The sequence below is a fragment of the Dermacentor silvarum genome, chromosome 8 (assembly GCF_013339745.2).
Source record: "Dermacentor silvarum isolate Dsil-2018 chromosome 8, BIME_Dsil_1.4, whole genome shotgun sequence".
Lineage (NCBI taxonomy): Eukaryota > Metazoa > Arthropoda > Arachnida > Ixodida > Ixodidae > Dermacentor > Dermacentor silvarum.
In genome coordinates, this window is record NC_051161.1 from 9,383,199 (window position 1) to 9,455,287 (window position 72,089).

Here is a 72,089-nt window from a genome sequence, read left to right on the forward strand (position 1 = left end):
TATAAATCAAGCAGGCTAGGTGACTATTTGTCGCCGCCTCGTTTTAAAGGGGATGCCAATAAATCATCATCCTCAACGTAATCATCAATTTCGCATGGTAGGCTCTCCGCAGCCGATCCGCCGCCCGTGTCGCTCCTAGCACAGCAGCCGCTGGGTTTCGCGGGTGGTTGCGCGGTTCCATATGTGAGGTCTTTATTGTATGATTTTACAACAAAGGAAACGCAGTATGTTGACGAGCTGAGTTGCGTCAAAATACGCAAAAGGCTAAAGTTTTCATAGGTTTTCTGTTGAAAACCGTCGCAAGCAATGGGCCGCCGCGGTAAAAAGCGAAAGTTGGATTCTGATACCAGATCATCCATTATGCGCAAAACATTTCGTAACCGCTAAGCTTCTCTTTTATTTTGAGTGGCGTGGATTAGCCAACCTAGGACCTTAGGAACGTTATTAGCGGGTCATTACAATTTCATGCGCACTATGGGAAATCTATTAGGATCAGCCTTGAATGTAGGTCGAGCGAGCAGATGCCCCACAAAGCACGTCTTATTCACATTTATTTTGATCTCAAAGAATTGAGCCACCTGCAGTGTATATATCCTATCTCACGTTCACATGCGCAGGCAGCACGGTCACAGCTGCGTTAATTGCAGTGTGGATGTCATAAACGCGCCTAAACGTGTCAATTAAATTTCGAGCGCGAAATAAAATGTACAGTACAGAGTTGGAGCGATCGGACGGCTGCGTCCAACAGCTCAGATTACGCAGGCCAACACAGCCGGCGGCGCCGTAGGGCCGGAACCTCGCCGGTCACCGAGGCGATCGCTTCTATCACCGCTCACGGCGACGTAGAACTCGGCTACAGCTTGTTTTTAACATGAAATAGTTATTAATTGAAAAAAAAAACATACCTCGAATTTACGAGTGTTTCGTAAAGCAGCGCCCAGTACTAAACCACTGGCGTGATCGGGAGCAACGATCCGACAGCATTTCGTCTCGTAGACTGAAACCGAAGCACCGGCCGTCTCAGCGAGGCGCCTGGGCTCGCTGGCAAGTACTACATTTCGTTTGCTATTCGCACCAACGACACCAAGAAAACCGATTTGTGTTAATCGTTATTCGATTAAAACACGTTAATCGTGTTGTCAAAAATAAGAGCACTAAGATGAGCTGCAGGCCGGATCGCAAGCGGTGCCGGCCGTCACTGCGGCGGTCAGCGAGCGAGGCCTAGCGTCTCGTTCGGCCGTATCCTGATGGGGGCGAAATGCAAGATCGTGCACTGGGTGCACATTAAAGCACTTCACGTAGTCAAAATTATTCCGTCGCCCACACTACCGTGTGCTTCATAATCAAATCGTGGTTTGAGCACCCCCACCTCCACCCCATTAAAAAAAAATGTCACAGTTTCGCCCTAAGGGTGAAGCAATGAATGCGATAGCAACACAGCAATGTCATACGAAGTAAGGTGAGCGGCTTTGGTAGCAATATGAATTGTAGTAAACGTGAGCTGATTAAGTAAGCAGGTGTGCTGCGGCGTAAGTAGACCGATGTGAAGAGAGACTCGATGACCACGAGAATGCGCGTGTGAAAAGGTGGTGTTGATGAGAAGCGCTTCCCGTGGGCAGCGCGTGCGAAGGGACACACCTGTAGCGCTGCACTGCCGATCCGGGCAGCATTGCATGTGTAGCGTGCGTTGGAAAATGTGACCCGACTATTACTAACTGAATGAACAAGCGTGGTGTGAGCGCGCACAAACAAACACGAATAGATCACACTGAATGACTGCAGACAACGACCGTCAAAACTCTGGCAGCAAGCGGATACACCGCAGCGGCGAAGGTACGTGCGGTCTATCGCTTCAACGGAAACTGAGCGGCGAATGCACGGCGCATAAAGGTCAGAGCCGTGTGGAGATAAGAGACGGTGCGAGCGAGCGACGAGCGCGGTTGTTGGCAGAGTGGAAGTGCAGGACGAAGGTCTCTCTCTCCCTGCGATCTCCAATTACCCCTGTCTTGCGCTCGCTGATTCCAAGTTGCACCTGCAAATTTCCTAACTTCATCACCCCACCTAGTTTTCTGCCGTCCTCGACTGCGCTTCCCTTCCCTTGGTATCCATTCTGTAACTCTAATGGCCCACCGGTTATCCATCCGACGCATTACATGGCCTGCCCAGCTCCATTTTTTTCCTCTTAATGTCAACTAGAATATCGGCTATCCCCGTTTGCTCTCTCATCCACACCGCTCTCTTCCTGTCTCTTAACGACGCTGATATATAAGGCGCTAAAGAGCGATAACGGCTTATAATGATCGGAACGTCACCAGCGCACCTGATGCCGCCCCTGCAGTACTTTGCTTGCATCATCAATTCACCTTGCGCCCACGTCCACAGCATTTTGTGTCGCCGCAGCGCTGTCGTTTATACTGTCCGAATCATGTTTCATAAGATTCATAGATTCATTCATGCGTGGATATGAGCAAGTGGCACAATGCGGACGCATAATTAGACATCTCCAAAGGGAGTTTCTGCGGGAATTTTCTATTCTCGTTATGACGTCCAGTGCCGCCCCCTCCGGACAACAATAAACCAGCTGAACTCGAGACCGCTTTCAAAAATCAAGATCCTTGGCCTATGGCCAGTGCGCGTCGCTGGCGCAGAAAGCAACAAGGGTGTTGCTACATTACTTGAAGTCGACAGGTCTCTGCGACTGTTTGTAGACTTGTTTACACCGGAAGTCTGCGCGTGACTGGAGCTGTCTCTCTCTGTCCTCTTATTTCTCTCTTTTCAACCCGTTACCTTTTCAGTAGTACAAGGTAGCAAACCAGACGTGCGTCTGGTATATCTGCCTGCCTTTCCTTACTTCTCTCTCGCGCGCGGATGGTCGTCGCATGCAGCGGCCTACATTTGAGCTAACATAAGGCATGCTAAAACCTTCGCTAATATTGCGCTGCCAGTAGAGATTGACAGGCACCTGTTCGAATTATTTAGGGACATGAACTGCTCTGTGAATATGGGGCGCAGAACCTAAGCGCTGGCTGCTGTTAAAAAAAAAAAAAGGTTTGTCTATGTGCAATCATTTCTGGCGATGTTTTGCAACGTGAACAAAAGCTTTAATATATACACTAAATGAAAATCAAAATTTGAGCGTGCGATTTTCTGTGTGTGGTTGCCCGATTGATACATTCAAATGTTTGGATAACGGAATGAACATATTGTTTCTGCAAACACCCGGTGTGAAGGAAACAGTCAATCGTTCAGCAGAAAAGGTACGTTATTTGGTGCGTTCGGAAAACAAAATTTAGTGCTCACCGTCTTTGGTCCAATTTATGTCTTTACCATTTAAGCGCATGTGGAAAGTTCAGAAAGCAGCCCGACAAAGGATAGCGTGATACTCAAGGAACTCGCCCAGCATCGTCTACTTCGGTGATCCGAGTGCAGGAAAATCAAGTGAAACTTATTCCAACATCTCAAATAGATAACCACGTAGGTCTATCCCTCTCTCTCGCTCTTTTTGAGCAGGAGTTTAGGAAGAAGCCACAGTTGCTTTTACATTTTCTTGGCCATAGGATTTCACTGCTTTCTATATCCTTAAGCAGGATCTAAAAGACACCAACGGATGGGGGCTCAGGTCACATGCCGTCTGTATAAGTTCCAGTTTCTCGCCGAAGATCTCTAGGGTTTTCTGGAGCGACGCGAAATTCCAAGTAGAACGGTACCCATCTGAAATGTCTGTCGCATATTATATTGTCTGTCCATCAGACACGTTTGCCTATCTCTTTTTTTTTTTTACACTTTGATGTCCCTAATGCGAAAACCATATTTCTTTATGTACTTTTGGGTGTGTTTTAAACATTTTTTTTCACATAGGACTAAGTTTCCTTGAATCCTGTTTTTTTATCATACCAGCTTACTGCCCCAGTGTCTATCTTAGAGCCTTTCTTTTCATTTCGTATAAAAAGGGAAAAGAAAGGAAACGGTGACCCAGATTTTAGACAGCTCACACGAAAAATCCATTCAGGCCTAGACGCCTACGTGAGCTACAGAAATATCTTTTCTTCCATCGTCGGAGCACTTTCCACTTAAGTAAACCGTTCAGAGGTGCCACGTGGAGCTGATTTGAATTTTTTCTCCTAAGCGTTCAATTTTCCGCAGGGTGAATTTAACGGTTATATATGGAAGTATGTGCTACCGGTGCGAAATAGTATAGGGCACGGGATTTCGAGAACTAAAATGACATCGGATTGTCGGAGTTTCTTCTTTTTTTCGTAAGCGCTGTCTTTGTCCAGCCGTTATCACCGATCTCTTCTCTACCACGATTGTCTGATGCTTGCTCATAGAAGCCATTCTAGCGCATGCTGAACTGTACGAAGTTGCAAGTTGTGCTAATATGAATACTATTTGCTAAGCTCCGCTCATGTACAGACTGCACTCGTATGTACATACTACGTGGGCATTCAGCTGTCTCGACAGGTTTAAGTCCTTGTAACTGTTCGTGCTATTATAACGTACTGTTAGCATAGATCAAATGAACTGTTGACTCTTCCTTCAAGGTGTATTGTAAAGTACCATAAAAAGTGTAAATTTCTAAACATCCAACAGAATTCAGAACGGGCCTATATGTCTTTGGCGCAGTCGTAATAGTATCAGTCTTAGCTTTCCTATCTATGTAAACTCCGTTGCATAAATTCTGCAACGCTGTGAAGGCTACAGATAGACTTTGTGGCAGTGCCTGTGTTCACGCGAAGAAATAATTGGGTATTTATTTAGCAGCAGCTATGTGAAACTTCTTTATTTAGGAAAAATGTGCACTAGTGGCATTTACACGAAAACCGATGTCTTTTTACCCGGTGTGCATCGAGGGCCAGTCGATTGCGTATGAGACAACTCACATGTTCTTAGACGTTACTGTGGATCGTGACCTCACGTGGAGTCTCCACGTCCCCTTCATGAAGAAAAAGCTCATTTGTATTGAAATTTGTTTAAATTCATAGCTGGAAAATCATGGGGACCATTCGTGCACTCAATGTTACAGCTATAAACGGCACCCTTTCTCGGATTTCTTTGACAAACTCTTCCAGTGTTGTCCAACACATGCAACACTAATCTCCTTGCACTACAGAGCGTACAAGCCCAAGCACTTCGGACATGTCTGGACCTCCCGAGTTGTTCTTCGACAGCTGCGACGATTGTCATTGCACAGGAGCATCCGATCACCACCCATATCATCGCAGAGACGCTAAGGACGCACATTCGACACATTTCTCGGCTACCATCCCACCATTTAGCCGGTTTGCCACCGCGACAACCGCAGGCTACATTCTATAGTATTGTGACAAGACACCATGAGTCGATACCATCTGGCTTAAAGCCTGCAAAACGCCCAACATCGGCATTGTGGTGTCTCCGGCAAATTCACGTGCGCCTCTCAGTTCCTGATATTGCTAAGAAGTCGGACTTGTCACCGTTAGCCCTGAAACAGTTGTTGCTGCTTCTTCTGCACGAGTCGTATTTTGACCGCATACATATTTACACGGACGGCTTCACCAATTCCAACAATTCTACCGGAGCAGTGGTTGTTCCATCGGACGCCGTCGCTTTGCCTTTTTAAATAATCTCACAACATCACGTCGACAACAGAAGAATTTGCGGCTCTTCAAGGTGCGCTCAATTACGCGCTCCAAAAGCAGTGTTGTACACGTTCCTCCAGAACAGGAACGAAAGCTCGTTCCTCGATCTTTCCCAATCATGGAATGAGTTCCCGTTACAAGATCCTTTAATACGAAAGGAACGTGTTCTAGTTACACTTCGAACATTGGAACGTGTCAATACATTAACGTTACATTTAATTTATTAAATTAAAATATAGTGTCGAATAACCCGGAGGCGAAATATAGTGAGCAATTTAAAACTCACACAGAACTATACGTATATTATACGAACTTGAACATCGCCGGCGGCAGATTATCTGGTTATAAAAAGAATCCAAAGAAACGTTCCTAGACGATTATTTTCAGGGAACACCGGATATACTCCAGACATGTCTAACTGCAACTTTAGTCCTCGCCTATTACAAGTGCAACACATATAGAACTTTCCAATTCGGACTTCAAATGCGCAGTCATGATACTGCGCTTCAGATCTTCAAATAGAAAGTTACTTACATGCACCAATATCCTCCTGAGAACCGAACACAACAACGGGACATAATCGCTCTTCAAGGTGGCTTTTATTTTTTATTGTTATGTCATGAACTTGAAAAACAATTTTTAAAATTTGAATAGCACGGATAGATGCCAAAAGCTCCGTCTCCATGTACGTGAAAAAAAGAAAGACTATCTCCTTCATCTCCTCATGTTAGCTGTGGTAAACACTGCATTTCATTGTTTAAACTATGAGATGAAGATGGAACTCTGTGTAGTACATTGCCATGCTGCTGCCACGTCCGGTATTTTTAGGCAATCTCGGTGATTTCGAAACACACCTCGAGGTTGCTTTCGGCCGTTTGGGACGTAACAGAGGTCTAGACCAATTTATTGTCAAATTTCTCGAAAGCGGATGACAAGAATATGAGTAAACCACTTCTTTACAGTTACACATACACCGTACTTCATACCTAGAGTGAATATGTTGCGTGATTACTTCCGAGTGAATTTCGAAAAAAAGTTTAAGGCAATATGCAGTGGATTATAGATATAATTAAATTTCTTGCACAAGAAATCGCATAGAAAGGAACATACATAGGCGTTTAATGAATGCTGATTGAATATTGCAGTGTGAGTGGGAATAAATGTCCAGAATACATATTCGCAATTTAGTAAAGACCCTTGTTTGAACTCAGCAAGAGTTACATCTCGATGTTGGTGTCCGACCGGTCGGCATGGAGGAAATAAACTCCAGGAGGGAGCGTCACGTGACAATCTTGAAGCCTAGTGATAAAAAAGAACTATAACGGAGAACTCGCGAAAGAAAATGCGCCATAGCCACGTGGCAGGCAAGCGGTAGTTCTTTGCGCCTCAGGCGGTCTCCCATCCGCCCTGCATGATGTGCTGCGTACGTGCGTGCGTCTGTTCAATGCTGTGGAACATTTACTGAAGGAACGCCGTTTCCTCTGTTGTTCCTACGTAAACCTAACGAGTTACCGTTACAGTTACACCGGCCTTTAACGGAACGGTGGCGTTCCTCCGTTCCTCCCAAAAAGAACTAGTTCCAGGAACGCTGTTCCTTGGAACGCCGTTCCGTACAACACTGTCCAGAAGCCACCAAATCGTTGGGCCATTTTCTGCGATTCGAAAGCAGTCCTACAAACTCTGCAGTTTGCTCTACGTCATGGGTTACACGAGCAACTAGCGTAGGAAATAAGGCCAGCTCATCACCACGCGCTCGAGAAAGTACATTAGGGAGTTTTGGTATAGCGGAAAACGCTTACGTTAGCGTTAGCGTGCGACGCAACGCTAATGCAAAGAAAGGCTGCACTGCGCGGTACAAGGTAGTGTTTTAGAATAGTGGACCGGAGCAAAACGCTCGCGCTAACGCAAATACACTTGGGCGCCATCTGGAGGCGGATACAGCAAACATGAGCAAACCCTCTCGTTAAGCCTACCCCGTCGCTAATCGAGAACGTATATCGAAAACAACGCCCATTTGTCACCTGTACGCCGCTGTCGAAGCATCATCGCACAAATCTAAAGCAAACACGAGCATTAGTGGGGGACGAATGAGCCGAACAGTGCAGGCCGACGACTCGATAGATCCGAAGTGGACGGCTCTTGCTTCAACAGGCGCCGCCATCTTGCTCTACGTACGGAATCCCTTGCGTGCGTTAGCGTTGAACGCTATATTCCGGAAATAGCGTACGTACGTAAGAGTTCTGGCTACGTTTACGTTCTGCGCATGTGCAGTTTGCAGCACGCAACGCTAACGCTAATTCCTTGCGTTTGATGTTTTCCGCTATACTATATAAAACTCCCTATTATATTTCAGTGGTTGCCGAGTCACTGCAGAATTGTCGGCAACGACAGCGCATGCAGATGAAGCTGCTCACTCGGCTCATCAAAACCATCAGCGGGTGCCTATACCGCTCTCAAGAACGGATGCTAGCTACGCGGCAATTCAATCGCTTGATCACCACATCACACTTCTACCGTGGATTTCACCGGGTTTCACCAACTCAACCCACGCTTGCACTATCTCGACCCTAACTTACGACTTCGCGTACACCTGGATTCTCCCGTCGCGAACCAACTTTACTGTGTTGCGTGTGGTTGGCGTCACATTTACTAGTTACTATTCATTCCTAATAATGGCCAACAGCGCGGCGTGCAGTTTGTGCGGGTGCGATGAGATTCTAGAGCACCTTCTGTGTCATTGCCCATCCTTTGGACGCTCAACGACATACACTAAAAGGGCTACAAGCTCAACTCGGGCTATTAGATAATAGAGTGCTTTCGTTGTAGAAGATCCTGGGATCATGGCCTATGCATTCTTACATGCCGAAAGGCCACAAAAGCCTTTCGGCGGCGAGATTGATCACTCTCAGACCAATTTTTTTTTTTGGCACGCCGGAGCTCTCCGCTTTGCCTCAGCCAATCAGAACGCCAGACGACGGTGGGGCTGTGTATCTCGGCGAGAGACCTGCACGCGGGCGGCGAGGGCGTACGACCGGTGCTACGAGATGGTGAGAGGTCCGCGCGAAAGCGCTAGATGCTCCGCCTCCTCGCGGCGCGGGCAGCCAGGCAAGCCGTCCGGTGAGAACATGGCCGCCCGCTCGCCACCTCGCCGGGTTGAAAATCCGCTTGACCGCTTAAGCGCTCCGCTGGCGCTGTGAACGTGCCTTATGAGCCCTTTTGAGAGAGGACATTACTGTGTCAATGAGTCACTCTTTATCAACAGCGAAGCTGTTCTAGCTAACCGTAAGAAGTGGCGCCTGCTGTCGTAAAACCTCGCCGAGATATGACAGTCACTGCGTTGCCTAGCAACCACCTCGCGGAGCGGCGTGTGCCTCACCTCCTCTCCGTGCCGTGCACATGTTGCCTTGAGATGGGACGTTAAGGAGAGGGGAAGAGAGCATGCGCGCGGTGCGCAAATGCTCGGGAGAGGGAAAGAGAAAATGAGAGCGAGATATAGAAAGAAATGGTAGCAGCACCAACGAGGCAATGCGCAGAGCTGCTGCCGACGCCACCCGCGTTGCCTAGCCGCGCATGCGCCGAAGCAGGAGCGATGACGTCACCTCGCGTCGCCTAGTAACCGCCGGCGCCGGTGCGCGCTTGCTTCACCCGACACAGACACGGCTTCTGCCTGCCCGCCTGCCTGCCTGCCTGTGTTTGTGACTCAAGCCAGGAACGCTGTCGCTTGTAGGCGCCGACGCGTCCAGCGCTAGTCACGCGAAATGTCGCGATAGAATAGGTACCTCAAAAAATGATCGCTCGAGAATACCTTCCCTACATGCGTAGGTAAGTTAAACCAACTTAGGACCTAGCAGCAACCACGTTAATGCCTAGCAGTAGCAGCCAGTAAGACTTGAGGATTGACAGTTACGCTGTGCCTAAGCTTTGCACTACCGAGTGCAAACTTGCCCGCTTTTTTTATTCTCACTCCTTATTTATTCTTCCCCTTTCCCTCTACACAAGCGTAGATGCCAACCGGGCCCGTCTAGGGTTAACCTCCATACCTTTCCCTTCTCGTTTCTCTCTCCCTCTTTATTTAGGCTCAGTAATAAATTAAAAATCAGAGCCCTTCCACTACTGTGGAGATGGAAGCCACCGAAGCTGTGACTATGGTGGGTCTGGTGTAGTGAATATTGCTATAGTGCATTTTTATATATTATCATCATTGATTACATTGAGCGTCTTCGGTATGTTCGTCAAATAGCAAGGACATCGGCGTCTTGATTTCGCCCGGCGCGACGGCCACGTAGTGCGTTTGCTGCGCCAAGTCCGCCCCATCGTCATAGGCTAGCGTATGAACCACAGCGTTCGTAGGTCGCGGCACACTGCACGGCAGCGTCAGGGTCTGTCTGTCTGTCTGTCTTCTTCTTCTTCTTTCTGGGATTTTACGGGCCAAAACCAGTTCTGATTATGAGGCACGCCGTAGTGGAGGGCTCCGGATTAATTTTGACCACCTGGGGTTCTTTAACGTGCACTACAACGCAAGCACACGGGCGTTTTTGCATTTCGCCTCCATCGAAATGCGGCCGCCGCGGCCGGGATTCGATCCTGCGATCTCGTGCTCAGCAGCGCAACGCCTTAACTGACTAGCTGACTGTGCCACCGCGGCGGGTCCGTCCGTCCGTCCGTCCGTCCGTCCGTCCGTCCGTCTGTCCGTCTGTCTTCCTTTCTTCCTAATTTAAGCGAAGCTTTTTAAGCACACAAGTTTCGGTGGTGGTGGTGGTGTCACGCTGAAAAGTGGGCCGATCCTGGCGATAGTGGAGAAAGGGTCCGAGATGAATGGCACATACCAGGGAAAGAAAGACAAAAAGAAAGAGAAACAGAGAAAGAAAGCGAGATAGAAAGAGAGATAGAAAGAGAGAAAATCACCACGGAAGGTCAGATATACGCACGACAAGCTTCGCTTACCCCTATTTTCTCGACAAGGGAAGGGCTGGTGATTTTTCTTTTCGCTGGCTTATACCCGCATATCCCTGGCTCATACCCGCATATCCAATGCGGGTATGCGCCACACGTGATTATATTATCGTTAATCATTGCGTAACTGGCGAGCATGTGATGTTTTTGATGTCATGAACTATCAGTCATGTTAGTCATCCGTTTTGACCCCTATGCAACGGCACAACTGGCGGGAAACCACCAAGCACATGGACCCAAACCACTACGCACATGCAGCCGAAATTGTTGTACACACCGGTTGGTCTACGGTCACGATCTGCGCGTGCCGAGCACGCGCTCGTGCTCGGTACCGCATACAACGGCAAGAGCGCAAACCAAGGGGCGCCAACGAGCCAGATGCGGAAGAACACGACGACGCTCGAGCCAATGCTGATGATGATGGTTTTTTAACAGCGAAGCTGTTTAACCTGGGGTTTGCCGTTAGGTGTAACGCCGAAATGTGGGCCGATCCTGGTGGTAGTGCAGAAAGGGTCCAAGCGCAATGGCACATACCCCTGTGAACTAGCGAAGCTGTCCATCGAGTGTACGCCGCAAAACCTCCGCCTTGCGATGACGTCACCATGCGTCGCCTAGCAACGCTTCGTCCCAGCTGCGCCGACCACGCCGAGCCTCGCCACAAGGTGCGTGAGCTGTGACGTCATCGCACGCGCCGCATCGCTTCGACCTAGTTTTGCCGAACCATGACGTCACCACGCCGTGCGGAGTGGTTGCTGCGGCTGCGCAGATGCGGAGCTAAGCCGTGACGTCAATGCGCCGTCCCACGGGATATATAGCTCCGCGTCGCCGATGCGGCGACACAAAAACCCCGCCGTCTCCGCGCCGAGCACATCTCCTTGAAGAAGGGGCGGCCGAAGAAGAGCGTCACTCCCGAAGCGCGAAAGCCGTGGCGCCGCTACTAGAGAGCGAGTGAGGCGACTTCGGTCCGATCCCGAGTATCGCGCCGCCAAAGCAGCGGCGAAACGTCGGCGATTCGCAGAAGATCTGGAGTTGCGTGCCCACGAAACTGAGCAAAAGCGTTTGACCGTCCAGAAGCGTCCATATACTTGAATGACCGAGTGTTTGTTGCTCCTGGGCTATCGACGATTCCGGGTGATCTTGCGCAAAACGTGGCCGAGTCTCGAAGTATAACCTCGCAAAAACTTGGCCGAACCAAGATAAAGCTAGGCGGGGTCGCCAGCTTCGCTGTTTGCCCAGTCTTTCGCACCACTAGCGTGAAGCTGCCCCTAATTTTTTTCTACACGCGCGCACTATACTGAGGGGGACTAGCCCTTATCAGCTTCGCTGTAAACAAGGAATTCTTAGAAATCAACAAACGAACTCCTTTATACGGCAACTAACAGTTTTTTTTAAATGCTGTTGCTTTTCGTCGTTCTTTCGTCACTTTTCGCATGCAGCGCATGCTCGCGCGATCGTATACGCTGTTAACGCGCAGCGGAGATTGTCTGACAGCTGCACGTGGGTGCTTCGCGGCGTCGCATTTATTCTCACAAATCTGGTATGACGCTCCAAAGAAACGATCTAACACCAGCACTTACTCTACCACAAGACGAGTTACGCCATGTTTCAACGCGATAGCGTTAAGGGCCCCATGTCGCAGAAAATCCGGCGTTGGCGTGGGTGCACCGGCGTCGTTGGCGGAAATAATGGTTCGGAACCACCCCGACCGCGCAGGCCCTCCTCGTGGCGCAAGGCGTTAGTGAACAAAATTGAATTTCTGAAAGTAAAATCTCTCAGAAAACCGTAAAATACGACTTAACCACAACATACAGACATTATAGCATCGGATTGTAATTTGAATATACGAGACAACGTAGTTCAGTTGCCAGGAAGCGTGATAAGGAGCCAGGGATCTTTGAATGCTATCGCGTTCCCCTCTTAAAGGTGAAGCTTAAGCGTCCTCAAAATTTTAGGACAGACTTCAACCCATGGTTGCAGAGAAACATGCTTTAATCAAAATTGAAAATCCATAGTTATATTTTGCATTAACCCATACCATGAATTTCGCATCTCACGCACAATATCAACACATCTTTTGAAATGCTATAGTTTACCGCTTGAGACTTAGTACCCTGTTACAAAACATTTTCAACATGACATTTGTCGCGCTGATAGTCTACAATGCATTTGTGGTGACACGGATGAAGACGTACATCATCTACTGGTAGGATGACCATATGATGCTAAAGCCCCAGGCTCTTAAGCCTTAAAAAGATCCTATAGGCCAATTGCCAACAGATATATTACAAAGGAGAGCGCTATTGGTATTCCAGAGATTTCTGGAAGCGGGTAATATGGTTGGAAATTATTGATTGCAATTTGTATTCCTTTCTGTGACCTGACTTCGTGTTTTCTGTGTTTAGTGTTTCTATGAGAGCTGACTTTATGTTCCACTGTGTCTTATGCGACCTACGTTGTGATTTGTGTTTATAGTATAATCGCGAGCTGACTTCACTTTATAATGTGCTTTATGTGACGAGTTTTGTGAATTGTAATTACTACATTTATGTGAGATGACTTTATGTTCCAATGCGTTCGTGATTCCTGTTGTGAACTGGCACAACAAGCGATTCGTGCATTAGTACAGTATTTGAAGTGCGCCGGTTTAAGAGGCTGCTTATAGTTTACCTGTACATCGTCCCACGAGTATACTCAGTACTCACTCTCTCCCTCGTTTCCTCTTTCTATTCCCCATTTCCCTAACCCCTAGTGTAGGGTAGCAAACCGGACTTGCGTCTGGTTGACCTCCCCTCCTTTTCTCCTTGCTCGCTCTCTCTCTCTTGTGAACTGGTCTTAGTGCATTTACATCAAATGAATGTAACATTTTCGTTCTTGTTACCTTGTTCTTTGTTCAGCGCCGGCTTGTTATTTTATATTTAGTATATATTTGTTATACATGTAAAATGGAGCAGCCCGCGCCGCCTAATGGCGCCAACGTCTCCCAAATATGACGTATCAGACAGTTTTATCAGAGCGCCGCTTACGCTCCGCTCAGATTTCACGCTCTGAGATACTGCAGGGAACTGCGTAGATTTCGCATTTGATAAGCGCGTCCTGCCGAGACGTGAGCGACGCCCTATCAACTCGGCTGCAAAACGACAAAGAGGCCAAGTAGACACGCTGTCACGCTCTGCTCAGTCGGCTTTCTAGCGGAGCGAGGGATGCCGTCTCTGTTCCGCTGCCGGTATGAGCGTTGTGCGCAAGCGCAATAGCGTTCCCGCTAAGCGGTTGTGGCATTTGCTAGCATATGCCGGTCTGAGCGGAGCGGACCGCAAGCGCTCAGGTAAAACACTCCAAGAAATCTCACACAATGTTTACGTGAGGTAATGTCTAAAATGGCCGTAAAATCTAAACAAAAATCTCAGGGCAAAGTGTCGAACCAACATCATTTCAATTCGGAGCCGGATGTCTAAGGCGCTTAATCACCAGAGCGCGGAGTGACGAATTTTGATGACCGAACTTCTTGAATAGCTTCCACAGCATTGCACGCTAAACATAAAAGGTGCACAACATTTGCTAAGCCCAATTAATGTTCGCTAAGCTTGAAGCTATGCGCACCCTCGCCCTCTTCGGTTCCACCAAGGCAATAATTCGACATGGCGCCAGCCGTTCACAGAACTCAGGACTAGGACGCCACCACTAACTTCGCATATAATTTCCCCAATGTTCCTAGAAATATAAAAATCGAGTGCCAATTTGCGTTATCAAAAAAAAAAAAAAGAAAACAGCCAATTCCTTAAACGCGCGCAATACCCACAAGCAAGGGGGCTTACCTCGTATTTTACACTTGGCTGATCGTGGCGAAGCTGGTAGGGACAAAATTTGCTTGATTTATCCGCCATTAATTGCCGCGGTCACAGTTCCTTGTCCAGAGCGTCACCGACTGGCGGTGACAGGCACACAAACAAGTGAACGGCAGGCGCGACTTGTACACGCAGCAACAGCTGAGCTGGGGAGTCATCGACGTCGGGTAAATATGCACATACGACCGAACGAATGGGAAGCACGCTGTGAGCCGAATGGAGTGAAAGAATTGCCGGGAAGGAGTAACGTGAGGCAATAAAGTCCCGTGTCCGCGGTAACTGATTGCAGTGGTCAAGCAGAACGTGGCGGCCTTTGAAACGGCGGTGGACGGCGCCCTCGATGGTCGGCTGGCCAACGCAATGTCTCGGAACATGCCTGACAGTTTGCAGGAGGGACGATGGAAGCCAGTTGTTCTCGAGTCCATAAAGTAGCTCTCGCAGTCCGTGTAGCATCGACAAGCTCTGTCACTGTTAACAAGTACGACTACGGTGCACGGTATAGAACGCAGCGTTGAGCCATGATGGTTTGTATAGCAATGGCAGCAGCGAATGCAATATGGCGCACCGAGATGTTCGTTCTAGCCACGGTGCTCAGTGGTTTGCGCATGAGCTGCTGTGCCCGCTTTATCTTTCGGCGGTAATCTTTCTTCGCCATTTGTCACTGGCTCACAGGCCGCGCGTTATCGTCGAGATCGGCGCGAGCGTTGGTGTAAAAAAATTGAATGAGAGAGAGAGAGAGAGAGGAAAAAATAAAAACCAAAATGAATAGAGTAGCCGAGTTCTGAATCTTCGAGAAGCTTCAAAGGTTTCTTCGGCTACAGAAGCGTTAGCGCTTTCGAAACGTCGTGTATCGAAATAACCCGCGGGCGGAATTTCCTTCTCTCCTTTCCCGCTGCCTTAATGCTTGCTGGGAGATCTGGCGGCCAGCATGACTTGCAACTCACGACGCACGCGTCGCAACTAATTTCGAATCCTATTCGTGCCTTACCATCCCATTTCGGACTACAGTATATACAGGGTGTCCCAACTATTATGCACCAAGATTTAAATATATGCAAATGCCCCGTAGCTGGACAGAACCAATGTAATGTTGTTTGCCGTTGCTTGAAGATACTCAGATTATTCTTTACACCCCGCCTAATTACATAATTAGTCATAATTAGTTATTCAACTTCTCAACTATTCTAATTAGATGAAAAGTGCCAACGAGAAAATTGTAGAGCACCATGAGAATTTCCAGATACAGCATTCCGTTGATCAATACGCGCTATATAAAAGTGTTTTTCCGAGTGTGAGAGAAAGCCGCAAATAACTGCCGCGCGACTGGCCACTTGAGGCACTTCGTCCTTCGTCGTCTTTCCCAGTGGCGTTGCTGCTGCGACTGTCTTAGGGCTGCGGCGCACGGCAACAGTCCCACAGCGCCTAAAAAGATTGCAGATGCGTTTTGGCTTTCTATCACAAACGAGACGAGTCAAGCCCGTTTCACATGGTGCGATTTTTCAGTGAGTTTTTCGCAGCTGCGATTTCCGCAGATGCGAAATTCGCAATCCCGTTTCACATGGAGCTACGGCAGCTGCGTTTTTCGCATACTCGTTAAGCATTCTGACTGGCGATGAGGGATGAGCGAGCCGCCTCCTATTGGTCGTCTGTTTCCACCGCTACAGTGGCTACCACCGCATCGGCGTTTTCGCAGAGTTCAGCACGCCAAACATCGAAAAATTGCACGCACGAAGGGTCCGGCGGCTTATTTCCCGCAGCTGCGAATTCGCACGTGCGAATTCGCAGACAAAATCGCACCATGTGAAACAGACTTCATTCATCGTACCTGCAGCATCATAGAGCAGCCTGCAAATGGACGTCTGTGACTGCTTAGCGTGGCTCTTTGTTTCTGCATCTCCAATGTCCACTGTTGCATTTATGCTACGATGTCTATCGTTCACACTAATATTCTGTTGTTATAAATAAACACTAAATGTACCTGTAGTGCCGGAGCACTATTTAATAAAAAATGTAATCTGCATCAGAATTTCTGATATGAAGACATACTGGTTTTAAGGTACACAATACAAATGAACACGAAGCTGAATATTGTGCATAATTTTTTGCGTGACTCGAACCGCCCTTATTTGGCAAAAAATTTTATTTTTAGCGAGGAAAATGAAGGGCTATGTTTCCGTTTCTCAATTTAACACCCTAACTACGCCGCCGGTGCGTTAATACAAAGTAACGGATTGGAAGGTATCTGTGCATTTTTTTTGCGGTGTTTACAATTTCATGCAACTCACTAGATTGAGTCTTTGGTTCCGTTAAAATGCAATGTAATCCTTGCTTCTCGCTATACGTAGAGAAGCCAGGAAAGGTGAGGAGGTTAGCAAGACCTTGTATAGTTTGCTACCCTACAGGTGGGGAGGGGGTATAGTAAAGATAGAGAGATAGAAGAGGAAATGTTCAGATCACGATCACGCACGCTTAGAGAAGCTGCAGCGTCTCTACAGCTGGGCATTTAAGTTGGTCACGTTCGATTTCTAGATAGAGCTTTATCGATAAGTATACTGCTGAGTGGACCCTTTCTAAATGAATTACCAAGACTCCACTAGCAATAAGAAGTTGCTGGTATTCGAGAAGCGTAATTTAACACTTGATCTGGACTTAATAGGAAAATTTAGCACTAATCCAACTCCAATTTTCCTAATCAAATACATGTAGTAAAACGGAGAAATGCTTTTAATAAATAGCCGATGGACTGATTCAAATGAAATTTGTTGCATTTGAGAAAGTTAAATTCTAGGAGCTGTTGTCGGCAGAATTTTGATTTCAGATGTCAAATAATTTTATCGTAATTGCCTAACATTTATTAGGCAAAAAACGCAAATGACGGAGAAAGAAAAAAGGCGGACGACAGGAAGATTAACCAGAAGAAAAAATTCGGTTTACTACCCTACACTGGGGAAAGGAAGAAGGGGAGGTAGCAGGACAGCAAAAAAGTGTAGGCAGAGAGAGACAGAGATCACATACACACGAACACAGCTGGTCATTACCACCGCAGACTATCAAAGCACAGGGCCACTTGTAGCCCAAGGAACATCAATTCATTACAAAATCCGCAACTCTCCTTAAAAAATAGCTATCGCAGTTATCAGAACTGCATTTGCTAAAGAATCTGAAAAGGACAAAAGGATATATGAACTTACAGCTTACTTAAAATTGTTACAATGCTTACATTGGTTTCGGAAAAGGCCTACTCACAAATTAAAATTAAATATTTCAAATCAATGTATAATACATCAACTTTTTCGGCTTTAGATGTCTTAATAAGTGCAGTTTACATAATTCTGATATAGCGTTCATTGCGAAGCTGGAGTGTTGTAAGATTTCTGCTGGTGTTCTCAAATTTTTATTATTTTCAAGAATTAAAAAAAATATGATGCCATAAATTGAAAACCCACCTTCTACAGTTACCAGACTTTAACTTACTTTAATTACAACAGATCTTATCAAAATCGGTATAGTGGTAAAAAAAAAGAATTTATTTTTCCGTTCCAATGTATTTAGATAGGAGCTACGGAACCAAATATTCTTTTTAACATGTTTATTTGCTGTTCCTATGAGGACGGCTTTCTGGAAACAGCTTTGTGGGAATTTTGTTGTCTGTGTCACCAGTCACTTGTTCCAGAAGATATCGCAAGGCTATTTTTATGGTGGTGTACGTTTTCACGAACTCGAAAATTATTATGAGACAAATGCAAGCACCAATCAGAGTACCGGGTCTGTGATATCAAGACATTTCCCGCATCATAGTAGAGCGACCAGGTCAACCGTTGTTTCTTGAACTATACTTGGCACACAGTCTTGCGTTACTCGTCAGCCGTCAGTTGTGTCTAGGTGCCACCATTGTACCACTACATAACAACACCCTTATTCGCAAGGCCGTGGGGCCGTCTGAAGGCGAGTGATGTTGCCCTACGAATAGATGGAGCACTCCCACGACAAAAACAAGTTTCCGTGGGTTGCGTGCTCGAAGTGGGGTGATCCGAGTGTGACAGCTCATCAGGGGTATAGGCTCGGGACCAGCCACTCAGAGGAGGATAAAGCTTGATACATCCTTCGCATTGTGGTGCGGCACACCCGTGCATTTCGTGCGCTTTTTGCGCCAATCGATGACGTGGCACGTGTCTTGTTGTTCAAACCAAGAAACGCGATCCAACCACAAAGGAAGTTCGCGTGACGGGAATTCTTTTTTTGTTCCCGAATAACAAGGTACTATACGCACGCGATGGCACGCTTTTGGTAATACTGTGCAGCGTATTGGAAGCATTCGCAATCGCCACCTCGTCAGGGCTTGAATTAGCGATGTTGTTCGTAATGGTTTGTGAGGGGTCGGGTAGTTTTTCTTACGCTACGGTGAGTGCATCGGTAAAGAACGAGCTGTTCGTGCATACCAAAGGCTTTCTCGATGCTGCCACCGAGCATATCGCTCGAAATAAAATTAAATTCTGGGCTTTTACGTGCCAAAACCACAACATGATTATGAAGCACGGAGTAGTGGGGTATACTCTGGATTAATTCTGGACCCCGCGGGGATCTTTAACGTGCGCCTAACTCTAAGTATACATGAGCGTTCTTGCATTCTGCCCTCATCGAAATGTGGCCGCTGCGGGCGGGAATGGAACTCATACTTAGCAGCGCAACGTCATAGCAGCCATTCTTCTTTCTGGGGTTTTATGTGCCAAAACCAGTTCCGATTATGAGGCACGCCGTAGTGGAGGGCTCCGGATTAATTTTGGCCAGCTGGGGTTCTATAACGTGCACTAAAACGCAAGCACATGGGTGTTTTTGCATTTCGTCTCCATCGAAATGTGGCCGCCGCGGCCGGGATTCGATCCTGCGATCTCGTGCTCAGGAGCGCAACGCCTTAGCTGACTGAGCCACCGTGGCGGTGATTTCACTCGAATGTATCTGCCTCAACACCACCCAGCTATATTGAGACAACACACAGCTTCGTTTAAAAACTCGCATGTACAGGGACGTTTTGTGGGTTGTTTTATGAGTGCATGAGTATTAGTAGTATTTGTACGCACTGATTGTGCGTAATTTGATTGCTACAATATGCCGCGTGGTAATCTAGAAGAATAACAAAAATAGAACCTCGTGGGAGTCGACACTAGTAAGAGCGGGCTGTGGGCGATGCACTGCTGCAGCGACCATTGAATTTGGAAGGCCACTCAGGCGGTGCTATGCTGTTTTGCACTTGATAAATTCGTGCGCTACAGGGAAGTTGTAAGGCACCAGATGATGTCAGAATACGACGAGCAGTCTAATACACACTATTCATTTCTTAGGAGTCAAGAAAGTGACACAATTTACTCAGCGCGTTCCCAACTTCTTTCCAGAAAAGAGAGGAAAAAAAAATCGCCGCTAAAGCACTCGGTGCAGATGGGTAACCAGCGTAGCTGAAACGTGCGGCCCCTGTGTTTAGCACTGAGTTAATCCCGACGGTTGATAAGCGACGGCTTGGTAGGCTGCCGGATCCTCGGTACGCAGTCGCTGCTTGCGCTCTGACACCCGGGTTTGTTCTTGTGCCCGAACTGCAGCATCGGCCCGGCGAACACGAGCTCTCGCATGGTGCCGCTGTCGGCGCTGTTCTTCGTAAGCTGCCTGCTGTTCGGGAGGTCGTACGATGCGTGGCCTACCCATGTTGAAGTCGGAGAGAAACTGCTGCACGTGCGCTCGGCTACGACGGAGAGAACGACGTCACTCATGGCACAGCCAATGGCGCGCCTCTCTTTCTCTTTTACGTGTGACAAGGGTAGTTCAAGGGCACGTTACAGATCCCGGAACCCACCACCCGGAGTCCACAGGGGTATGTGCCATTGCGCTTGGACCCTTTCTGCACAATCACCAGTATCGACCCACATTTCTGCGTACATCGGACGGACGGAGTTTGGTTTCGCCTAGCCATATACAGCTTCTCTGTAAAATGTCTGTGGACTACAAAACTTGTGCACAATTCATTCTTCATAAATTCTCAATCCGAAACCATGCGTTGCATAATCAGCTGCACGTTTCATGCAAGTAGGTACAAGTCAGTGTTTTAAATACATGCTCGTGCAGAGAACACAGTCATAATAAGGGTACACAATGTCATCCACGATGACATGTAAATTTGTTTGAAACTTCCCACAGAGAAATAGGAAGCTAGCTTACTTACAGCAACGTAATACTATGTATATTGAACACGGTGTCTCCGCGCTAGTTCAGTGTATGCATTGTAATGTAGGGGAAACAAAATATTTCGCTTTGGCTTACAGTCTTTATAACGGAACACAGCGCATGCTTGTTACTGTTAGGACAGCAACACATACATTGAACCAAGTTCTTGCATTCATTTTCAGGCTCTATTAAGGACGCCCAAAGATGAGGTGAGCAACGCGCATTTCAATCCCCTCCGTAAAACCTGAGCTGCGTAACTCTCATGTGACGTGACCTAATTAAGCGAGCGAGAAAGCTTGGTGCAGCTTATTAATGATACAGCAAGATCATAATTCTCTGGAGCAACTTAGAAGGTTCTCATCGTTGTACGATGCCACCCCAGAGTTTGAATGATAACACAAAGCCTTGCTATTTGAGGCTCGAGCTTGTTTCTTAAGGACAAAAATATACCTGAGCTAATATTCGCAAAGAGATGAGGCATGTGTATGTTGCAGGAAAAATCCGGAGACCACTCAGCACATCCTAATGAAATGCGAAAGGATTCACCCAGTTAAGCCGGTAGGTAAAGTACACTTTTTTAAAGGTGTACGTTAAAGTGGATGGAAGTATCAACCAATCAGCACTCCAGATAAGCATAAGGCGTTTAGAGTATTAATGGAAAGAAAAAAGGCAGGGAAGAAGTTGATACAACCGGATCCGTTACAGCCACACGTAGCGGTACAGGGTAGATAAGAAGTTTGAGGAAGAGAAAAATTTTTAAGATGTATACTGAAACGCTAGAATGAAAAGTATGTATGCATACCTGATTAACTCAAGCAGCAGTTGGTGGCTATTTGTCACCAGCACGTTTAAAAGGGAATGCCAGTAAATCATCAGCATCATCATCATCAATTTGCGGCAGCGCAGCTACTCCAAACTAAAACTCATCGTTCGTTCCTGACTGTGTGAGGACACTGTAAAGGACATGAGGGAAAGCTTGTGGGCACGCATCCAAATTTCCGCAAAGAAAATGCCCCTCTTCCAATTACTACTCATTTATGATCGTCTCTGTCACATTAAAGAAATCACTTAGCTGAATTTACTGCCCTTTTTTTCGGGCGATAAAATTAGACTATGAAGATGCTGCGCTAATACTGCAACTCTCTTGAACGAAGAATCATAATTTTTTGGTTGATACGAATTGAGAAAATAAGTTGGCTGCTTTAGTAGCCCTGGCTACTCCTCGTCCCCGGCAAACAATAAATAAAAACACAAAAAGCACAGAAAAGTATGGAAGACCGCGTAAGAGCATGACCATTTTTGAAGCCTGGCACAAGAAAATTAGGGCACAGAAGAAAGTGCAAAAAGGCGCACCAACAAAGACAGTTACTTCCCAATTATTAAGCGATAAAATAATCACTCAGACTGAGGAGCTGAGGAACTCTGCTACAACGCACTCCTTCTCATGACCCATCACATCCAGACGTACGACAAAACTAATGTTTACAGAACATTTGCTCCTGTAAACATCAGTTCGGTCGCATGACAGTTTCGCAGGACATGAGAAGGGGTACATGACATTGGAACTGGTTAGCGCAGTCGTTAACTGGGAATTTCGGAAACTACCGTTAACATATATGTTTTGAAATCAGGAGCCATATTCACAAACGTTTTTGTTCGTCGATAAGTGATCTTTGCCATTGGTCAGCCGCCATCGCCAATGTCTCTGCAGAGGCGCGCGAATAGGAATTTTTGAGACCGAATCGAATACGAATCGAATAATGCGAGGAGCGAATCAATTCGAATATCGAATAGTTTTCGAATAATGATCCGTCGTTATCACGTATAATATAAAACGGTGTTCAAATCCAAGTATTCGTAAAGTTAGCAAGTTTCAGTCATTACATAGTAAGTTATGAAGCGATGTTTAATTAAAGCAAAAAGGAAGCATTAGGTGCAAACAAGTCGCTTCTTCAGATGCACAGGACTCTTCAGTAAGCGTGAATGATCGCAGTATAGCCTGCAAAGTATAGCTACCTAAGCGGCGTAGCTCTCATATTTTATGCCTACACTATGCTCGCGGGGGTGAAAATTTACCCTATACTTTTGCTCGAATTTTATGTTTAATTGAGTGCAGAAGACGTTTTGAAATATTCGAAAACTATTTCAAAAATGTTCGGATTTCCAAATAGCAACTATTCGATTCATTATTCGAAACTGTTGAATATTCGCACACCCCTAGTGTCCAGCATCAAAACTGGCTGTAATTTGAACTTACGAACAATTCTAGTGCAAGAGATTTTTGCGAATACGATCCCAGAACAGTAAACGGATCGACAGCGCTGTCGATCCGTTTACTGTTCTGGGATCGCCAAAAAGCGCTTGGCAAAAAGTAAGCTCCGTAGGACTTGCCTCAGCATACCAATATGGAACTTTCGTACTAAAATTAGAGCCGCTACACATAATCAGAAATCGGCGTATGTTAATTGGCTGTTATTATCTGCACTAGGATTACTATCTCAAAATGCGTTTTCTTTTTGCATTTTATACCAGTTGGCGCGCGCTCTTTTTAATGCGTATTAGCGCAAGACACTGATGCTAAGATGCAACAAAAACTTCATGCTTACAAGGAAAAGAAACGTTGCCTTTGTGATAACGACAGCTTTAAGCTTTCACATTGTAAAAAATTTCCTAACTGAAAGAAAGCGTAATATTTTCCAAAGTGTACTTACTTTTTGTTTGCTTCTCTTCTCAAAAGCCGAAGGGTCATCGTACCACTTTGATGATATTATAAGAACTCTTCCTTAACATCAAATCCGACTGAACGCGGTTATTGTTTTCGTTCTTTTCGTGTGACCCATGACGCGTGGAAGGCCGTTCCACCGATTCAAGGGCAGTTATATTGCAATTGCATCCACTGCGCTTCATGTGATCGAAGAGCGGAGAATAATATTTTGACGTAGATGAAACCTGGTTTGATCAGATAAACATTTTCCTAATATCTTTCGAATAAACATTTGAAACATATCAAACTCAAAAGAAGACAACGTGTTCCTTGATAAATTGTTGTCAAATGACAAATTGTTGTCATTCGTGGTTTCGACGAATAATAGCGCTCCCCGTTTGCTTACTATAGCACTGGTAGTCTAAGCTTCGTTTTCGGCTTTACCTCGTCCTCGAACTGGGGTAAGTTGTACCGTGGCAGTAATATGTACATAAACAAGCAGGAGAGTGTGCTTGTATTCCATGCAGCGCCGTGGAGTAAGTCAGAGCCAGTAAACTTCCCACTGACTTTCCGCATCCGGAAGTGGGCAGTATACCGCGCACGTGCTCCGTCATAACGACAGCACGTGCTCCCCGCTTTTCCATAGCATAAGGCCCACTCGCCCCATGCCAGTTCGGAATCACACTGATTAGACACATCAAACGCGGACGCGGGCAACGCAATGGCCGGTCGTGAAAAGAAGGACTTTCATTCTGCTCCCTGCTCGCAATCCACGGGGGCGAGTGCTGCATCTAGGCACGGCTCGCATAGAGACAGCACCCCGCTTGCTGCCGTGCTTCCCCGCCATTCGTGGTTGCTTACACAGAAGGAGCTTGTTTTATGTGCGCTTAGCTTATTGCTGCGTCTGTGACGACGCTGCAAATTCATCAAAATAAAGGAACGAATTCGTAAATCATCTGTCAGGAAAAAGCATAAATCAACGTTAGCCAACCCGAAAGGGTTTCATAACACTCACCAACAAAGAAAGTTCCTGCGTCTTGCTGAAACCGCCCAACGGTGAGGAAAGCGCGGGACTGCATTGCCTGATCGGACAGCGACTTTAGATTGCGGTGTAAAAAGTGCAAGTTCTCCTAAGAGCGCGGGCAGCGCGCCTAGCAAATGTTCGGTTACGCCAAGCCCCGCCGCAAGAGGCGGCACAGCTTTTGGTGGCCAGTCGCGGCGCCGTTTTTGCTAGGGCTTCAATGGGGGCGTTCTCCTTGCGCACGCCATTCTGGTGCTTATTCAAAAGTTGCACGCATAAACCATTTTTATCAGAAATAGAAGCATCTTGCACGTCTGTCGTTGCCTATATTTAGTGTGTAGCGGCATCTGCTGTGCTCTCAGAAAGTTCTTTTTTGGCTCGCCATGTCATATCGGTCTTTTTCGTGCTGGTGCAGACAGCACTTTGTATTCGTCTTAACATTTTGAGTTGTACTTTCAGGCAAACAGCAGTATTTTTAAATGATGGTTTGATGCTTTCGAAGCTGTTTTATATTGCGGTGGCTTCTTACTGTCAGTATTCTGTAATTTTTAACGCCAGCGAGTGTGTACGTTAATAATGAATGACGTCAAAGGAACGAGAGATAAATTTTGAAAAAGTGAATTAAGAACTCCTAAGTCTATTACGACTTTCACCAGACAGACCAGGGGCACCTTGGGGGTTGTCTCGAGAACTTGTAAGCACGTTGTTTGCTGTCATGTGTAACAGATATCTAAAAGGAGGAGCAGCGATCGTGGCGGCCTCGTTTGAGTTATGCTGCTTCCGAGGTAAGTTCTTTTAATTGGTTCGTTGTCGCACGCTGCTTTAAAGGGCAACTTGAGAATTTAATAAATAACGTCGCAACTGCACGTCTTCTGCAACACGTACTCGTCGGATTATGCTTGCTGGGACAACGTTCTCCGTCGTGCTCAGTATTCCTCGTCTTGGTAAGAAAATGAGAACGGAAGTGCTTTTCGCAAACACAGTCCGCTGGTTGACATATTCTATTTTTATGTTTATTTACAGAATTCCTGCATCGCCGTGGTGACATTACTGCGGAGGGGGGTATATACAAAGTCAACATGGTTTGGACAAGTGAACTGCGGCAGTACATGATCAATGCAAACTATAAATGCAATATTAAATGGTACAGCCACTACAAAGTAAAATTACGCATGCATGGAATATACCATCATAGGTTACAATGAGGGCAAAAAGACAGAGTTGATTCCATTCCCTATATATATATATAAAGAAGCGGTTGGTTGAAATAAGGGTTCTAAAGGGTTCTATATATATATATATATATATATATATATATATATATATATATATATAGTAGTAACTAGATTTTTCAATGAACCAAGCGTATTTAGATAAATGAGAAGCACGACTTCGCGGTTATCTTAGGTAGGTTAGGTTATATAAAGAATCTTTTGGCAGAAGTAAGAGTTCTAAAGGATTATTTTTTAATTTTGTTCGTATGCTGACAATGCATCGAACGACATGTTGGCGCCCAAAGATATACCGTTTTATTAATCCGTGTTTATTATAACAAATTATGGGCAAAAATCGTAATCTAACTTTCTGTGTTCTAGTTTGCAGCGTTCCTCTTTGTAGCGTTGCCTTTATTTCTGAGATACTGACGAAACGATCGTAATTATTGCTGACACATCGGCCTGCCTGGTTTTGAACCTTTTCTATTTTGTCTGCGAGATGCTTCTGAGTGTGTGTGTCTATTTCTAAGCTGTGTGTGTGTTTGTGTCCATGTCTGTGTGTTTTATTTGCAGCAAAGAAATACAAATGAAAACATGAAGGAGCCAAAAGTTCGTGCAGTACGTTTAAAAAGTTATTTCACAAACTTTTAGGTAAATCAATGTGGCCCCCTTCAAAATACTCTCCTTGGTATTACCACCATTGAAAATCTTCTCTTCCGCGCTTGAGAAGCGATGATGTTTCCTTTTGAGTTGCAGTCACATCCCGGAAATGCCGATCTCGGAGTACCAGTTTGCATGAGGTGAGCAAAATAAATCAGAGGAGGCTAAACGCAGTGAGTAGGGAGTCATTCAGCGCAATGAAGGAATTATGTGCCAAAATCACGTACACTATAACTGTTGAGTGCTCAGGAGCACTATCGCGGTGCAGAATTCACAAGCGCCCCTCTTTCGACAAATTAGGTCGCACTCGGCGTACACAATCTTTCACATTCTATCACAAAATATGCATTGACAGTTTTACTTTCGAGTATAAATTCGTAGTGCACAATTCCATCAGAGGCACCAGCACGATCCACGCGTGTGCATTTTGCATTGTTCTTACACGATTTTTTTTTTGGGGGGGGGGGGGGGGGGAGGGGGGGCTTTGCCTTATCTTAGTGTTTGCACGTTTTGCTCTGCAATTCCAGCAATTCCATCAAAATTTCGTCAACTATGAATACCCTTTGCAAGATTTCGGCGTTGTCGTGTGAAGTTTTTCGGTCAATTCACCATTATTTTTGTCAAAACTCGTGCCCAGGGGTTAGTTTTGGCACCACCTTGGCGGAAACCTTTTCCAACTTTAAATTTTTTGTAAAAATCCGTTGAACGAACGACTTTCCCAAACCATGCGCTTCTGCTGTTATACTAACAGTCATTCGGTGGTCACTGAGCACAAAAGAACGCACACGATATAGATGTTTTAATCTTGGCATGTAGTGGAGGAGCGCTCGATGGCAGCGGAAACTCGCTGTCAAAACGCTGCGGTCAGGAAGCACGGCAGCAGCAGCGAACAAATTGACCTTCGTGCTGTCTCTCGCTTCAACGCCAACTAAATTTCGAAAGCACAGGGGATACGAAGCTACCGGCACTGGACGTACTTTGTCCGCATCACACATCGCCTTGAAGATAAGGCCCGCGCGGGCGCGCTCTTTGTGCACGTTGGAGACCACTGTCAACATACGGTGCCCGCGCGGCCACGCCGTAAGCACCAACTGCCGCCGGAATTGAATGGACCTCCCCCCCCCCCTTCCCTGCCCCCATCCCTCCCGCGCCTCCGCCCCGTGCCTCGCGCAAGACAGAAGACGGCGCGCTTATGCCCCGCATTTCGCCATCGTGCGCGCGAGATTGAGCTGCGATCGTCGGCTGACCCTCGCAAGCTTTCACTCGCTCATACAGCGTACGGCTCGCGGCGACGATGTTATCGTGTTTGGACTTTATACGAAACATCACGGCGACGGTAGAAATCTTGTAGAGTCCATATAATTGCTATCGCCATAAAATTTGGCATAGGCGGATACAGGCACGATACAGACGCTCGTCTGGTGGACCTCCCTGCCTTGCTTCATTTGAAATAATGGAACGCCACTTGGTATAGACTCCTTGTCATTACACCCGCCGCGGTAGCTTTGTGACTATGACGTTGTGCTGCTGAGCTCGAGCTCACAGGTTCAATCCCGGTCGCGGCAGCCATATTTTAATGGGGACGAAATGCAAACACGCCTGCGTACCGTGAATGAGTGCACGTTGAAGAACCCCAGGTGGTCAGAGTTATTCTGGAGTCCTCAACCGTGGAGTGCCTTACAATAATATCGTGGTTTTGGGCCCGTAAGAGCTCATAATTCATTTAGTTCATTTATAAATATAAATACCTAGGCGTTCATTTCACGAGTAACCTCTGCTGGTCCACCCACATACAGAAAGTAACAGACAAAGCATCGCGCACATTAGGATATCTAAAACGTAATCTCCATGGAACTCCTGCCACTACCCGAAAGCTCGCCTATCAAACATTTGTTCGTCCGCAACTCGAGTACGCATCACCCATTTGGTCACCTCATCAGGCTTATTTAATTAATTCCCTCGAATTGCTTCAAAATCGCGCTGCACGTTTAATTTCCAGGAACTACAACCATCACTCAAGCGTAACAAGCATTAAATCATCGCTCTCCCTTTCTACATTGCAATCAAGGAGAATAATCGCCCTAACCTGTCTATTCCACAAGATAGTCTATAGCGTCAATCATTCAACGCTGCCTCTTGCACAACCTTACCGCACCTCACGTCGTTTAAACAACCCTCTAAGCTTCCAACGCATTTCTGGTAGAACCGCTCCATTTAATTCATCGGCTTTGCCGCAGGCTATCATTCACTGGAATGGTCTTCCTGAGCACATCGTGAAGATCCGTGATCCAACTAGATTTAGGGCCGAAGTAACGGCAATTTTTTCTAAATAATAATGCGTTATTAACTATTGTATAATGTTGTGTTTACTTTCCAGTGATGGGTACTGACAGTCAATAAACATTGTTTTTCATGCTCATGTTACTTATGCTCCTGACATTACCCCTATCTATCTAATCTCCCCCCCTCACATAATGCTCCGATGCTGGAGCCTGTGAGGCAACGTGAATAATAATAATAATAATAATAATAATAATAATAATAATAATAATAATAATAATAATAATAATAATAATAATAATAATAATAATAATAATAATAATAATAATAATAATAATAATAATGTTTTGTCAGATCAGCTTCCAGTTATACATTTTCGGACTTTGACATTGTTGTAGTTGGAATTCGCGAAATTTATAAAATGTGCTTAAGCAAACATGGATTTCAAAACATAAAAGGCAGACTTTACTACTCTAATCTACCGAAAAAGCTCATCTCTATGGGTTCCTTTGAAGCACTCCGGTCAGGTTTTTTAAGAAAACATCTTCTGTCATGTCGCGATCAGTGACTAAATCGAGCCGACACCAACACAGAAAAGTCCCTAAATCTTGAGAACAAAATACGTTATTAATTTACTGCGTCCTTGTCATAACGTAAGGTCCTTCCGGCGTGTTCTTGTTTTGTGAGCTCCATGTGGCGACACATGTTGCTGTTACTGTGCGCTCTAAGCTAATCGCTTATTCCATCTTTTAAATGCGTAAGCATTTCTATGCTTACCCAACGAGAAAACTGTCCGTCAGTCAGTCCGTCCGTCCGTCCGACCCGTAAGACGATCGCTTTCAAGATAGAGCCCGCAGCTGCGAGCGACCGTGCTGCCTGTCGCTTCAACGCGAACGAAGCGGCAAAAACACAGCTGAGCTATCAGCAGTCGGCGCTCTCTGTCCGGAATGCAGATCTCTTTTAAGATACGGTCCGCATGGTGTGCCAGAGTACTACGTGTGATCTGTCTGTGCCGCCACCGGAGTGCTTTGGTCACGGTATGTAATGGTTTGACACGGATGGACAAAGACCGATAACTGCTTATGATCGGAACGTCATCAGCGCACGCAGAACTTTTTTTGCTTGCGTTCAATGCACCTTGCGCCGCCGTCTGCACCAGTTCGTGTCGCCGCAGCGTTGTCGTCGTTTGTACTGACCGGATCAAGTGTCTTAACACTGATAATGACACCGGGCTGCGTGGAGATGAGCAAGCGCCACAAGGCTTACGCATACTTTTAGACAACTCCCAGAGTAGTTTCTGCGTTAATTTCTTATTCCTCTAGCAATCATATAGACACTCCAAGCGCATTTATTCTGTGGTCGTGTACGTCGCTGTGAGGTGCCATATAAAGACAAACACGGTAACATCATCGCCGCGCGCCGTACGCTGTAAGTGCGAGTGTAAGCTGGCTAGGGTCAGCCGCCGATTGTGGCTTCGCCCTCGCGCGCGAGGGAGAAAGGTAGGAGGCACGGCGAGGGGGGGGGGGTTACATTGTCGGCCGCCGAGTAACCCCCCCCCCCCCCCCCCCCGATCTTCAAAGCTATCAGCGATGTGGACAAGGTGCAACTAGGGCCGGTAGCTTCGTATGCGCTTTGCTTTCGAGGCTTAGTTCGTGTTGAAGCGAGAAACTTCCCGAAGGTCAATTCGCTCGCTGCTATGGCTGCGCCTCCTCTCTCGAGCGTGTTGACAGCGAGTTTCCGCGGTCATCGAGCGAGATGTGTTCATGTTTACCGGTGGACGCGTTACACCATGCTTATTGATTTAGTTAGTAAGTGAAAGTTTACAAGTTTATACAGCCGATAAAACCACTATCCTTAGTTTGTATAGTTGTCGACTAATTTACTGTCGCAATCGATGTTTATAGCTTTCGGGCGAAACTGCGACATTTTTTTCTGAACAGAAGCAAAAAAGTGACCGTGTGGCTCCGACTTGTATGTTGCCGTTAGAACGTTCCATGGGCCCAGTTTTTCATTTTGTAGAAGCATGCGAGAGCTATCACGCAAATAATGGCAAGATTATTCGCTCCTTGTATTACTTTAAACGACAAGTCCACTTGTCCACAAAGTCGAGTCCTGCGGATAGCTGGAAGGATTGTAAGCATTATAACAAATACTTGCTGATAAAACTTTTAAGCAGAATATTTAAACAAAGACCCCTAACTGCCATCATTAGAGAGCAAAGCTTCACCTGATTGTGTTTTGGTAGACCAAAAAGCATGGCACATGCGGTGTAGCAACAATCTTGATGTTTTCAGAAGGCACAGGGAGTACGTGCTGCGTTTTATATGCATGTTACTTACGGAAATTTTAATAAAACAATATTGTGGAACGATTCAGCTGTAGTTTCCGAGAGTAAAATCCAGAAAAACGTTTTGATTTCTTTCCCAACTGAATATGTTTCTCACTTAAACGCGCAGTACAAAATTTACAAGTGAGCTGTGCACGTAGAAATTTCTGCTACACCTCATACTGCTTTTTTCTTGTCTCTTTTGCACTAGGATTACGCTACTTGGAGCTAACATAATTCACAATGCTTCTCGGCACACACACATACACAAAATAAATAAAAGAATAATAAAAAAGTACATTTAATTCAAGTAGTCATTTATTGAAGTGCCTTTTATCTAAAACTTCAAACCGCTTTTATTTGAAATCGATAATTGGGTGACACTTCGTCCTGTCCGGAAATAATGTAATATTAAGCAAAAGAAAATTAGAACGGCGACCAAGTTACTGCGGTCAAGTGCGTTAGGTTAGCCTTGTTCACCAATCTCTTTTAGAGTTTATTTATTTATTTTATTTATTTATACATACTGCAGCCCTGTTCGGCTATAGCAAGAGTGGGCAAAAAGTAAACACCTGTCCCTCACATCCCTCACGTTAAGTAGCAAATACAAACCACACAGAGTACAAGAATAATAATAATAATAAAAAAAGAGATATGCAAAGCCAGAAAACCACTTTCGGTCTGAACGCCATAGGGATAGCATGTCTAATTACACAATTATGCTACGGCTTTCAGGAATTCTGACAATGACTGAATCATACCAGGTAATGAATTCCAGTGATAAATAGTGCGTAGAAGAAAACTGTATTTGAATATGTCAGTGCGCGAGTAGAAATTAAGGTGTGAGGTTTAAAGCATGGGTGACTTCGAGTAAAGGATGGGTTGGCAATAGTTAGGCGACTGTTATTGGAGAAGTAGCATAATGAATAAAAAAACAATATAGTAACTTTAATGACTCATTATTTCACCGCATTGAAAGTTATCGAAGGTTAGACGCGGTAATAGCTGATGAAGGTGAGAAATCGCAGTCACACCGACGGTAAATGAAGCGTATGGCTTTTCTTTGCATAGGCTCGATCGCATCAATTTCACATTGTTTATGTGGATTCCTGACTGCAGAATCATATTCATTAGACTCTAGATTACGTGGTGAATCGTTATTATAAAGTAAAAGTAATAGCCGACCGAGCACAGACCCCTGTGGCACTACTGACGTTACTTTACCTGTATCTGAGTTACCAGAGTGTAAGCAGACGAACTGTGTACGAAAGGAAAGAAAACTTGAAATCCATGAAACCAAAAGTGGGTTCTTTAATATTATATTAATTTTATGGGGCAGTTTATAGTGAAGTACGCTGTCAAATGCTTTGCAAAAATAAGTGGATATTGCATCAATTTGGTATCCTAAATCTTTATTAAGAAATGTCGTGGGTGAACTCGGTTAATTGAGTTACTTGTGCTGCAACCGCGGAAAAGCCATATTGAAAACAGGTTAGAAGATTATTGTTTTCAACAAATTCCATAATATGTTTATGAATGATGTGTTCTAGCATCTTGTGTGAATGTGCTGTTAATGATATGGGTCTGTAATTAGTTAAAAGTTGCTTGTCACCTGATTTGTATAGATGAATAACTTTAGCTACCTTCCATGATGACGGGACTTTAGCCCTGCTCAATGATGTCGGGAAGATGGGAAGTCCACAAGGAATAACGTATCAAAAATGAATTAGAGATTCCGTCGGGGCCAGCACATTTCTTGGTTGCCCAGATTCAAGATGAGGTTCAGAACTCCCTCTAAAGCAATGCCAATGTTATTAATTGTATGTGTTTTATCATGAATGAAGGACAGAACGACTGAGTTATCTCTAGCGAAGACAGATTGAAAGTACGTATTGAAAGCGTTCGGAATAATACAGAGGTGAATAATGGTGCTATTATTGATTATAAGTGATATAGCACGTATTGAGCAACATAACGCTGTATCAGGAGTTTTTCATGTTGCTCTACAATTTTCTCACTGACACTTTTCATCTAATACTAATATTTGAGACGTTGATTAATTAAGTACCACTATGGCGTGCCTCATAATCAGAACTGGTTTTGGCACGTAAAACCCCAGAAAGAAATTAAGTCAACACTTAGCCGGTGCTTTCTTTCCATTCCTTAATACCGGTTTTGCTTGCTTGTTACGAAACAGCTCAATAATTTAGAAATCTAGGGAGCACGCTCTCATCATACTAAGATATTCACCCTGTACGATTCTTCTGACAGCATCAGCAGCAGGCCTTGTACACAACACTCTACGTGGACATTTTCTAACGTAGCTATAAAGATAAGCTCCGTTCTCGCTGCCTCCGCAGAAGGAATGCAGCTGGCATAAGCTAATGAATACGCCTTACTCGCAAAGCTCATCGCATGCAAGGAGAGTATTTGATTCGCCCGTGTCTTTGCTTTCGTAACAATGAATACGCCAACTTGCAGCTCACAGGTTTCAATAAATCACAGGCCGCCGCTTAACTAAAGAACCGCATAGTTAAATTTGGCCTCATGAATTGCGATCAGGTGACGCCAGCTCCACCTTATACAGTGGTACGTTACGCTAAGATGGGGAAGGGCGGGGGAACAATATGAGGTATGTTGAAAGCGAGACGCATCACTGATGCGTGCGGGGTTCTGATGCTTTTTGCCAGAATGTCTTCTAAATATTGGACATCTTGAATTTTTGCTGTGAGGTCTTATTAATGACTCGTGAAGTAAGCTCGCACGTTCTGCTCTCCGGTGCCACTCTCTACTGAATAGGGATGGGTTCTCAAAGAGAGCGAGATAAAGGGAAGAGAATCCCTCATCTGCCAGTTAAAAAAAATTGCAGGTGTTCAACTACGTGATCAAAATCGGAAGTTTCTATGTTCTTCTCTAACGAACGCGCGTTGCTCGCTCCCGTGCTCCCGAGCTCTAGTCTTCTCCTCTGAATATAAGTCCTGCCCCAACCGAGCCTTCTCTCGCGTTCCAAGCATTGAATCGCATTCTTCCTGCCTCTGCTGCAAAGGACAAAGAGATGCGGTGTTTTCTTTCCTGCCATCATTCTGTCTCTTAATGGCTGACTATCAACGTGAAGCCCCGTAGTTTTCTATTGCAACGCTGCCATAAGCGTTTGAATTCAGAAATACTGCTTATTGCTCCTCTTCTTGCAAATAATAATAAAAAAAAACATGCAAACAACCTTATGCATTAGGTTCTCTTGCTTCTTTCTCCGCTTTTGTTTCTTTCAGTTATATATGCATTCCCATAATCACTAGGGGAACCTCCTCGTTCACATTTTCTTTTTATTATTTTCTACTCTGGCGGAATGTATATTTATTAGTTTGGTGTCACTGAGCTTTCACTCAGAAACTTCGCTCCGGTTCTCATCTGGTTTTGGTTATTTCGCGCTTCGCGGTGTAGAAGGACCCATAGGGAGAGGCAAATGTTACGAGCCTGCTCAAGAACCTGTGAAATGTATTCGTTATTGCATGTAGTGTCTGTGACAGACTGCGGTACATGACACTTGTGCGCCCTTTGGCCGTAGCATTGACGCCGCCGCTGGACGGTGCGTTCCCAAAGGGACGCTACATCATCGTGGCCTGCATCAAAATGCCAGGTATCAAAGACTACAGACCCGGCGCCGAGTCTGTCTCAAGGAAACGCTACTACATTCCGTAGTATTAAGGAACCAAACCACCATCACCAATATAGAAAATATGTCTGACTGTTTATTGCTCTTGTCCTGACGCTGATATAAATATGAGCACAACTGAGCTGAAAGCAACACGAGAGCTATGGGAGACGCCACAATGAAGTGTTGACTGACAACTTAGGGTTATTCAGTGTGTACCTAACTCAAAGTAACCGGGTGTTCCTTGCATACATTACAAGTAGAAATGACATCGCCGCGTTTGAAATTGATCGCAGCGTCAGAGTTCACTCTGGTAATTTTTGTATGAAACTTTGTGCCAGCTGCCAAGGCAGTGCCGCCAGCCGCGGGGCGGAGGATTGCTCGGCGATAGGCGCAGGTGGCGACGAAGGTTTCCTCTTGCGGAAGCTCAGCGCGAGAGCTAGGGTTGGCGCTAAATGCGGCATTACGACCCGTTCACTGTTATATCAAGGTACGTTGTCTAGTGCAAGAAAATACTTCCCTCTAAAATTCTATGCGAGCAGATAGGTCCCGCATCAGGACGGGTCAGGTTGCCGCGAACGTGTGTCATCAACATAACGTAATCTCAGCATGCCGAGATATAGGATTTCGTTTTCACATATGGGACACTACCGTAAGAACGCAAAAATTAAAATGGATTGCCATTATAGGAATGTAGCAAACAAAACGCAAATGCAAATAAAAAAGATGTCAGTTTCGCCCTAAGGGCGAAGCAATGAATGCGATAGCAACACAGCAATGTCATACGAAGTAAGGTGAGCGGCTTTGGTAGCAACATGAATTGTATTAAACATGAGCTGAATAAGTAAGCAGGTGTGCTGCGGCGTAAGTAGATCGACATGAAGAGAGACTCGATGACCACGAGAAGGCACGTCTGAAACGGTGGTGTTGATGAGAAGCGCTTCCCGTGGGCAGCGCGTACGAAGGGACACACCTGTAGTGCTGCACTGCCGATCCGGGCAGCATTGCATGTGTAGCGTGCGTTGGAAAATGTGGCCCGACTATTACTAACTGAATGAACAAGCGTGGTGTGAGCGTGTACAAACAAACATGAATAGATCACACTGAACGACTGCAGACAACGACTGTCAAAACGCTGGCAGCGAGCGCATACGCCGCAGCAACGGGCGAAGGTACAGTCAACCACAAAAGTTTGCGGACCACGCGAGCGCGTGGCCAAGAGCCTCTTCGCGACACTTCCGCTACGTCACCAGCGATCGACAGCAGCGCTACGCTGAAGACGCATCCCTCCTTAAATCTATGGCCTGTCTATTTTCGCACTGTGCGCAAATATTTTCTACCTATCTCTTTCAACGTGACGCGCTCTTTGTTAGCCAGGGCTACTTGCTTATATTTTGAGAACAGAATATCTGTACAAGTAATCAGACAGCGTATTCTTCGGCTGTTATCAGTTCTATTTTCGCCTAGCCACGCTGTTTTTTTTTCGTGAGTGCGTGAGTGAGCGGTGAGGCAGCCATGGGACACAGATGCTTAGTCAGTAGGCAGAATTTTTCCGTTCCTCCCCCATCGCTAAGTGACAGTAGCGGCCGGGATTTGATCGCCTGCGCCCAGGTTTTGCTGCGCAAAGCCCGAACCACCGCGCTGCTATAGTGGTTACATTTAGAAAAATAAGAAATAATCGGGTGCGATGACTCTTTTTATAACCCTTTGCGACACGGCGTCCTCGTTTGGGGACTCGAACTTCGGAGGCGCGTCCCACGCCACGTGTTTCTTCAAATGACCTAAAACTCAGTGTGCACATTCGTGTCCGCTTCCTGATGGGACAACTAGCGGTCAGTTAACTTCATTGTCCTGCGTATTGCTGCAGATGATCACTTTGCTGGAGACACTACCATGTTAGACAATCGTTCGATGTGCCGCGTTCCAAGACCAACGTCAAGAGTATTTTTTTTCTCCGGTCGACACGAATACAACCGAAAAAGCAAGTGTGCATGCGTTTCAGGCCTAATAGTTGATTCTTTTTATGCAAGCATTGAAGCTGACGGATTTCAGAATAATTAGATAATGAGTTATACGCTAATTAATTTTTTTTACTGAAACTCGCACAAAACAGCACATTGCTTCGTCTTCTTTCTTGGAATGTAATAGTGAGCGTCTTGAAATGATGCCATGCGCATTTGACGCATTTGCAGACAGTGCATCATAATTCGTGTCTGAAGGGGATGAATTTATTCACAAGACATTTACAGAAGTGTCATGAAACATAGGTCTCTCAATGATCTAGTAGGAAGTGAAATATCCGCCGTTTTCTAGCACCTTATTGATGCGTGTGGGCATCGACTCGTACAAAGATTCAGTAATCTCCGGTCGACCGCGCAGGCTTTCCCATTCTTGTGCGATCGCTTGCCACAGCGTATCGGCCGTGCGGCCGCGGTTGGCTCGTGTGGACAGCCATTTCTTCAACATGCCCCAGACATTTTCTATGGGATTCAAGTCGGCGCCACATGGAGGCCACTCAAGCTGGCAAACAGCATGTTCTTCTAGCAATGACTGGACGATACGTGCTTTATGGATCGGGCTGCGGTCGTGTTGAAAAAAATAGCAGCCGTCGCTGAAGGGACCGTCCAGCGCATACGGAACGAGGTGTCTAGTGATGACGTCGCAGTACCGTGACGCAGTGAAGGGCCCTTCCAGACGCACAAGGGGACCAAGGCCATCTTTGCTGATTGCTCCCCACACGCTCACGGAACACCGTCCACTGGATAGAACACTCTGTGTGTAATTAGGCAGATGTCTGCAAGAAATAGCATACAATTGGGTTCCAGCGGCGCGTCTAAAAATGTTGTGATTCCTCTTGCGTATGAACTTTATAATGCTGTTATAGAGTTGCAATAGAAAACGTGCAAACATCATTAGATAGTACTGAAAGACCCACTGGCAGCTTTTAATTAGCTTCAGAGTAAGTAGTACTATGAAACAATCGTTAATGTTTTCAACATAATACCACTACAGAAAAATCTCGTAATGTCCAAAAGCTCATTTTACGTGAAACATGTTGTGATGCAGAATTAGCTTCGTGAATTAACTGCCAATACACTGTAAACACACCTGCAGTTTAGTGGACGCCAAACCCGCTTCCGTTGGTCCCAGCGCGTGGAAAAAGTTGACTCGTCGCTAAAGATGACATCGCCCCATTTCTCTGTTGTCCAATCTTTCATTGCTGTAGCGAACATGAGTCGTTCTTGTAGCTGGCTGTCTGAGAGGCAGGGCTTCTGTGCTGCTACGAAAGACTGCAGGCCAAGCTCACTCAGCCTTCTTCTTACAGTCTCAGACGATACCGTGAGCGAGAGCGCTTCTCGGATATCCTCTGCACTTTGAAAAGGATCAGCCACGATGGCGGCCGTAATCAGGCGGTCCTCTTCCTCAGTCGTGGCCCTTGGACGCCCACTGCGCTCCATATCTGTGAATCTGTCATCGTCGCGGAAAGCTTGAATACTCCTATTCACGGCAGTCCGGCTCCTGTTGGTCCGGCGGCAGATTTCGCGCTGAGGTATTCCCTTTATAAATAAACGCACAATGTGCCTTCTTTCGTCAAGTGGAACACGCAGCGGCATCTTTCCAAATAGGCAATCACCACGTGGCCTGAAGCAAGTCTACTACGTTTTCAGCGACTGATGCGAAGATGCGCCTATGTGTGAAAGAAAATTTTCTATGCATCCGCTTTTTCTTTATTTTTGATGACAGTGAAACACCTCCCTACCCTTTCTCTCAAGACGCAGAAGCAGCAACACTCATTGGACCAAGATGCTGCCAACCAAAGTGCGCCAGTAAACGTCGCGTAAAAAAATCGTCGCAGCGCTTCGTGAAACTTATCTACCCACTGGCACACCAGTCGACAAAGGTTGCAGTGATTACTCCGATACTGCTATCAAGCCAGATATGTGGCGGTCTTATCGCAGACAGCGCTCTGCGTCAACACAACGAACTAACAATGTCATGCACGGGAATAAAAAATTAACAGGCAGGCGAGTACCAAGAGGGCTCATATCCGGGAGAGCGCCCCTGTCGCCGCTAGGTGGCGTACCGCTAGGTGGCGCGGATAGGCAGTCTGGCACGCGCTCGCGTGGTCCGCAAACTTTTGTGGTTGACTGTACGTGCGGTCTATCGCTTCAACGGAAACTGAGCGGCGAGTGCACGGCGCATAAAGGTCAGAGCCGTGTGGAGATAAAGAGACGGTGCGGGCGAGCGACGAGCGCGGTTGTTGGCAGAGTAGAAGTGCACCACCAAAAATGAGTCATTGCCATTTTTGTTAAGTCATGGTCATGACTATGGCTTCTACCACTATCCTTTAGTGTTTCCTTCACTTAGTACCCACGTCGGAACCCACTTTAGTGATTTTTGAGTGTTAATCTTTTTTTCGCTGAGTTACTGTCATGTTTGTTCAGTCATGGTTATGACTATGACTTCTACCAGAATCCTGTAGTGTTTCCGGGCATGTCCTTGGTTAACATTCCTACCTTTCCCTTCTCGTTTCTCTCTCTCTCTCTTTAGTGTTTCCTTCACTTAGTACCCACGTCTGAACCATTTCAGTGGTTTTTGAGTGTTAACCTTTTATTGCGATAGCAATTATATGGACACTTCAACCGGATTTCTGCCGTCGTCGTCGCCGTCGCCGTCGCCGTGAGGTTCCCTATAGATAAAATCTTCGCCGCGCGCCGTATGCCCGAGCGGAAGCGTGCGGGGACGCGCGCTATCACGGAGAGCGAACGCACTCATCTTTTAGAAAACATGCAGATACAAAGAATTCCCAGAATCAAACTTTTTGAACAATTACTGGGAACTTTGTTTTTGTATGCCTCCGTTCTTTGTGGTCTGCCTACTTTTAATCTCCCACGCGCAAGCAAGGAAGCGGGAAGCCAGCGCCGGAGGGAGCGGGGGGGGGGGGGGAGGGGGGGCGCACTTCTACTCTGCCAACAACCGCGCTCGTCGCTCGCTCGCACCGTCGCTTATCTCCACACGGCTCTGACCTTTATGCGCCATGCATTCGCCGCTCAGTTTCCGTTGAAGCGATAGACCGCACGTACCTTCGCCCGTTGCTGCGGCGTATGCGCTTGCTGCCAGCGTTTTGACAGTCGTTGTCTGCAGTCATTCAGTGTGATCTATTCATGTTTGTTTGTGCGCGCTCACACCACGCTTGTTCAATCAGTTAGTAATAGTCGGGCCACATTTTCCAACGCACGCTACACATGCAATGCTGCCCGGATCGGCAGTGCAGCACTACAGGTGTGTCCCTTCGCACGCGCTGCCCACGGGAAGCGCTTCTCATCAACACCACCGTTTCACACGCGCCTTCTCGTGGTCATCGAGTCTCTCTTCATGTCGGTCTACTTACGCCGCAGCATACCTGCTTACTTAATCAGCTCATGTTTACTACAATTCATATTGCTACCAAAGCCGCTCACCTTACTTCGTATGACATTGCTGTGTTGCTATCGCATTCATTGCTTCGCCCTTAGGGCGAAACTGTGACATTTTTATTTTCGATAAGTTATTGTCATTTATGCTGAGTCGTGCTCATGATTATGATTTCCACCATCATCATTTAGTGTTTCCTTCACTTAGTACCCACGTCCAAACCCATTTCAGTGGTTTTCGAGTGTTAATCTTTTTCGCTGGGTCATTGTCATGACCTACATGACAAGCATGTCATGACATGCGTGTCATGACATTATGTAATGATAGGTCATGACATAAATGTCATGACCTATCACTTTTGTTCATCCTACACTTCTTTCATACTATGCCAATTTCGGACACCTACCAAGTTAACAAAACGACCATGAGAGCACCAAGACGTAGGCGGCTGTTTCATGACCTACATGACACGCATGTGATGACACTCATGTCATGACATATCATTTATGTTCGTCATATACTCTTGTCATAGTATGTCAATTTTGGTACATATCAAGTTAACGAGACAACCATGAGAGCACAAAGACGTAAGCGGCTAGATAGATATAGAAAGATACTGTCAAGTAGCAAATTTTCGCCAAGAAATGCTTCGCATTTAGAACTATCAGATCGTTCCAGACACGGTTGAGCCTTCACGCGTACCATATTATCCGGTAGCAGCTTTTGGTGTCCGTTTGTCGTGCGCCGTGTAATTTAATTTGATGTCAGCTCCAGCATGGTCTTGCTGCATGTATATCGACGCCTACGCGACCATGTCCTTTTTGTTGTCATGGAAGCCAATCGTTGTTTACGTTGCCTGTCAGTGACAAAGCGCTATTCTCCCTATGACTTTTCTTTCGTTCTCTTGCGCTCGCTTCCCTTCACCGAGTAGAGGGTTCTGGTTTTCGTCCACTGGAGATGCATCTGACATGCTTCGATGGCAGAGACTCGGCCTTTCGTGTGCCTTTGTAATGTCGTTTGTTGATGTGAATGACCTTGTTTACAACAATCGGCAGCCGCGTGGCCATTCGACGCGCAAGCCAATTGACAACGCGCAGCAGGCAAAACGATCTCCTGATGTTTTGTCACGGTAATAATTTAATGCCACGCTTTCTGCTCTTCATGCATTCAATGCCCTATCTCCATTTTTGTCACACAAAAAAGGGCAGGTTGTTCTTGAATTTTGTCAAGTTCCCAAGTACTTAATAGGAACCCAAACTGTTCCCTATCAATTTAAACATTATTAGTAATTTTTCATTATTTCATGTCATTTCTCTCATCAATCAAAGCACCAAGTCTTCTGCATTAACGAAAGCACAGTATGAAGCTTGCGACTCCAATAACAAGTTTTGTCTTTGTAAGTTATAACACACGAAGAAGCCGTTGACTTCTCTTTGCCCTTTTCAAAGATGTCGTCTACATTTATGTACTTTCTCTGCTTTATTTTATTTTCTTGCGCGACACCAAAAGGCAACGCACCGACTATTTTACACTTTGTTAGCTATTGTCCGAGTCTCGCGCTCCTGTATATTTCTACTCAATGCTCCATTTCAAACTAGCACCAGCAATAGAAAGATGGTTAAATGGAAAAATTATTAATAAATCAACGTGCCTCCGCTGCTACTAGCAACCTCCGAATCCTGCAGGAAATACCGCGGAAGGAGGTACGATTCCCGATTTTCCCCGGGCATTCCCTAGCGGCTCTCGCTTTCCACAAGTTTGTTCCCTCGTAGGGAAAGAGATTGATTCCATGCACCACGGAAAGCGGTTTCTCAAGGAAGCCTTCAGTCACTCGCACAGTTCGCTTGTGCGATCTGACTGCGCGTGCGGTCGTCGCGACGCTCGTGCGGGATCCGCTCACTCAACACATTGCACACCCTTAATGCGCGATCAGGATTCCATTCCGCACCGATTCTCGACAATGAGATTGCATGGCACCTGGTTTTTCGTTCGACAGCACCATCAGCTCCACGAGTGGAAGCTACTAGTATGTCACGCTATAGCTCAATCGGGAAAAAGGGCGGGAAACTGGCCTGGCATCTTTAGCCGGAGACGCCAGAATCAATTCGTTCCAAGCTTGACGATGTGAGTTTCCCTAAGAATAGGGGCAACTGCAAAAGATTCGGTAGAAGACTGTGTTATTGCCAAATGGATACAAACACAGCTGATAGAGCCAAGGACATAAATCTAAGTAGAAGAACATGGTAGAAGTTCCAGAAACCGTCAGTTGGGTGATCCGTCCTTTCTCTATTACTGCTTCACCTGTCGATACGTGTCCGTGTTGAGTTGATCTTGTGCATAGCAGGTATCGAAATACACTTCTGCGCAAAAAAAAAAACACTGTCAAATAGATCAACGATGTCACATTCAGCAGGGAAAAGGTAATGACGTGTGATATGACAACAGAAGAAATGTGAGCTGCAATTACAAAAACGATGTGAAATAGTCTAGTCAGATTGAAGAAAGATAACTATATCTTCGTTGTGGGAGGTTCAGATTGTGTCCTTATCTCTGCGACAAGATCACGGAAACGTATTATCACAGCTTGTACTCACCGTTATACCTTTCACGATGCGTAAAAGGTATACGTAGCGCTCTTGCTTAAATCATGTGAGTATTGAATTACCGTGCAATAAAAATTATATATTACCTCAACATCATCTTTTTGTAGCTGCACGTTTGCGTTCATCGTGCCATGTTATATCATCAGGCATTTTTCTTTTGTGCACAAATATTTAGGCATCTTAGTCTTCCTTCTGTACTTTTTTGTAGTAGTTCACAGAAATACTTCTCTAGAAAAGCTTGTTGTAAAAAAATACTTTCTTGATTATGCCCTCCACGAGAATGTGGGTGGATAAAATATTGAGAAAGTACGACCCGAGTGAAGCAATGAAAGATTCGATGCATTTAAGTCCTGGACGTTGGGGTCCTTTACGTTTTATTAGAGACTTTTAGTATTGCGGAAAATGCTTGCGTTAGCGTTAGCGTGTTACGCACGCTACATCTTTGCGGAACGCTGTTCGATAGAGTTTTAGTATAGCGTAAGACAACGATGCGCCGCTAAGCGCAAAACCATCTAGCTGCGAGTATATCAAAGCAGCAAACTGAGCAGCTCGACAACCAAACTAGCCGTGTGGATCCACGCCAAGCCTTGAAACGAGCCTGCATGTCAAGCACTCGGGCCGAGGGTGCCACCATGTTTGCAACGCTAAAAACTTAGCGAGCGTTTAGCGTATCCGCTATATTTGAAAAATAGCGGACGCACGCTACCCGCAAAACTGAAATAGCGTTCTGAGCATGCGCAGTCTGACCCCGCTATTTTATTGCGTTTAGCGTGGTGCCATTTCCGCAATACTAAAACTGTCTATTATTTAGTGAGTAAGTTTAAAAAGCACACCGAAACGCGGCAATACCGTTTAATATCAGTGATACCTTGATTTGGTGAAGACAGGCATAGTGCAGCGTATTAAGTGTGGAAACACAAAGGACCCCTGAATCTCGGATGCCTGTGACGTCGGCTTCCTTTCAAACCAGCTCTGCCCAGTGCTTCAAGAAAAATGTGCAGGCTTTTCAATTTAGAAACGAACGCACGCTGATAAAAATATTCGTTCTTTTGTATTGCGTTTTTTGTTACATATTTGACATTCCATGAACAGAGGCTAACTATTGCTGATGTAAAAATATGGAAAGATCATGGCATCGAGCTCACGGCTGCGTCATGCTTTCTTCTTCGACAAGTAGGAGAAATAAAAGGTAGTTTTACGAAAGGTGAGGGTAGGAGCAATAATATTGTGTTTGATTTCAATTTTAGAAAGAAACAATACTTACCACATGTGAGCAGCAATGCGTAGCTCCAACTTAAAACATAATAAATAGCTCAGAGTAGTCGTCATAATGTACTAAAAGATGATCAGAGATCCAACAGCAAGAAATAGTTGGATGTGCTCCCAGTTGGTCGCACAACTGTAGCCCTTGCTGGACCTGAAGTGGACAGTCCGACAACATAAGAGCTCTAATTACATCGCCTTAAATTGTTGGGGTATACGGGCCAAAGCCACGGTCTGATTGTGAGGCATGCCGTAGTGAGATGCTCCAGAATAATTTTGACAACCTGGTGTTCTTAAACGGGCACGCAAAACAATGTACACGGGCGTTTTTGCATTTCGCTCCCATCGAAATGCAGCTGCCGCTGCCAGGATTTGATCCCGCGACCTCGAACTAAGCAGCGCAACGACAAACGACTAAGCAACCACGGCTGGTTTTACATCGCCTTGAAGCACACGCTAAGCCGTGTTTAGCAAGCAGTGAAACAGCGGTGAAACAAAGCTTTCCCACTCCGTAGGAAGCTTATGTTCATAAAAAGTTGTCGCAGTTTCACCTGAAAGGCGAAGCATCAATTGCGATAGCAAATTTGTAGAGAGCTATACGGAGTAATGATAGTAGCTTTATCAGCTGTATAACCTTGGACATGCAGCAGCACCGGCAACACGCAGAACTGTTGTCGACGCCGTCGGCGTTTTGCCCGCGTTCGCACAAAATGCGTACGGCGTTGGTGACTGTTGCCGGAGCCTCTGATATAAATAGGCACTTGATGCCGCAGCTAAACGTCGCCTCCCTTCCCTCCCCTCCCCCCCCTCCCCACCACGGCCTTTCACGCGTTGGAAGAAGGCGCGTTTGTTCTACATATATGGTGATTGTAAAGGAGGAAAGAGATGCCTACTTCGGCAGCCCTTAAGGGAGCACGGCGCAGAACGCGCGTTTTTATTGCGATAGCAATTATATGGACACTGCAAAGCAGATTTCTGCCGTCGGCGTCGCCGTCGCCGTGAGGTTCCGTATGACGTCAATAGAGATGAAATCGTCGCCGCGCGCCGAACGCTGTATGTGCGAGGGAAAGGGCGCGAGGGACGCGCGCTTTCACGGGGAGTGAACGCACGGCGGAGAACTAACGCGTGTTCTTCGCCGTGCTCCCTTAAGGGCTGCAGAAGTAGGCGTCTCTTTCCTCCTTTACAATCACCATATATGTAGAACAAACGCGCCTTCTTCCGACGCGAGAAAGACCATTGGGGGGGGGGGGGGGGAAGGGAGGCGACGTTTAGCTGCGGCACCAAGTGCCTATTTATATCTGAGGCTCCGGCAACAGTCACCAACGCCACACGCATTTTGTGCGAACGCGGGCAAAACGCCGACGGCGTCGACAACAGTTCTGCGTGTTGCCGGTGCTGCTGCATGTCCAAGTTTATACAGCTGATAAAGCTACTATGATTACTCCGTATAGCTCTCTACAAATTTGCTATCGCAATTGATGCTTCGCCTTTCAGGTGAAAGTGCGACTTTTTTCTTCGCCGTGCGTTCACTCCCCGTGAAAGCGCTCGTCCCTCGCGCCCTTTCACTCGCACATACAGCGTTCGGCGCGCGGCGACGATTTCATCTCCACTGACGTCATACGGAACCTCACGGCAACGGCGACGGCGACGGCGACGACGACGGCAGAAATCTGTTTTGGAGTGTCCATATAATTGCTATCGCAATAAAAAGTGCAAGCTTGACTACATAAGGAAAGTCCACGCTAAGAATTGTACTCCATATCGTACTTTCAGGCTGATCCTATCATTAACAAATTGTGCAGAATCAATCGATGACGATTGACAATCTAAGCCACTAGCCGAGAGCTTCAAGAAAGCTATTCTCTTTACTGAAGTAATGATGCGCTTGAAGGCATTTATTTGTTGCAGTGAGAATATTTAGATAAATTTGGTTGTTTCATAGAAAACAGAGCCCATTTGTAGGGCTATGATCGACGACTATTGACCCTCTTCGCGGCGATCCCGTGGGCACTGCCATGTTTGATCAGTGGTGACGCGTTCATTGCTTGCCTCAACTGCCTCCGTTGCCTCCATGTTTACAATGGGTGTGTATGATGCCGGTGGGGCTTAGCAAACCTTTGTTTCGGTATATATCGTATAGACGGTGACTCGGTGGACGACAAGAAAATTTGGCCACAGCTTCAGAGAACATGCGAAAGGGCTTTCGGAGCTGGTTAAGCTGTGCTGAAACGGCGCGAGCAGCGTGTATGGGGCTTGTTCTAAAAGCGGTGCTAAATATGTATTTCACACTATCCAATCTTTCCGCTAATGAATTGAATCAGGATTAGTATGCTTTGCTCTTAGTTCTTTATTTGGCAAATATTTTGAAGAAACGGATTGTCACTTTTCTGACTCAATAAATTTCCTCAGTGCAGTCAATATCTGATTATTTTCTGCCTAATCGCTCGCGTGTGTGCTCAGTTCCTATAAGTTTGTTTTTGATGCGCACAATGCTTGAAACGTAGCTTTTCTGAACATTCTAATACCTTGTTCCGTCCTAAGTAACACAATGCAGAGTCACAATTTGTCATTGAGTCCGTTCAGACAATGCAACACGAGAACGCCTTCGCGGACTTCATGACAGTGCCCACAGAAACAGTTCTGTTTTGTGTGCGTGTGTGATTTTCTTGTTTCCTTCCTTTTTGTTTATTCTTTATTTTCACTTATTTTTCTCTCTCTCTCCTTTCGCATCCCTTTACCCCTCCCCCGGTACAGGGTAGCCAACCGGAGATAACCTCTGGTTAACCTCCCTGTCTTTCCTTTGCCTTTTTCTCTCTCTCTCTCTCTAATACCTTGTAGCAAAAAATGGCGCAGTTTGGGGAAGCATCAATTGCGATAGCAAATGAGTAGAGAGCTATACGGAGTAAGGATATTAGTTTTATCAGCTGTATAAACTTGGACATGCAGCAGCACCAGCAACGCGCAGAACTGTTGTCGACGCCGTCGGCGTTTTGCCCGCGTTCGGACCGAACGCGCGTGGCGTTGGTGACTATTGCCAGGGCCTCTGGGGGCGGCTCGGAGGTTTTCGACGATATCAGAATGGGAAACTCGTCGAGCAGCGTGAGAATTCTTTACCACCTTCTCGCCTCGCAATATTTTTATATAAATACGCATTTGGCGCCGCAGCTAAACGTCGGGCGGTAGCAATCCTCGGGCTAAACGTCGGGCGGTAGCAATCCTAGACGGGCGGTAGCAATCCTCGAGGAGCACGGAAGACGAGAAGGCGTCCTGTTTGTCGATGCAGCCAGGTACCCGCGGCCCGCCTGTAACGTTGATGGCGACGAGGGACGACGACAACCATCACCACTACAACGAAATGTGCGAGACGAACCGGGGATGCCAACACCACCATCTCTACTACTACTACGACAAAAACGGCAGCAGCAACAGCAGCAACATCAACGACACGGCCGGCCGACGGCGGCGGAGCCCGCCTTCTCTATGGCGGTCGTAGATACGAAGGGAAGGATCCGAGTCACGGCATAAGCTAGGCTGCCGTCGGCCGAAGCAGCGGAGGAGATGGCCATAGCCCTCGCGGTACTCCACGGAGGTACGGAGAATAGCTTGATCATAAGCGACTCCAAATCAGCGATCCGGAACTACACCAAAGGCTGGGTGTCCGCGGATGTGGCGCGCATGCTCAACGTTAGAGCCGGAGACTTCGTGTCTGGCAGGATTACGATCAAGTCCCTCAAATGGTTCCCCGCGCACGTCGGGGAGCTTGGTACTAAAGAAGACAACAGCCGCAACAACAACAATACTAACGGCCGAAAACACACCGGCATCCCGCCCAACCACAACGAGCGTGCCCATCTCGTCGCGAGGCAACTTACCCGCCGCGACGCGATCACCCAGAGGGCAGCCGCCGTTGTTGTGCGGGACCCCACCGGAGGAATTATCAACACAACCCAAATCGCGGCGGTCGGAGCTGGGGGCCACGGGGACGCCGACTGTGATATTGAGGAGTTTCCGGCCTCGTACCGAGAGGTTCTTGCACACTATAGGCAAGAACGTATGACATATCCACAACCCCACGGGCGGCTGGACAGGTCCCAGGCAGTCGACCTGAGGCGGTTGCAGACGGGCACTTTCACCAACCCCTATCACCTGCACCGCCTGTGGCCCGCGCTGCACCCATCGCCCGGCTGCCCGTGGTGCGAGCACGAACGGGCTGATATGGCCCATATACTGTGGGAATGTCAACGCCCTGAAGAAGAAGGAACAAGAGGAAGGGGGAAGATAACAGCAGGACCTTCTGAAGCGGGGCGCCTCGCTGAGAGATGGCAAGCCGCCCTCCTCAGCGAGGCACCCGAGGACCAGGAGTGGGCCGTCCAGCGGGCCAGGGCCATTGCCGAGGATCTCGAAAGATTTTTCTCCGGCGATGGACCCCTGGCAGCCTAGCCCCGGGCACCAACAGCCTTAACCGCTGGACAAATAAAGTTTATTCCTATCCTATCCTAAACGTCGCCTCCCCTCCCTCCCTCCCGTCACCCGACGACCTTTCGCGTGACGGAAGAAGTCACGTTTGCTCTACATATATGGTGATTGTAAAAGAGGAAAGAGACGCTTAATTCTGCAGCCCTTCAGGGAGCACAGCGCAAAACGCGCGTTTGCTCTCCGGCGTGCGTTCGCTCCCCGTGAAAGTGCGTGTCCCTCGCGCACTTTCACTCGCACATACAGCATACGGCGCGCGGCGACGATTTCATCGCCGTTGGACGTCATACAGAACCTTACGGCGACGGCGACAGCGACGCCGACGGCAGAAATCCGCTTTCAGTGTCCATATAATTGCTATCGCAATAAAATGTATTATCGCTAGAAACTCGCTTACTCCTGTGGGCCGTCACGAAACATTCAGCTTCGACCATTCGTGTGCTGTCAGAGTAGTCGCTTTCACCCATGCTTTGGCGCATTGATTCAAGTGTGCGCGCATTCACATATTCTTAATACGTTGGCGATAGGGTCTGCGTAAATTTGCGTGCGAGTTGGGGCGGATGTGTGTAGATAACGTGCGCAAAACTTACGATGACAGGAAGCGGCGCTGCTCCATTTGCCATTGTTCAACGAGCGATATTCACTCTTGCCGAGGTTCCGCGGCTGCAGTCTTTTCTTTGAAGGTTAACGGTACAACGCTGGCGGATGAGCAAATTTCTGCATCCTCGAGGAAAGCCGTACATCTCGAAGCGCCGTTATCGCGTACGGACAGTTGCAGCAGCGGTCCGCGATTCGTTTCATTCCTTAATATGCCAGTCATTATTTTTGCAACCAACTGCTACACACGTCTTGAATCCACATGATTCAATCCAGCATGACTGGAGCACATTGCGTTAGCCAAAACTCACTTTCATTTCCGACAGCTAATCGCACAGAAGCAAGGTAGAAGCGGTAATGGTTTCATATTCGTGCGCAGTCGCTGAGGCGACGTATGGCGCACTGCCAAAAGCGCCATCTCGTTTCTCTAAAACAAACTGCTCCGCGAAAAGGGTCAATGCATATAAGCCGACGCGTCCTATGTGTGTTTTCTCTACCGGCGCGAAGTGTACGGCGACTGTCATCCTCTTCTCCCTTCACCGGAGCCCTTTCTCGCAGCCACCACGGAGGGAGAGGTTGGCGGGGGAAGAGGTGGGCTGTCCTTCCCGAGTGCTCCACCGCAGCCTCTGAACCTTCAGGCGCCCCAAGAGCGACAGCTCGTGCGCCTCTGCAATAGGTAGTTGGTGTTCGGGGGCGACTCGTTTGCGCGAGATCACGCGCCCTTTGTATAAGCGCCTTTTTAAAGGCGGTGAAGTGTGATCACCACCACCACCGCGGACACGGCCGAAAGAGACAAAGCAAGCTCTTCGCTTTCAAAATTTCACAGATATCAGTTATACCTCTGGCTGCGAACTCACATGGGCAACAGTCATGCCACGACTGCCGCAACTGCACCCAACTTCTGCACTCGTTTGACGAACGAAAGCTTCAGGTTGTGTGTGCCTGTGTGGAGAGGACATTTACTCTCTCCGTTTACTGACTTATTAAGTTCCTTTTCTTCCTTGCTCAGTGTAAGGCATGTCACCCCTGGGGTGCATCCAGTTAACCTTCTTGCCTTTTCCTTATCATTTCGCTCTTCCATGCATTCCTGTGAAAGATTATCAACTATATGCGATGTATGATTCGTCAATGTATCCAAACGTACGCATACATGGCAACAACGATAATTGCATAATGGCGGTACGACAACGACGACAATAACGAAGAAACACGCCGTGGCTCACCTAAACGCACGGATGGGCCCTGTCATGTGGATAATCTTGCTAGGCGTTTTGCCAGCCAGGCATTTCCCGCAAGCATTAAAAAAAAACTGTTTCTCTCACTTTATTCCAACAATTTGCAAAATGTTCAAAAGAATGACCAACCCTCACAACGTAGAATGAAAGAAACGAAGTAAAGCAACAGTAATTTCTTTGTTTCACTGCCCGCTTGCCTTGTTTGTGCAGAAATGGTCAGATATCAAATGCTTCCATCAAAATGCGAGCAAAGTGTACAGTAGGTATCAGTAATCCTGAACGATGAGCTAAACGCCAATGTGCAAACTGCATGAACGAGACGCAAGGATGTTATTTTTCTATTCCTGAAAGAGGTAATAAAATGTGAGCCTTTGCGGAATCACTGCTCCCAGAGGTCGGTGGAGTAGCTACATCTGTAAATACATCTACTTGAGCAGAGCATCCCGCACATAACAAAACAGAACAAATATTACCGTTTATTATTCATGTGATTGTCAGCTCCACGTTGAAAACTGCAGATTGCACGGCTTCTTTCTCTCGCTCCTGAAGCGTACATGTAAACTAAATGTAGCATATGCGCACCTTTAATTTTAATGCGACCGTTCGCAGCGCTTACAAGCGAAGAAAACTTAATCACGTAATCATCTTCTAGCGTAATGCCTCATTACACGAAGTTCTGGTGGCACCAAGACACCCGCCTATAAACCTTTGCCTTAACAACAAAGTAAAATGCCCAAATAATTCAAAATGAAAGAAGCAACGACAACGCGTTATAGGATCGGAAAACAACAGCGCACCATTGTTGTGAACGTAAGGCCATTGAAAGGCTTGTCCTGTTTACTGGCTTGCTTTACCCATCTGCGAGGGACTCACACACGCTTGCAGAGCTAATGCGCCGCGGCTGTTATCGATATCTGTATTGCTAAGTGCACTCAAGAGCGCCCCTCAATGACAAGAATGCAAGGCATGACACGATTCTTTGTGCGCACAGATCGTCCTTCCCAGATTCAATTACAGCCGATAGTTCCTCATTCCCTCACTCGCTATTCTTTACTTCTTCGTGCGTTAATATCGCACTTCTCGTTGTCGTTGCTATTAGATTATACATAATGCATAATCAGTGGATCTTGCACTATTATGTTTCCCCAAATGATCATACCGCTTCAATGACACTTTTGTTTTGGTTTGTGGAGTGATTCCTTGCAAAAGTTATGAATTCGTCTTAATATTGCTAGTAAGCTTGCTACTCAGTGGCCGATCTTGCTGTCTCGTTCGACCGAATGTATCATTTAGAATAGCTGTCAGTTGGGCGCGTTGGCTTTTCCCATCATGAATATATCATTTTTTGTAAAAAAAAGGAGGCCAAGCTGCACCTCATGAGCGTCACTTATAATGACGTTTCCTCACTAAGCATCATTATATTTATACTTTAGTAAGCTCTTGAAATTTAAAAAGCAATAAAAAATGCAGTTGTTGGAATCTCAGGAACAAGAGGAGCCCTCAAGTAAAGCAAAAACGCGATTGTTCGTAGTCTTTCTAAGCCACGCTTGCTAGCGTGGCGAGCTTACAAAAAAGAAAACAAATAAAAAAGAAAAGCACAGTAGTGGCAGCAGGTTTTTCTTAATGTTCATTTGACCGACTACACTGTTACGACATCACATCGTTTTGCTTCTTCTTTTTCATTTGCCAGTTTGCACCGCATTTTTTGAGCATCATGACCAACCTGCATGTATGTTCGTAGCACTGAGAAAAAATATATAAAAATGCGCTTTTCCTTTCCTGGCACCTACGTGTTTGTCCCGTGTCCAGAGGCAGGAAGTACGCGGGGTAAACGGGCAAGTGGGGCCTCAGTGATGCGCTTCGCAAGCATGACTACAACGTGCGAAAATCAGTAAAGCGCAGCTATGAACTATACTGGCGTCAATGTGTTACCCAACCAGGACTTTGAAAGTTGAGCAGTTGAGAGAAGTTCGACTGACGGCGGTTCGAGGCACCGTCACTTGCACTATACCGTGTGTCACAGCTGAGGTTAGCGAAGCTGTTCAAAAAATAAAAGAAATAAAAGTAAACATGGTGCAGGTTACAATTATAAGACCTACGGTGTTCGATTTTCAAAATGACGACCAAACACCTTAGGTGTTGTAATTGTATCGTGCAACATGTTTATTTTAAATGCTTTTTTTTTTCGTTGGACAGTTTGGCTAACGTTAGGTGGGACACCCTGTATATATACAGGGTGTCCCAACTATCATGTACAAGATTTAAAAATACGCAAGTGCTACGCAGCTGGACCGAACCTAGGCAATGTTGTTTGCCGTCGCTTGGAGATATTCAGATGATTTTTTTTTTGCATTACGCCTAATTACGTAATTAGTCTTAATTATTCAACTTCTCAAATATTACAATTAGATGAAAAGAGTCAATGAGAAAACTGTAGAGCAACATGAAAAACTCCCGATACAGCTTTCTGTTGCTCAATACGTGCTACATAAAAGTGTTTTTCCGTGCGTGAACGCAGCCCGCGAATACACGCAAAATTGCCGCGTGGCTCCCACTCGAGGCACTTTGCGTGTATTCGCGTCATTCAATCGTCAGTTGTGTAGGATTTAATACTAACCGCTACACTAGAGCTTCGCTTCACATAAATCCCAACGGGTGCGTTTGATCTCAATGATTTTTTTGCAGACTCTGCGTGTAGAAAAGGTTAGTATCAAAGGTTATGCCGGCTACTCCTTCTCACTTAACCGAACATTGCATAACAAACATAGACCGACTCTAAAAGTGCTATAAAAATAAAATTATATGCAAGCGAAAATCACAAGGCGCTTACGCACAGTTCACAGAAATTCATTCAAGCACATTGCATATCAAAACATAAATTTCACACAGGAAGTCGTGAAAATTTGTAAAAAATAAGAAAAATTGAAACACAGTAGCCACCAGCTCCCATCTAGCTCAAGTATATATTTATAGCGCAACTCACAATATAAGCAACATTACAATATAAATATCAAGCTCAAAGTTCGAGAATTTGTCAGGCACTTTACAGAAACAGTTTCACGTCTAGCACAGTACTGAAAGTTGGGCGAGTTGGTATCTATTCATCTTGTAACTGCAGCGCGCACACGAGAAACGAGGACAAAAAGGTGAAAGTGACAGACAGGCGCTGACTCGCAACTGAGTTTATTTTGGAGGGAAATTACACACACATATATATAAACCCAGTCTGCCTAAAGTGAGCATGTGCAAGAGCATGCGGAAAAATAAAAATAATAAAAACGTTATGAAAAAATGTAAACACAGAACTTTTACTTATCTTAACATCAGGTGGTGCTCAAAAAGGCAAATTCTTTGTTAGTTAGGGTTATAGATGGTTCACTTACGCACATATCAGCACGCTTTTTGATATGGAATGCCTCAGTTATTTCACGTGTTAGTTTATCTCTATGAGTAAACAAAATCATGGTATCTGAATAGACAGGTTTACAATGACAGCTTTTGCAATGATTGGCTAGGTGTAAGTGGTTATCTTTGTCAAGTGAATTTTGATGCTCTCTTAGACGAGTATTAACACACCGGCCGGTCTGGCCTATGTAAACTGTACCGCAAGTTAGGGGCAACATGTATACGACACCAATTTTGCATTGTACAAGCTTGGAATTTTCTTTTAAGGCGCAGATGCACTTATTCTTGTTAGTCTGATCAATTTTTTTAGACACCGCTTGACATATTCGTTGCAGCTTGTCAGGGGCGCTGAAAACAACGTCGACACCAAACCTGCTGGCAACGTTTTTTAGTCCGTGGGAAAGGCGATGAACATAGGGCACGACAGCAATGCGTTTTCTCTGCGTGTCATCTCTGCTTCTAGACTGCCCTGCTTCGACATTTTTTATTAGCCTAATAACTTTTTCAGCTGCTCTACAAATAATGTGATCTGGGAATCCTACTGATCTTAGTCTTGCGATCTGACGTGAAAATCCCAGGTTCATTGTGTGAAAGCACGATTTGAACAAAGAGGCCCTAAGGCACGATACTGCTATTCCACTTTTGACAATTTTTGAATGGCCTGAGCTGTAGTGAAGAATTGGTTTTACTGATCTAGGGTTATACATCCAGCAAGTGTGTTCAGATTGTAGTTGCAATGTTAAGTCGAGGAATTGTAATTCATTATGTAGTGCTACCTCGTGGGTAAATTTGAGGCCCAATCCACATTCTCGGAAAACTTTCAAAACATTAATAACACTGCAGCCACGTTCTGCTTTATCATATATGACTAAATAGTCATCGACAAATCGGAAAACCTTTTTAACTATACCTAGTAAGCCACTGTGAATGTTTCTATCCACTCGGGCAAGAAAAATATCACTGAGGATTGGGGCAACCTTCGAGCCAATGCATACCCCAGAATTCTGCACATACATGGCCCCTTCCCATCCGATAAATGTCGATTTTAGCGCCTGTCTGTCACTTTCACCTTTTTGTCCTCGTTTCTCGTGTGCGCGCTGCAGTTACAAGATGTCTAGCACAGGAATACAGCAAGTAACGATGCTTGATTCAGAACATAAACATATCTCTAGTAGTTCTTCGTTAAGCCCTGCATTCAATGTCACGTCTAACTTCTAACCTACGAACTTCTTCATCGTATAGTTCATTGTCCTTCAGTAAACTTCTTCAATCTTCTCTCTTGTAACACCACCCATTCGAAAGAATTATGGGTTCTTTTCGTTTTTATTTGTTGCAATCAAACTACGGAACAAAATACCACACATTATCAGACGAACAGCATCGTTTCGTGCATTCAAACACTCTTCCAGCAGTTCAACTTTAATCCCAGTAATGCTCGAAACATTTGCGACCATGTGTGTTTAAAGCTGCAACAAACTACTGATTAAAGTTTTCCTGATTGCTTTACATGTCCTTTTGCAACTTGCTAAAGTTAGAGCTTTAGTTGTTCTTGCTTTGCTGTTTTTGCTGACACCTGCTTTTTATTATGTTCTGTTGTAATTAGCGTTTTACTTATGCAACTGCTTTGTATGACACCTTGTAATATTCTAATATTTTTAAAGGTTTTTATTGCTCCATGTGCAATGTTATCAACTTACCCGATATTAGAGCCTTAATTTAAATTGTTTACTTGCTATGCTCTGTTACACGTGCCTCTAAATATTCTCTGTCTTTAATTACCATTTGACATTAAGTATCTGCTTTGTGGGGTTGTCATAGTTTAATAATATAGTATTTTTTTTTTCTTAATCAACGTACCCCTCACACAACTCCGAGAGGAGCCCCGGGGTCCGGTCTGTATATAATTTTTGTTGTAAATAATTACGTTTAATAAACATTTCATTTATTTATTATCGGCACTTTTATATATTCCTCTATAGAGCTACATACCTGCAGCCTTTTGTAGATCTGTTGTTGGCAATTGCCCCAATATTTGTTGCAGTGACATTGGCGTCTCGGGAGTATGTACTTCATTAGTTATCTTTTTATATATAAAGAGCAGGGTTAATAGTGATGCCGTTGCAAAGCAAGAAATTAATTTGTTGAAACTTTAGGGGAAGGACGTTTCGTTACTCTAGCAAGAAAAAATAAACTATCATGAGTGTAAGAACATACGTAGAGTGGATAAGACGAATCAATAACGCCCCATGACCAGAGAATATGTAAAGACTTCTGACGAAAGCTTTCTGGAAGCAGCGTGAAGAAATGATGTTGCGTGACATCGGCTTTCTCGACAGACCGTTTATCACGGCCTGCTTAATTAAAGAACGGGTTTTCCCTTCCAGAGTGAAGCTTCGGGAGGGGCGAAACGCATCACGGACGTGATAAATAGACCGAGAGAGAAGCGGAGATGCCTCCCCCCGACTGGGAGCGCCATCTTCAGGCCGCCACGATTGCGAAGCATACCAAACTAACATGTGGGAAGTACGGTCAGATTGAGCTCTTTCGCTGATGCCGTAAATAAGGGAGGTGCAGGGCAAATTAATCTGAGCATAACGCGAGTGGTGCAAGTGAACGGAACCTGCAAAGGCCGGCAAGAAATCACTCGTGGTGCAGCAGTGTCTCGTGAAGCTACAAAATAGGACGACTGCAAAGGGCACGGAACCAGAGTACCGAGTTCGGAGATTATGTCCGGAAGGAAGGAAAAAAAAACAACAATGAAACTGTTAGCTAGAGAAAGGAGGAGGAAGAGGAAAGGAAATATAAGGAGCGAAGTGCCAGGCTACGGACACTCTGCGCTATAATGATATTCGTTCATACACCATTAACTTAAGTGTGGCCCTAATGAACAGCACTCCCCTACTGGCGAGATTCGCTCCCCCGCGCCATATTAAATACCTTACTAATTATGCGATATCTCACGCGTGATCCCTGCCTTCATTTAGAGCACGAGATCGCCGTCTGTCGTACTCCTCCCGTGTTCCTCATTTGCTTATCGCTTATTTTTTTTTCGCTTACTTGGCAAAGGGACGTGTGACAATTGTTTTACGGCGACTTCTGGATGCAACGACGTGGGAAACACGATGGGTTTTCTTGATGGTAGTATGTAGAGTGTTCGTTAGCGGCTCTTGGAGCACCTGTTTCTTTCTAACCAATGTACGACTGAGAATAATACGGGCCACTGTGTAATGCTGCGTTAAGTTAAATTTATTAGTCATGTTAAAAAAACATTTCCAACAACATTTCCTGAAGCATTCCGCTTACAAATTACACCTGTGCAAAGAAGCGCACAAAAAAAAAAAAAAAAAAAAGCCGGCAGATCTTACGCCCTGTGGGAATCGATGTTATGCGAAGCAGTGTGCGGGGAGCCCATCAAATTAACGAAACGACCATGAAACCACCGAGACGTAGGCGTCTTTTTCATGACCTACATGACACGCATGTCATGACATTCACGTCATGAGCCCTCAGGAGTCCCTTTACCAACGCCTAGGAGACCTTAAGGCGAAAGCCTTAGCCATGGTCATGACTATGACTTCAACCATTGACCTTTAGGCTTTTCCTTCACTTAGTACCACATCCGAACCCATTCCATTGGTTTTTGAGTGTTTCTTTTTCGGTATCTTTTTTCGCTGAGTCATTGTAATTTTTCTTGAGTCATAGTCATCACTATGGCTTCTACCACCATCATTTAGTGTTTCCTTCACTTAGTACCCACCTATGAACCCATTTCAGTGCTTTTTGAGTGTTAATATTTTTTTTTTGCTGAGTTATCGTCATTTTTGCTGCGTCATGCTCATTACTTTGACTTCTACATTATCCTTTAGTGTTTCCTTCACTTAGTACCCACGTCCGAACCCATTTCAGTGGTTTCTGATTGTTAATCTTTTTTTGCTGAGCAATTGTCATTTTTGCTGAGTCATGCTCATCATTATGACTTCTACCATTATCCCTTGGTGCTTCCTTCACTTAGTACCCTTAGATGAGCTCCTTAGATGCGTTCCTTAGATGAGCTTACTCCTTTCCCTTCCCCATTTCCTCTACACAGAGTAGCAGGCCAGAGACAAAGATTCTCCGGCCGACCTTTCTGCTTTTCTCACATTAAAACATTATTTCACTGGATTCATTCTGACACACTTAAATTAATTTTATCAGGCTACTGTCAATTATGGCAGCTGATATTAACTGAATTTGTGCTGCTGCATGCCGTTTGTCAGTCATTGCCTCAATAGAAAAAGAACGTTATGACCCTGCGATGTATCCGAAAAGAAAATAAATAGTTTGGTGGTTGTACTCGGCCACCGTAGAATACAAACTGCCACTGATAATTTATACACAAAAGTGAAACACGAAGAGCAACTACAGCAGAGCCAGGATGAGTTATGAAAGAGAATGGCAGAGCTGCTATAAGTTTTGCCGGAGTCATTCGTGTCATAAATAGAAAACGTACGCCAGTCAGCTGCAGGTGGTTTCGCATTACAAAGCTGATCCAGCCGTCGCGGCTTGGTTTCTCTCTCGGTTGCACCACAGACGAGAAGCTATTTCTGTCTAGCTTGACAAGAAGATGTGACTATCCAGACATGCTCTTACCCCAGCTGCGTGCATGCTGTAGAGAGGTTCTCTTTCAGAATGATATGTTCTTGAGAGAATCGACCTGTTTCTTCAATCTACGCGTCCATGTGCGGAGTTACAGAGATTGTTCTCACGAAGGGCACCAGCTGTGAGTGACGCAGCGTGTGAAGACCAGAACTCTCGAAAGGCGGATTCATTAAATATGAATCGAGAATTGCATCTCCATTTTACATCGCAAGATAGTTGCACTTGTATGAGTGTAGCCTGAAGTGGGACATTTTATATAGGCACTTATATACTGAGAGCCATATTAGCTAACAAAGTTCAACATTGCAACACGCACAACTCGTTTATATGCTTTAAGACGCAGGGTCGTACCTATACAGAACCCGTTACAGTGGTGTTACGCGCTGTTGTCTAGGCTTACCCGCGCTCGAAGAACTAACGTGAAAGTGTACGAATAGAAACCAATTCAGACCACTCATATATTCGATACTATACTTCGATTTGATCGTATGAGTATGTGCGAACAAAAGGGCCGGTCTTCAGGGATGATTTCATTTGATGATACACGATTGCAGATTTCGGGCGTATGAGGCATAGGGCTTCTGTTATTGCCAGCCCAGGCATCCTAGACTCTTCCTTCGCTCGAAAGACGCTGACGAGAAACTGCATGTCTCGACGGCGTGAGAACAGCACCGCCACTTGCCACTTTTTTTTTGTAGTCGGGACCATTACTTCACTCCCCGTTTTTGAGGACCTGCCCATCGACCTAATTGTAAGAGCTGATTACATCCTCTCTGGCGAAGCTCGGCTCACCATCGAGGACAGTGCAGTAAACCTTCCTCCCTTGACCTCGAGTCCTCGATCTACAGTGTTCGCAAGAGCCCGAGACCCCTACTCAACCACGGCAGTCTGTGACACGGCATTCGCCCTCATTAATGATTAGGCACAGCGAGGCACCAGCTCCTCCCGCACTATACGTGCTACCACTACAAGCTCCCGATGGGTCCACGCGCCCCGGAAACGAGATACTTCCTGACATTCCGGTGCCACATATTCGGGTCTCAGAGCAGTCACTGGCCGAAGGCAAGGCGGCAGTTCACCCCTTACTCAGCGACACCTTGTTGAAGGAAGCTGTCCCTTATTTAGAACCAACCACCTCCCGGGGCCCAACAATAGCGCTTTTGCAGCCGCCCACGACACGTTGACCAGGAAACGCCCTTTACTCCATCGTCGGACATGGATTACTTGGCAGCACGCGGCATTTCGCCGAAATTGGGTGATTCGAGTGCATTGGCGAAGCTTGGTTCGTCCGCAGCAACGTTGCTTAGACGCACCCGACGAGTGAGCAGACGGTTTCGCTGCCTGCATCGGCACGCGTAGTGCGGCCAGCCGCTCTTCAATGCGTACAGGATCACCTGGTGCGCTTCCTCAATGGCGAACGTCCCGAAACAGCCAATGCCACCCGCCAGAGCCACCTTCGGCAACTTCTTATTCCAGAGCCATTCGCGGCAACGTGGCCTAGCGCAATGAAGGGAAGTGGCACTTGGGCGCTTGCTCGGCGGCCGCAGGAAAGAGGAGGAAGTATCGAAAGCGTTCAGCGGAACGGCTTCTTGTCCTGCGCACCATTACTTCCAAGGATCTACATGTAATTCATCTTTCTCTGCTTGTTTGTTTACAGTAGTAAGACTTTGTTACGCGAGGTAACGACGTTCACTGCGCTTTGAAAAGGGGCTTACGCTGCGCCACATGACAGTTACTCGAGAGCGAGATGGCGCGGCACTGCTTCCCATAATTGACTTACACATATAATTTCATTAGCCACTTAATTCCCAGCACGCATTATAAGCATGTAATAAGAATTTCTTACAATTGTGACGGGCATAACAAAGGTTAAGCCCGACTTCATTATTATATTATTGTCACGTTGTAGAGGCGGTGAACAACAGCATTGGCACAAAGCAAGTCACGAAACCAACTGCTTATTGGACGAACCTGTGCCCATCAAAACAAGTAACGCTCAGCACAATGATAGCGCAGAGCAACCTTGTCCTTTGTCGAAACTATGGTATGCGAATTAAACGCGTTGGCTATGTCTACGTAACTCATTGAACATTACAGCGTAAACAGTAGTGCTCGCGTAAGTTCTAGAGTGTACAGTACACCACTGTTTTCGTCGTGCATGTAGTCTTATTACACAAGGCTGGGCGACAACATAGGCAGCAATAACAACCGAGAAACTTGCGATACAGAAAAGCGCGTCTTGCACTGGCCGATAACCTTGAACATTTGTTTGCCGGTAAAAGACAGTTTGTTGGAACGATAAAAAAGATAACACTCACTTTAGCATACGATAAAGAGGATGAAGGCGAAAGCCTGCGCGCTCACGAGACATTCATTAAATTAATTTGACTTTCTCATTCGAATGCGTTAATTAAATTATAAGGTTTTAAGTGCAAAAACCACGATCTGATTATGAGGCACGCCGTAGTGGGGGACTCCGGACATTTGGACCACCTGGGGTTCTTTAACGTGCACCTACCTAAATCTAAGTACACGGGTGTTTTCGCATTTCGCCCCCATCGAAATGCGGCCGCCGTGGCCGGGATTCGATCTCGCGATCTCGTGCTCGGCAGCCCAACACCCTAGCCACTGAGCAACCACGGCGTGTGAATGCGTTGTTACTTCCTATTACCTGTTTTCTCCCACCAAAGGTCGTGGGTACAACTCCTACCTAATTTCGAGGGTTTGACTCCTACCAAATGTCGTGTGTTCGAGTGCCTTAATTAACTCTATGTTAATTACCTGTACCTAATTAACCTCGCCTTAAGTGACACGAAAGGTCGAGGGTTTGACTCCCGTCAATAGTTCTGGGTTGGGTTGCCTGATTTAACTTTATCTTAATTAACTTTGCCGTAATTAACACCAAAGGTCGTGGGTTCCATTCCCACCAAAGGTCAAGGTTTTGACCCCCCCCCCCCCTCCCATTTTGGTGCCAGTGAACTTTCAGGACGATCAAATTTTCGTCCCAAGAGCCATCTAAGGCTTTCACCTTAATAAGTACACGTGGCAATAACAGGCGCAGCAAGGATAGAAACGCACTTGAGATACATGAGCAACTCCGAATATATAATTATAAATAGTGTACAGACACGTGGTTAAATGGAATCGAGCTGAGCTCATTCTCACTCACAATACTGCAGTGCCCTTATAAATGATATACAGTTTCTTATGCTTGTTCTTGAGTTTAGTGTCAATGTGAATGAATGAAAATAATGTGTCAGTCTTTCTGGTAGAAAAAAAATCTAATTGTGCACTTGAGGATTGAGTGACAATTAAACCACAGCACTGGCCGTTTTTTCTTAGCCCAGGCCCGGGCCCGGTTCGATCTCTAGAGCACCAAGCCCTGGCCCATCCAAACCTGGCCCAGTAATTTTAAACCGAGCCCGTACCCGGCCCGGACCCGAAGAGACAGCGTAGTCTGATCGAATGGGCCAGGGGCATAGCCATAGCCGCCGGCTACTTGGAATAATGAGGCCGCCCACTTACAGCGCAGAACTCGCTTGCTCAAATTAAAATGTTATTCACTCTCTCACTAATTAACATTTTAATTAATTATTTTACGGCACGTATTGTAATCTACCATTTGTAGCCGGTGAGTTTGCGAGATGTATTCACTTGGAACGAATTCTCGGTATGACACCAGTTTGAGATATTATTTCCCGAACTTTGCGGAGAAATGCATTGGCGTTCCAGTTACTTTCTTAACAAAACGTCGTTTTATGCATTGAAGCACAAAGTAACATGTAAAAAAGCAAGTGTTATTTCTCCCATGCTTTCCTCTCAATTTTCGTACCCCTTTTGCCCCTTCCCCATTAGAGAGCAGCCAACCAGAGATATCCTCCTGTTAAACTCCCTCTATTTTCTGAAGCCTTTACCTTTCTTTCTTTCTCTCCGCTGAATGCGTATAGATGGCCACTGCGAACTTGCGGCGCGCCGAGAGCACAGCCTTTATGAATACTGAATTGCGGACATTGCGCAAAACTGAAACTCTAACAAAGCTCAATGATCTTGTGTCGAGCAGTAACACTGAACTACGGCGATCGAGCCGCCATGTCTATAATTGGCTGAAATGCCAGTTTCTGTTGACCCTGTTCGTTCCACTGCACCGGGGTACTTGCTGCAACAGGGACTCTGTTGTGCGTCTGTGCGTGTCTCTTCGTGCAGAGACGGCAGTCGTATAAGCACCCTTCGTGTCTTCGAACAATGTATCTCCTCGGCTGGCTTTCTGCTTTTTTCTACGTTTATACTTTGATGACATATCAATCCTAGTACTTTCTAGATTTGCGTCTGAGCATCTTCGCTAAAAAGGTTCATCTGCACTTTTGTTCATTATTGCTGAAAAAAAAAGCGCTTACTCCGTGTGACATAAAGTGGTCATTTCAGCAGTGGAATGAACTGAGCTGAGCAAACAGAAAGCGGCCACCCAAGATTTTATGACTGAAAGTGTGGTTCCTTCGTCGACACTAACAGTTGTTAAAGTGCCACTAATAATTTAGGTTCTGGTCATCATAACCTGGAATTTTGTCTGGATGAGCGGTATTCACAGTATAGCGGACGCATGCGTTGACCAGTATCGACACTGCCGACTTCTCGCCAACTTGGGTCCCTGAGTATGTGCTATTAGGTGGGCGGCCAGAGAGGGAACAATTCACAGCATGCGCACGCATCGGCGCACCATGAATTTCGTCTCGGAGGCCACGCTCGGACTTGTCGGTGCTCCACTACACGATGCGGCATTCCCAGAAAAAAAAAAAAAAAAAAAACAGCGTGAGAGAGGCAGCTCAATCGAGCTCTGGCAGTCATATTAAGAATGATTCAAACCAAATCATATCCCGCACCTTTTGTACTTAACAAAATTGACCAGGATCTTCCCGCGGAATGTAAATGCTGTGGACACACTCCGTGCCTATTTGATCGTGTGTTCTGGCTGTGCCCCAACCAAAGGGCTTCGGCACTCAACAGTGAGGAGGTCTGGAGTCGGCGTATATCCAGCGAATTCCTCCAAGATCAACTCCTGGCCATCCGGAGAGCTCAGGACATCGGGAAAGCGTTTGGCCTACCGGTGCTTACGTGGGCGGAGCCACCGACTCAGCCTGAGAGCTTTTGCCCTCGGGCCCTAGTTTCTTGGCATGGCATGGTTGGCATGGTTTCTTGGCATGACTCCTGGCATGGCAAGTTCTTGCCATGCCAGGAGCCAGGCTGCCGCACGATGCGTTTCTCAGCGCATGCACTGGCACGCCATGCATTTCGGAGGCCACGCGCAGGCTTCGCGAAGGCACCGCTAGATGGCGCAGAGCGGAAGCCTGACGGAGAAGTGCCTCTGCAGTACACGCCTCGTACATAAGGCGTTTCGACGGTGGCAATACGTTGCGTCGCTATATCGCTACAATGCTACGCGTATTACTACCGACAGTCATCGTGACGTGGGTTCTGCCGAATTTTCCTTTTTTTAAATGCAAATTACGTTATTCGTATACTTAACGCACTTTCGTCGGGCCATCTTTGCCTCTAACCGCCTTCCCGTCAACTCGTGTCACTCGGTAGTCCATGGACTAATGGGCAGCGCATCGGGCTGCTGAGGGAACAGGGTCCGAAACCAAGCATAGGATCAACTTGGTATGTGACACTGGGCATGTGCCGCTCCTCAACAAACATGGAGGAAGGAAAATATAGGAGGGAGCATTACGTCACGCAGCCAGCCTTGGCAAGCGAATGCTTCGCGTAGCCAGCAGTGGCGGCCCAACACGTGACCTCTTGCGCCGAGAATACGGAGATTTGAGATTTGCAGAGACGTTTGGTTATCGGTAGTTTTTATTCGGTACGCGCTCGGCCGGCAGCTGCTCACATGCAGGAAGGAAAAAAAGATTGTTCCTTGTTTTTTTTCCTTGGTTTTGTTTTTGTTTAATTCAAGAGTTTCGAATGGTTTCGAATGGGCATTAAATAAAATCGACCGGGAGTACTATAAAACCTACCGCGTGCTCTTACGTATCCTCCGTGCTGTGACGTTTTTATCCCGTGTTGAGCCACCACAGTTGGCGACAATCGCGTTGCGGTATGCTCCCTCCTATACTTTCCTTCCTTCATGTCAACAAACCTCTAGAGTTCACGCCAACCCGGGCCACCATGTATGTGCCACGACAGATTTGCCTCTCTTAACTATATAAACCTGTTTGAAGCCAACTTAGGTCACTTGGTAGGTGACACAATAGATGCTGGGTGGAAATGAACCCGCTTATGTATATTTAGACACTCTTGTCTGAATATAATTCACACCTGCATGCACCACACGCGGATTCCGCGATGGCGCCACTAGATAGGGCATCCTGCCCAGTGGAAAGCGCGAGAGAGAAGCCCTGCTACATGCATGGTTCACGCATGACCCGTATCTGCGGGGGAAATACGGTGTGTCGCTACATTGCTTCCATAATAATCGCATTAACGTCGATATTCACCGTGAGATGGGCACTGCAGGAATTTCCTTGCGTCCACGAAGTTCTGCTCTCTATCTCATACGTACATATTGTTTGGCATATTTGCTGAAGTTCATGAGCGTGCTACGTGTGGCCTTATAGCGCACTGTGGAGCATGTAATTTAGGCTCATTTGGTCAGCAATCATAAGAAAATGACATTATTGGGCTGATTTACTTAATTAGTTAATTACTGCTTATTTACAGCATGTATTTGTCCGTCCTGACTCCTTCCTTTCATTCTGTGCGTGCGTGATGACGGCCGTGAAGGTTAAATATGCGCGCAATGTGAAGGCGAAAAAAAAATTTAGCATAAAGGCATAGTGTGGTGTTATAAAGGAGAAAAAGACGAAACGTTCTCAGCTTGTGTTTTCAAAAGCGTTTTCAATAAACGGATGCGGTTGTTCGGTGATTAAATCAGCAAGTGAGTTTCCAACATCATAACCACCGAGCGCATCATAAAATAGAATAAAATGGGATAAACTATGCGAACGCGAAGATGAATATATTATCATTAATATATGAGAGACAGCACTGTTGCACATTTGAGAACGCAGGGAGCGAAATACGGTTTTTATGAAAAGTGTTCGCAAAACGATTGACTTCAAGAAAGTGAGCGCAAGTTTAGAAGCGAAATAAAGACTCCCCAGAATACTTTGGAATGTTCAAGCGCCGTGAAAGCCGCTAAAACCAAGTACACACACATAAGCACTCAAATGAACTTTGCGCAAGTGGCAAAACTCAGGAGTAGAGTCGATTTCTCACAATTTTTCGTTTTGAATAAAGTAAACAAGAATAAATGCGGCCTAGTAGTACCGGTTCCGAGATACAGAGTCAGTGCACTACGCTAGCTGAACGGGTCAGCTCGTAAATAACTGCATGAAGAAAACTGAATATATATATATATAACAAAGTGAGAGTCAAACTGAAAGGCACAAGTAAGTAGTGCATTTGCGTGCTTCGGAGAGTGGGACAGCTTTTGACAAATGCACCGCACCGGCTCGTTTGTTTCCTAGTTCTCACCGCGACGTTTCAACACAAAGCGCGTACAAAGCGAAAGGCTCCTGATAGGTGTGTAGAACAATATGGCTCTCACAGAGTCCCGTCGCCTGCTTCCTGCAGTGTTTTGTTGGCCGAGCTAAGTTGGTACGTGTCTAGCGAGCGGGGACATCTTTTATTCATCGCTACCACTATCGCGGTGACAGAGATGGAAAACCGTTGCGCGGGAAACGTAATTGTCTTACTATTTCGGGTGCAGGCCCTCGATGTTTTGGACCTGCCTGCAGAACTGATTAAAACGCATTAAAAGTGTGCAGCAACGGCAATAAGGGAGAAAAAGAAGGAGCACTTCTTCATCTTCAAGCTTAGGTTTTCCCCAAATAGGTGGCTTTCCGACTTCGGAATACTATAGAGCTTAACGAATAAAATTTTGTGAAAATTTTACTCAGCGAGAATTGTAGTAAACCAATGTCAAAACTAATATGGGCTCGTCGATTCTGCATCCGAGGATCGAGCCGAAATGTGACCATTCGAATAGCAGCAAGTTCTTGCTCATTAATGTTCAGCCTTCTGGAAGTTTTCCGACTAACGTAGATTATTCGTGCTAGTAAAGCAGAGCGGGAGCAGTATGCTTTGTCGAAATGTTCGTGCCGGAACTTAGATGCGGATACTTTGTTGCTTGTAGATTTGAATTTCTCATGGTTCCTTTTCTCGACCCTATGGGAGGCATCTGCTTTTCTCAGCACAAGGTGGAAACGACAGAAAAGGTTAGGAACACTGGTAACTTATTTCTTCAAAAGATTGCGGTTGAAAATCTCAGCTTTGAACTCCCATCGAATAGCACCGAACAAAAAGAAAAAAAAATCCACGGAGATGGCGTGCCGATGTTTCTTGTACTTCCATGGCTTATGCTTCCCCGATGGTAGACGTCTGTGTTAACCTTCAGCGATCTGCCTTATTTTTTACGAAAGATGTCAGTGCTGAAATGTATATCAGGATGTCAAATGACGTCACCAGTAAACACGATAGAGTGCCTTAACACGGTGAAATGTGTGGTTCTGTGATCTGCAATGGCTGTCACGCGATTATGCGCAGTTTCCCTCACGCACGCGTACCTATCTTTTCGGGACTGGACACGGCAACAGCAGATTGCTGCAGCGTACTATGCTAATGCTATTGATTTAATGGAGACAGAGCATTGCGTGCGTGTGAAGCAATTTTCGTCATCACATGCAGTACTTATCAAAGCTAGATTGACGCAACTATATATGCAACTGAAATTGGCTGCAGTGCAATCGTATTTAGGTGCCGCATGCGACTTCATGTGTTCACTTTTATTTTCTGCTGAAGTAGACTAGTATAACAAACCGGTCAGCTTTAATGGAAGAAAGGGGTGACTCGGGATTGCGATCATATATTACCAACCTGACCTCTCTACACTAATGTTCTAGGTAAGCCTTTAAATCACTCACAGTTTCAAAGCAATGAAAAATATGTGGTTGATCCCTCTTATATAGGAATCGGTATAGAACACGAAAGTGAAACGTGTCTTCACAGAAGTAGTGTAATGTTTATTGCACATTGATATATAATGTCTATTGGTGTTTTGTGGCTAAAGCGCCCTTAGGCGTTGATGCACCCACGCTGACGCCTGGTGGCACGTCTCCTCCATCACGACTACCAACGTCGATGACCATGAGCAACCGTCGTGCATATGGAAGCTGCACTACGCTGCACACGCTAGCACAACGCGAAAGACGAAGCACGTAACTGACACACTAATACAACGCGCAAGACAAAGCACGTAACTGAATTGTCACCGAGTCAAATCAGCGCGTACAGCGCGTCGTAATTGCAGCCTCCGCGATCAACTTCAGAAACATTTTCAGAGCTAATTGCGGAGGCCACGCTCCGCTGTGCTGAGTACGGTGAACGCCACCTAGGTGGCGTTGGTAGTGCTTCTTGATGCCAGCGTCCCTTCGAATGCTGGCATCGAGGCGTCGTAGTGCTGAGACCACCGAAGCGTTCACTGTCGGTGCGCGTTAGTGTCATAATGCAGTACTTCTCTTTTCTGCTCGTAGGCGGCGGCACCGCCCCGAGCAAGAGCGCGGGTACACGGAGGAGTGTTAGATATGTAAGGCGCGTCTGTGTAGCTCTCTGCAAATGCGTTTGTGGCGCAATGGGTTAAACGCTCGGCGATCTATCGTCGCGGACCGAGAGGTCGTGGGTTCGATTTCCAAATTTTGCATGTTTGTGGAACTTTTTCTTCTGGTTTCTTTCTTTGTATTATGTTCGTGTACATTGTAAGCTGACGTATTTCCGTGACGGAAATACGTCAGTGAAGTCTTGGTGGACCCCGGCATAAAACACTTTCGTGTTAAAACTTGTTAAATTCATAAAGTACCTTCGCGTAAATACAGAAAAGTGGATTAGTATCGATGTTAATTAGTGATATGATCTACTGTGTCCAATTCCAAGTCACCATGTAGTTCCTGCAATAGAGCTACATATTGCGTCACACCTGTAATGTCTATGAGGTGCACGTTACCCACAAGTGTTGGAGAGAAGCGCTGGTGTCATGCGCAAGCGTAAGGCTGTAATGATTTTAATTTTTATGTCTCGCGGGCAATCTTTTGATACGTCACGCGCGGAGTCACTTTAGCAAAGAGACACCGTTTATTTTTCGTCAATCCAGACTTAAAAAAAGACAGAATACAGAGTTCTCGGGGCACTGGCACCGCGTGACTCTCACTCCGTTGAAAACACGGCACTGATAATATTACGCTGTTTAATGAGGATAATTTGGCCGTGTCAAAAACTACGGCCCGCCAACAGTTGAAAACTGTGGTTAAAATGTGTTCTAAAGCCCATTGTTGTAGCAGAGGCTGTAAATTTTATTTTATTTTTAGAGATTAATCAGTTATTACTAACTATAGAGGATAATACAAAACTACAATAGTGTTCTCCGAGTGGTAGCTCACATCACCCAGTCACAGTTTTTTCCACGTAGCAGGCTTTGCCTTCTTTTTTAAGATTGTGGCGAATATTATCTAGTACATGCCCATATTTGTTACCATTTGTTACGGGAGCACACGCCACGCCATTTGGCCTTACATATATATTAGGGCTTATAGCCGTGAGCAATAACCGCGCAAGCCCATTGCAAGCATAGTAGTTTTTAAACGCCTCATACTGTCGAGAATGTGAGAAGATAAAAGACATCACAGAATTCTGGCGGAGAAAGTATTCCTCTATACGTCTCCTGGATGTCCTGAAGCCGACACACTCACAGAATTTCCAGGCGCGCTTCGGAGCAATACTAGGCAGAAGAAATAACTCATCCGCAATCACCAAAGGATTGATATCAATTTCTGTTACTTGCTTCCGTCATCACAGACAGAGTATAAAGGCTGAACGCAAGCCCGAAGTTTCTTGTAAGACACAAAACCTTGATAATATAATGGCAGCTCTGTAAACTGACGATTCAAGTGAGTAATTGCCAAGAGAACGTGATGGTCTTCCGACATTCACAAAGGAAAAACTGTTTTCGAGATAGAATTTCTGGGCGATGCCTAACAATGAAATATTTTCTCTCGTAGCTTTGGGCCGTCCGGCAAACCGAAGATGCCGCCCGGGTCCAAGGACTTCGAGCCACCACCTGAGGCACCACCACCGCCATCGTCATCGACGGAGGGCGGGAAGGGACAGGGGTTAATCCCCCTTTCCCCCGTCTCGCCCCGACGGAAAACTGCCGGACCAGTTTCCAATAAAGTTTATTCTCTCGTTTATGAATTTGGACGGTAGTGGTATAAAACTACAAGCAAATATTATCTGCCCCTCAATGCAGTGAATAAGCCCACAACTGCCTCGGAGAACCTAGACAATGTTCACTATCTCGGCGGGCAAAATCTCGCCAAGGTGTTAAATATGATGAATTGAGGTAACAAACTCTTCAAATCTTTTTTTTTTTTCATCTCGCAAGAAAACTTTTCAGAAAGACCAATACGACCCCATGAGCTAACGTATTACACATTCTGTGCTAAAGTTAACGCCTAATAAAAGATGCTGCGCCTAAGACAGACAAGGACGAGAGGATACCGACAAGTTTTATTGAGCAACGAAAGATAACTTTGCTTTAAAGTTTGAGGCTGACAGAGGAGGCTGGGTGAGACGGTTGCGGCAACTGCTTTCGTGTAGTCGCTCGATTCATGCTTTTAATCCGCTCCATGGACTACGCAGGTCCTCGGAATTTTTTACGAGGTAGTAACGCAGAAAAAATAGAACTTTGGGAGCACTTTAGCCTTATTGCGGGGCTTGGTGTTTCAAAAGTAAAAAAACAGAAATGAGATACACCACGCTTGCGATGCGATTTTCTTTTTCTCGTAAAACGCACACCGCCATAGAGCGCGCGAAAAGAAACGTTGAATTTAAAAAAATCCTTTAGCGTGGTTTGGAGTTGTAATAGCTTCCAGTACCTGTCCGTTCACAGTGCACACCGTTCCATCATGTGGGCCAGCCACTGAGGGCGGCGCTGCGTCCAATGCCCACCCATGTTTTCATTCACCTCTAGCTGTATTTCCTTGTTTTTTCCCCCAAGTGGCCTCTCACGGGCCACCCAACAGATAAACACAAAAGCACGGCTAGCTGATAAAATAAGAAGGAAGAAAGTAAGTGGGGTACACGAAGGAGGCGTTACGCGCCATTGCTTTTCCACAGTTCAGCTCTATCGTTGATGCTCCCTATGTTGGGACCTCTCTCCCTCAGTTTCCTTTTTTGTTTATTTTGTTTTCTATTTGCTGCACGGTTTCACCTCTGACTCGTGTTTTGCACCCGAGGGCAGAGTGGCGTGCAGTCGGGGAACGCACCACTGCACACACCGCACATTTTAGCCCCCTTCGTGAGGAGTTCTCGCGGTACGGCAAAAGTCTTCACAAACACAGTCGTGGAGGCAGTTAAGCAAGGAAGCAAGAGGTAGGTTGACGCGAAGAAGCGACGCTAGCTTCACTTTTGGCTTCGAAGATCACGAAAGCTTTTTGTCTTTTTCATGAAATGAAGACGCACAAAACTGATCTTGTTGGTAGACGGAACTAAAACAAAGACATGCGGCGTATGTTTGTTTAAACCAGTTGATTAGGAAAAGACACAGTGCAGGATACAATTATAAGACCTACGGTGCTCGGTCGTCGGAGGTCTGACTACTGAAAAATGTCAGTCTTATAATCTTATCTTGCAGAATATTCTTTAAACATTTGTTTTCGTTTAACAGCTTGGCTAACGTTAACTGGGACACCCTATATAGCATCAACAGTAAGGTATACCAGCGACATAGAAACACAGCTCCATATTCGTGGGCACGAAACTCTTAGCTGGTGGGCACCTTTTACAGGCCTTTTGCGGTATACACCGCTATATACCCATGTGGCCACCTATTCACTCATACGATGTCTTCGCCCGTCTGGTTTTAGCGTTAAGTACAAAGAGACGGATGTGACAGGTTAGTAAAATGGCTGCTTTGGTCTCTATATTGTTCCTTTTGACACTAAATCTTGATTGTATTTCGGCACAATCAGAAAGAAAAAAAATATTAGAGTTATTTGATTCGTTAACAAAAGTAATGTTCAATAGCCTGGCAAGGGAACAAGAATTCATGATCGCCAGTCAGGCCCTATAGAGTCTTTAAAGGAGTACGTTTATATAGGTCTATTACTCACAGGGGACGCTGATCTTGAGGAGGAAATTCACCGAAGGATCAAATTGGTTGGAGTACATAGGGCATTTTTTTTTCATAATGGTTCACGCCATAATGGTTCACGCCTTCCAGTCATGGTTTTTCATAATGGTAATTATGAAACCATGACTGGAAGCTTATCGCTGTCGTTGAAAAGAAAAGTATTGTCGCCTGCAGATCCCTTTCAAGATAAGGCGCGGGCGACCGCGCGCGACCGTGCAAAGTACGCAGTTGGTGCTCGTGTAAACGCCGCCACCCTCCGTCCCACTCTGCCTTCCCGCTTCCCTCCCTGCGCACGCGAGATGGTCGGTCCCCCATTCGCGCGGTCGCGAAATCACCATATATGTAGAGCAAACGCGCCTTCTTCCGACGCGCGAGAGGCCGTGGGGGAGGGGGGGGGAGAAGGAGGGAAGGGAGGCGACGTTTAGCTGCGGCACCAAGCGCCTATTTATATCAGAGGCTCCGGCAACAGTCACCAACGCCGCACGCATTTTGAGCGAACGCGGGCAAAACGCCGACGGCGTCGACAACAGTTCTGCGTGTTGCCGGTGCTGCTGCATGTCCAAGTTTATACAGCTGATAAAGCTAATATCATTACTCCGTATAGCTCTCTACAAATTTGCTATCGCAATTGATGCTTCGCCTTTCAGGTGAAACTGCGACAACTTTTTCTGATTAAATGTTTCTCCACCACCACCACCACCCTCGCGCCCTTTCACTCGCACATACAGCGTTCGGCGGCGCGC